This window comes from Pan paniscus, chromosome 6, assembly GCF_029289425.2.
Source record: "Pan paniscus chromosome 6, NHGRI_mPanPan1-v2.0_pri, whole genome shotgun sequence".
Taxonomy (NCBI): domain Eukaryota; kingdom Metazoa; phylum Chordata; class Mammalia; order Primates; family Hominidae; genus Pan; species Pan paniscus.
In genome coordinates, this window is record NC_073255.2 from 128930813 (window position 1) to 129002901 (window position 72089).

Consider the following 72089-nt stretch of genomic DNA (forward strand, 5'->3'; position numbering starts at 1 on the left):
CCGTCTGTATAAACATGGAATTGTCTACACAGCCATGAGTATATACATGGAAATATCTACACCGCTATCTATATAAACATGGAAAGAACTACACCGCTATCTGTATAAACATGGAAATATCTCCACTGCTATCTCTATAAACTTCGAAATATCTACACTGCCATCTGTATAAACATGGAAATACTTACAAATTTATCTGTATAAACATGGAAATATCTACACCGCCATCTGTATAAACATGGAAATATCTACACAGCCAGGTGTACATACATGGAAATAACTACTCCGCTCTCTATGTAAACATGGAAATTAGTACAGCGCTATCTGTATATACATGGAAATATCTACACCACTATCTACATATCCATAGAAATATCTGCGCCGCCATCTGTATAAACATGGAAATATCAACACGGTCATCTGGGTATAGATGGAAATATCAACACCGCAATCTGTACAAACATGGAAATATCTGCACCGCTATCTGTATAAACATGGAAATATCTACACCGCGGTCTGTATAAACATGGCAATATCTACACCGCTATCTGTATAAACATGGAAATATCTGCGCAGCTATCTCTATAAACATGGAAATATCCACACCGTGATCTGTATAAACATGGAAATTTCTCCACCGTTATCTGTATAAATATGGAAATATTTACACCGCTATCTCTATAAACATGGAAATATCTACACCACCATCTGTATAAACATGGAAATATCTACACTGCCATCTGTATACACATGGAAATAGCTACACGGCAATCTGTGCATAGATGGAAACATCCACACCGCCGTCTGTACAAACATGGAAATATGTACACCGATATCTGTAAAAACATGGAAATATCTACACCGCTATCTGTATAAACATGGAAATACCTACACCGCCATCTGTATAAACATGGAAATACCTACAAAGTCATCTGTATAAACATGGAAATATCTACACAGCCATCTGTATAAACATGGAAATATCTACACAGCCATCTGTATATACATCGAAATATCTACACTGCTATCTGTATAAACATGGAAGTAACTACAACGCTATTTGTATAAACAAGGAAATAGCTACATCGCCATCTGTTTAAACATAGAAATATATACACAGACATCTATTTATACATGGAAATATCTACACCGCTATCTGTATAAACATGCTAATAACTACCCCGCTATCTGTATAAATGTGGAAATATTTGCACCGCTATCCCTATAAACATGGTAATATCAACACCGTGATCTGTATAAACATGGAAATATCTACACAGTGATCTGTATTAACATGGAAATATCTACACCTCGATCTGTATAAACATGGAAATATCTACACCGTGATCTGTAGAAATATGGAAATATCTACACCGCCATCTCTATAAACATGGAAATATCTACACCCCTATCTGTATAAACATGGAAATATCTACACCGTGATCTGTAGAAATATGGAAATATCTACACCGCCATCTCTATAAACATGGAAATATCTACACCCCTATCTGTATAAACATGGAAATATCCACACAGCTATCTATATAAACATGGAAAAATAAACACCGCTATCTCTATGAACATGGAAATATCTAAAACACCATCTCTATGAACATGGAAATATCTACACCGCGATCGGTATAAACATGGAAATATCTACACCGCTATCTGTTTAAACATGGAAATATCTCCACTGCTATCTCTATAAACATCGAAATATCTACACCGCCATCGCTATAAACATGGAAATACTTACAAAGTTATCTGTATAAACATGGAAATATCTACACCGCCGTCTGTATAAACATGGAATTGTCTACACAGCCATGAGTATATACATGGAAATATCTACACCGCTATCTATATAAACATGGAAAGAACTACACCGCTATCTGTATAAACATGGAAATATCTCCACTGCTATCTCTATAAACTTCGAAATATCTACACTGCCATCTGTATAAACATGGAAATACTTACAAATTTATCTGTATAAACATGGAAATATCTACACCGCCATCTGTATAAACATGGAAATATCTACACAGCCAGGTGTACATACATGGAAATAACTACTCCGCTCTCTATGTAAACATGGAAATTAGTACAGGGCTATCTGTATATACATGGAATTATCTACACCACTATCTACATATCCATAGAAATATCTGCGCCGCCATCTGTATAAACATGGAAATATCAACACGGTCATCTGTGTATAGATGGAAATATCAACACCGCAATCTGTACAAACATGGAAATATCTGCACCGCTATCTGTATAAACATGGAAATATCTACACCGCGGTCTGTATAAACATGGAAATATCTACACCGCTATCTGTATAAACATGGAAATATCTGCACAGCTATCTCTATAAACATGGAAATATCTACACCGTGATCTGTATAAACATGGAAATTTCTCCACCGTTATCTGTATAAATATGGAAATATTTACACCGCTATCTCTATAAACATGGAAATATCTACACCACCATCTGTATAAACATGGAAATATCTACACTGCCATCTGTATACACATGGAAATAGCTACACGGCAATCTGTGCATAGATGGAAACATCCACACCGCCGTCTGTACAAACATGGAAATATGTACACCGATATCTGTAAAAACATGGAAATATCTACACCGCTATCTGTATAAACATGGAAATACCTACACCGCGATCTGTATAAACATGGAAATATCTACACCACAATCTGTATAAACATGGAAATATATACTCCGCTATCTGAATAAACATGGAAATATCTGCACCGCTATCTCTATAGACATGGAAATAACTACAAAGCCATCTGTACAAACATGGAAATAGCTACACAGTCATGTGTAGGAACATGGAAATATCTACACTGCCATCTGTAGAAAGATGGAAATATCTACACCGCTATCTCTATAAACAAGGAAATATCTACACCGCCATCTGTATAAATATGGAAATACCTATACAGTCATCTGTGTAAACATGGAAATATCTACACCACCATCTGTATAAACATGGAAATATCTACACTGCCATCTGTATACACATGGAAATAGCTACACGGCAATCTGTGCATAGATGGAAACATCAACACCGCCATCTGTACAAACATGGAAATATCTACACTGCCATCTGTAGAAAGATGGAAATATCTACACAGCTATCTCTATAAATATGGAAATATCTACACCGCAATCTCTATAAACATGAAAATATCTACACTGCCATCTCCATAAAGATGGAAGTATCTACTCTGCCATGTGTATAAACACGGAAATATCTACACCACCATCTGTGTAAACATGGAAATATCTACACCGCTATCTGTGTAAACATGGAAATATCTACACCACCATCTGCATGTCCATGGAATTATCTACGCCGCAATCTGTATAAACATGGAAATATCTACACGGCCATCTGTGTATAGATGGAAATATCAACACCGCCATCTGTACAAATATGGAAATATCTACATCGCTATCTCTATAAACATGGAAATATCTGCACTGCCATCTGTAAAAACATGGAAATAACTATACAGTCATCTGTATAAACATGGAAATATCTACAATGCCATCTGTATACACATGGAAATATCTACACAGCCATCTGTATAAACATGTAAATATCTACACTGCTATCTCTATAAACATGGAAATATCTACACCGCCATCAGTGTGAATAAGGAAATATCTACAATGCCATCATATAAAGATATAAATATCTGCACAGCAAGCTGTATAAACATGGAAATTCCTATATCGCAATCTGTATAAACGTGGAAATACCAACACCGCTATCAGTATAAACATGGAAATATCTACAATGCTATCTATATAAACATGGAAATATCTACACTGCTATGTCAATAAACATGGAAATACCTACACCGCTATCCCTATAAACATGGTAATATCAAAAACGCGATCTGTATAAACATGGAAGTATCTACACCATGATCTGTATAAACATGGAAATATCTACACCGCGATCTGTATAAACATGGAAATATCTACACAGTGATCTGTATAAACATGGAAATATCTATACCGCTATCTCTATAAACATGGAAATATCAACACTGCTATCTCTATGAACATGGAAATATCTACACTGCCATATCCATAAACATGGAAATATCTACACCGCGAACAGTATAAACGTGGAAATATCTACACCACTATGTGTATAAAGATGGAAATATCTCCACTGCTATCTCTATAAACATCGAAATATCTACACCGGCGTCTGTATAAACGTGGAAATACTTACAAAGTTATCGGTATAAACATGGAAATATCTGCACCGACATCTGTATAAACATGGAAATATCTACACAGCCATGTGTATATACATGGAAATATCAACACCACTAACTATATAAACATGGAAATATCTACACCGCTATCTGTGTATACATGGAAATATCTACACCGCCATCTACATATCGATGGAAATATCTTCGCCGCCATCTGTATAAACATGGAAATATTTACACGGTCATCTGTGTATAGATGGAAATATCAACACCACCATCTGAACAAACATGGAAATATCTGCACCGATATCTGTATAAACATGGAAATATCTACACCGCGGTCTGTATAATCATGGAAATATGTAAACCGCTATCTGTATAAACATGGAAATATCTACACCGCTATCTCTATAAACATGGAAATATCTACACAGTGATCTGTATAAACATGGAAATATCTACACGGCCATCTGTGTATAGATGGAAATATCAACACCACCATCTGTACAAACATGGAAATATCTACACCGCTATCTCTATAAACATGGAAATATCTGCACTGCCATCGGTAAAAACATGGAAATACCTATACAGTCATCTGTATAAACATGGAAATATCTACAATGCCATCTGTATACACATGGAAATATCTACACAGCCATCTGTATAAACATGTAAATATATACACTGCTATCTCTATAAACATGGAAATATCCACACCGCCATCTCTATAGATATGAAAATATCTTCAATGCCATTTCCATAAACATGGAACTAACTACTCCGCCATCTGTATAAACATGGAAACATCTACACCGCCATCAGTGTGAATAAGGAAATATCTACAACGCCATCTGTATAAAGATATAAATATCTGCACCGTGAGCTGTATAAACATGGAAATATCTACATCGCTATCTGTATAAACGTGGAAATGCCAACACCGCTATCCGTATAAACATGGAAATATCTACACCTCTACTGTATAAACATGGAAATATCTTCACCGCGATCTGTATAAACATGGAAATATCTACACCGCTATCTGTATAAACATGGTAATATCTACACCACCATCTATATAAACATGGAAATACCTACACCGCCAACTGTATAAACATGGAAATATCTACAATGCCATCTGTAGAAAGATGGAAATATCTACACCGCAAATTGTGTAAACATGGAAATATCTACACCGATATCTGTAAAAACATGGAAATATCTACACCGCTATCTGTATAAACATGGAAATAGCTACACCGCGATCTGTATAAACATGGAAATATCTACAGCGCCATCTCTATAAACATTGAAATATCTACACAGCCATCTGTAAAAACATGGAAATATCTACACAGTCATCTGAATATACATGGAAATATCTACACCACCATCTGTATAAACATGGAAATACCTACAATACCATCTGTATACACATGGAAATATCTACACAGACATCTGTATAAATATGGAAATATCTACACCGCCATCTGTATAAACATGAAATTATCTACACTGCCATCTGTAGAAAGATGGATATATCTACACCGTTATCTCTATAAATATGGAAATATCTACACCGCTATCTCAATAAACATGAAAATATCTCCACTGCCATCTCCATAAAGATGGAAGTATCTACACCGCCATTTGTATAAACACGGAAATATCTACACCACCATCTGTGTAAACATGGAAATAACTACACCGCTATCTGCATGTCCATGGAAACATCTACGCCGCCATCTGTATAAACATGGAAATATCTACACGGCCATCTGTGTATAGATGGAAATATCAACACCGCAATCTGTACAAACATGGAAATATCTACACCGCTATCTCTATAAACATGGAAATATCTGCACTACCATCTGTAAAAACATGGAAATACCTATACAGTCATCTGGATAAACATGGAAATATCTACAATGCCATCTGCATACACATGGAAATATCTACACAGCCATCTGTATAAACATGTAAATATCTAAACTGCTATCTCTATAAACATGGAAATTTCTACACCGCCATCTCTATAAACATGAAAATATCTACACTGCCATCTCGATAAACATGGAACTAACTACACCGCCATCTGTATAAACATGGAAACATCTACACCGCCATCTGTGTGAATAAGGAAATATCTACAATGCCATCTGTATAAAGACATAAATATCTGCACCGCGAGCTGTATAAACATGGAAGTATCTACATCACTATCTGTATAAACGTGGAAATACCAAAAGCGCTATCGGTATAAAAATGGAAATATCTACGCCATCTATATAAACATGGAAATATCTACACCGCTATGTCTATAAACATGGAAATACCTACACCTCTATCTCTATAAACATGGAAATATCTACACCGCTATCTGTATAAACATGGAAATATCTACACGGCTATCTGTATAAACATGGAAATATCTATACCGCGATCTGTATAAACATGGAAATATCTACACCGCGATCTGTATAAACATGGAAATATCTCCACCACGATCTGTATAAACATGGAATACCTACACCGCCATCTGTATAAAGATGGAAATACTTACAAATTATCGCTATAAACATGGAAATATCAACACCGCCATCTGTATAAACATGGAAATATCTACACAGCCATGTGTATATACACGGAAATATCTACACCGCTCTCTATATAAACATGGAAATAACTACACCGCTATCTGTGTAAACATGGAAATATCTACACCGCCATGTACATATCCATGGAAATATCAGCGTCGTCATCTGTATAAACATGGAAATATCTACACGGTCATCTGTGTATAGATGGAAATATCAACACCGCCATCTGTACAAACGTGGAATTATATGCACCGTTATCTGTATATACATGGAAATATCTACACCGCTATCTCTATAAACATGGATATATCTACACCGTGATCTGTAAACATGGAAATATTTACACCGCTATCTGTATAAACATGGAAATATCTACACCGTTATCTGTATAAATATGCAAATATCTACACCGCTATCTCTATACACATGGAAAAATCTACACCGCTATCTGTATAAACGTGGAAATACCAACACCGCTATCGGTATAAACATGGAAATATCTTCAACGCCATCTATATAAACATGGAAATATCTACACCGCTATGTCTATAAACATGGAAATACCTACACCGCTATCTCTAAAAACATGGAAATATCTACACCGTGATCTGTATGAACATGGAAATATCTACACCGCTATCTGTATAAACATGGAAATATCTACACCGCGATCTGTATAAACCTGGAAATATCTACACTGCGATCTGTATAAACATGGAAATATCTTCACCACGATCTGTATAAATATGGAAATATCTACACCGCTATCTGTATAAACATGGTAATACCTACACCACCATCTACATAAACATGGAAATATCTACACCGCCATCTGTATAAACATGGAAATATCTACAATGCCATCTGTAGAAAGATGGAAATATCTACAACGCAATCTGTGTATACATGGAAATATCTATACCGATATCTGTAAAACCATGGAAATATCTACACCGCTATCTGTATAAACATGGAAATATCTACACCGCGATCTGTATAAACATGGAAATATCTACACCGCGATCTGTATAAACAGGGAAATATCTACACCGCTATCTGTATAAACATGGAAATATCTACACAGCTATCTCTATAAACATGGAAATGTCTACACCGCCATCTGTATAAACATGGAAATACCTACAAAGTCAACTGTATAAACATGGAAATATCTACAAAGCCATCTGTATAAACATGGAAATATCTACACAGCCATCTGTATAAACATGGAAATATCTACACCGCTCTCTGTATAAACATGGAAATAACTACACCGCTATTTGTATAAACAAGGAAATATCTACACCGTGATCTGTATAAACATGGAAATATTTACACCGCTATCTCTATAAACATGGAAATTTCTACACCGTTATCTGTATAAACATGGAAATATCTTCACCACGATCTGTATAAACATGGAAATATCTACACCGCTATCTGTATAATCTTGGAAATATCTACACTGCTATCTCTATAAATATGGAAATATCTACACCGCCATCTGTATAAACATGGAAATAACTACACAGTCATGTGTAGGAACATGGAAATATCTACACCACTGTTTGTATAAAGATGGAAATAACTACAACGTTATCTTTATAAACATGGAAATATATACACAGTGATATGTATAAACATGGAAATATGTGCAGCACTCTCTGAATAAAGATGGAAATATCTACAAGGCTATCTGTATAAACATGGAAATATCTACACCACTATCTGTATAAATATGGAAATATTTACACCGCTATCTCTATAAACATGGAAATATCTACACCGCTATCTCTATAAACATGGAAATATCTACACCGCCATCTGTATTAACATGGAAACATCTAAACAGTCATCTGTATAAACCTGGAAATATCTACACTGTCATCTATATAAACATGGAAATATCTACAGAGAACTCTGTATAAACATGAAAATATCGGCACAGTCATCTGTATAAACATGGAAATATCTACACCGATATCTGTATAAACATGGAAATATCTAAACCGCTATGTGTATTAACGTGGAAATATCCCCATTGCTATCCTTATAAACATGGACATATCGCCACCGCAATCTGTATAAACATGAAAATATCTACACCACTATCTCTATAAACATGGAAATGTCTTCACTGCCATCTGTACAAACATGGAAATATCTACACAGTCATCTGTAGAAACATGGAAATATCTACACCGCCGTCTCTATAAACATGGAAATAACTTCACCGCTATCTCTATAAACATGGAAATATCTACACCGCTATCTCCATGAACTTGGAAATATATGCACCTCCATCCCTTTAAACATGGAGATATCTACACCACCATCTACATAAACAAGAAATTATCTACACTGCCATCTATATAAACATGGAAATATCTACACCGCCATCTCTATAAACATGGAAATATCTACACTGCCATTTGTAGAAAGATGGAAATATCTACACCACCATCTGTATAAACGTGGAAATATCTACACCGCTATCTATATAAACATGAAAATATCTACACCGCAATCTGTATAAACATGGAAATATCTACACCGCTATCTGTATAAACTTGGAAATATCTAAACTGCTATCTCTATAAATATGGAAATATCTACACAGCCATCTGTATAAACATGGAAATAACTACACAGTCATGTGTAGGAACATGGAATTATCTACACCACTGTTTGTATAAAGATGGAAATACCTACAACGTTATCTGTATAAACATGGAAATATATACACAGTGATCTGTATAAACATGGAAATATGTACAGCACTCTCTGAATAAAGATGGAAATATCTACAAGGCTATCTGTATAAACATGGAAATATCTACACCACTATCTGTATAAATATGGATATATTTACACCGCTATCTCTATAAACATGGAAATATCTACACCGCTATCTCTATAAACATGGAAATATCTAAACCGCCATCTGTATTAACATGGAAACATCTAAACAGTCATCTGTATAAACCTGGAAATATCTACACTGTCATCTATATAAACATGGAAATATCTACAGAGAACTCTGTATAAACATGAAAATATCGGCACAGCCATCTGTATAAACATGGAAATATCTCCACCGCTATCTGTATAAACATGGAAATATCTACACCGCTAAGTGTATTAACGTGGAAATATCCCCATTGCTATCCTTATAAACATGGACATGTCTCCACCGCAATCTGTATAAACATGAAAATATCTACACCGCTATCTCTATAAACATGGAAATATCTTCACTGCCATCTGTACAAACATGGAAATATCTACACAGTCATCTGTAGAAACATGGAAATATCTACACCGCTATCTCTATAAACATGGAAATAACTTCACCGCTATCTCTATAAACATGGAAATATCTACACCGCTATCTCCATGAACTTGGAAATATATACACCGCCATCCCTTTAAACATGGAGATATCTACACCACCATCTACATAAACAAGAAAATATCTTCACTGCCATCTATATAAACATGGAAATATCTACACCGCCATCTCTATAAACATGGAAATATCTACACTGCCATTTGTAGAAAGATGGAAATATCTACACCACCATCTGTATAAACGTGGAAATATCTACACCGCTATCTGTATAAACATGGAAATATCTACACCGCAATCTGTATAAACATGGAAATATCTACAACGCTATCTGTATAAATGTGAAATATCAAAACCGCTATCTCTATAAAAATGGAAATATCTACACTGCTATCTGTATAAACATGGAAATATCCTCACTGCTATATCTATGAACATGGGTATATCTACACCGCTATCTCTATAAACATGGAAATATCTACACCGCCATCTCTATAAACATGGAAATATCTACACCTGTATCTGCATAAACATGGAAATATCTACACCGCTATCTGTGTAAACATGGTAATATCTACACTGCGATCTGTATAAGCATGGAAATATCTACACCGTGATCTGTATAAACATGGAATATCTTCACCACGATCTGTATAAACATGGAAATATCTCCACCGCTATCTGTATAAACATGGTAATATCTACACCACCATCTATATAAACATGGAAACATCTACTCCGCCATCTGTATAAACATCCAAATATCTACAAAGGCATCTGTATAAACATGGAAATATCTGCAACACTATCTGTGTAAACATGGATATATCTACACTGCTATCTGTGTAAACATGGACATAACTACTCTGCTATCTGTATAAACATGGAAATACCTTCACCGCTATCTGCATAAACATGGAAATGTCAACATCGCTATCTGTATAAACATGGAAATATCTACACCACTATCAGTAAAAACATGGAAATATCTTCACCGCCATCTCCATAAATATGGAAATATCTACACCGCTATCTCTATAAACCTGGAAATATCTACACTGCTCTGTGTATAAACGTGGAAATATCTACAACGGTATCTGTGTAATCATGGAAACATCTACACAGCTATCTGTGTAAACTTGGAAATATCTACCCCGCAATCTGTGTAAAGATGGAAAGATATACACCGCAGTCTTTTTAAAGATGGAAACATCTACACTGCTAACTCTGTAAACATGGAAATATCTACACTACCATCTCTATAAACATTGAAATATCTACACTGCCATGTGTATACACATGGAAATATCTACACATCCATCTGTATAAACATGGAAATATCTCCACCGCTATCTCTATAAACATGGAAACATCTACACCTCCATCTGCGTAAACATGGAAATATCTACACTGCCATGTATACACTTGGAAATATCTACAAAGCCATCTGTATAAACATGGAAATACCTACACCGCTACCTCTATAAACATGGAAATACATACAAAGCAATCTGTATAAACATGGAAATATCTACATCACACTCTGTATTAACATGGAAATATCACCACCGCTCTCTGTTTATATATGGAAATATCTACACCGCTATCTGTATAAAAATGGAAATATCTACACAGTCAACTGTATATACATGGAAATATATACACCACCATCTCTATAAACATGGAAATATCTACACTGCCATCTGTAAACATGGAAATATCTACACAGTCATCTGTATATACATGGAAATATCTACACCACCATCTCTATAAACATGGAAATATCTACACTGCCGTCTGTATACACATGGAAATGTCTACAGAGCCATCAGTATAAACATGGAAACATCTGCACCACTATCTCTATACACATGGAAATACCTACACTGCAATCTCTATAAACATGGAAATATCTACACCACAAACTCTATAAACATGGAAATATCTACACTGCCATCTCTATAAACATGAAAATATCTACACCGCCATCTCCATAAACATGGAACTATCTACACCGCCATCTGTGTAAACATGGAAATATCTACACTGCCGTCTGTATAAAGATGGAAATATCTGCACCCCGAGCTGTATAAACATGGAAATATCTACACTGCTATCTGTATAAACAGGGAAATACCAACACCACTATCTGTATAAACGTGGAAATATCAACACCACGATCTGTTTAAACATGGAAATATCTACAAGTCTCTCTGTATAAACATGGAAATAAATACACCGCTGTCTGTATAAACATGGAAATAACTATACCGCCCTCTGAATAAACATGGAAATATCTACACTGCTATTTCTATAAATATGGAAATATATACACCGCTATCTATATAAACATGGAAATATCTATGCCGCCATATGTATAAACATGGGAATATCTACACAGCCATCTGCATAAACATGGAAATAACTACACCGCTATCTCTATACAGATGGAAATATTTACACAGCTATCTCTATAAACATGGAAATATCTACACCGCCATCTCTATAAACCTAGAAATATCTACACTGACACATTTATAAACATGGAAATATCTACACCGCCATCTCCATAAACAAGGAACTATCTACACCACCATCTGTGTAAAATGGAAATATCTAAACCGCTATCTGTATAAAGATAGACATATCTACACTGCTATCTGTATAAAGATGGAAATATCTCCACCGCTATCTGTATAAACATGGAAATATCTCCACCGCTATCTGTATAAACATGGAAATATCTGCACCGCGACCTCCATAAAAATGGAAATATCTACACCGCTATCTGTATAAACATGGAAATATCTACAAAGCTATCAGTGTAATCATGGAAATATCCAGACAGCTATCTGTGTAAACATGGAAATATCTACACCGCTATCTATGTAAAGATGAAAATAGCTACACCGCAATCTGTGCAAAAATGGAAATATCTACACCGCTATCTCTATAAAGATGTAAATACCTGCACTGCTCTCTGTATAAACATGGAAATATCTACACCACCATCTTTGAAAACATATAAATACCTACACAGTCATCTGTATAATCATGGAAATATCTACACATCCATCTGTGTAAACATGGAAATATCTACACGGCTATCTGCATAAACAGGTAAATACCTACACTTTCATCTGTATATAGATGGAAATATCTACACCGCGAGCTGTGTAAACATGGAAATATCTAAAACGTTATCCGTATAAACATGGACATACCAACACCACTATCTCTATAAACGTGGAAATCTCTACACCGCTATCTGTATAAACATGGAAATATCTGCACCACTATTTCTATAAACATGGAAATACGTACACCGCCATCTTTATACACATGGAAATATCTACACCGCTATCTCTATAAACATAGAAATATCTACACCGCCATCTCCATAAACATGGAAATATCTACACCGCCATCTGCATAAACATGGAAATATCTACACCGCCATCTTTATAAACATGAAAATATCTGCACCGCCATCTGTATAAACATACAAATATCTACACTGTCATCTGTATAAACATGGAAATACCTACACAGTTATCTGTATAAACATGGAAACATCTACACCACTATATGTGTAAACATGGAAATATCTACACGGCAATGTGTGTGAAATAGGAAATTTCGACACCGCTATCTTTGTAAGGATAGAAATATCTACATCGCAATCTGTGCAAAGATGGAAATAACTAAACTGCTATCTGTGTAAACATGGTAATATCTATACCACTGTCTCTATAAGCATGGAAATATCAACACCGCTATCTGTATATACATGGAAAAATCTACACCGCCATCTGTAAAAACATGGAAATATCTACACCGCAATCTGTATAAACATGGAGATACCTACACAATCATCTCTATAAACATGGTGACATCTACACAGCTATCTGTGTAAACATGGAAATATCTACAACGCTATTTGTGTAAAGATGGAAATATCTGCACCGCAATCTGTGCAAACATGGAAATATTTACACCGCTATCTCTATAAACATGGAAATATCTGCACCGTTATCTGTATAAACATGGAAATATCTACACAGTCATCTGTATATACATGGAAATATCTACACCACCATCTCTGTAAACATGGAAATATCTACACTGCCATGTGCATAGTCATGGAAATATCTACACAGCCATCAGTATAAACTTGGAAACATCTGCACCGCTATCTGAATACACATGAAAATACCTACACCGCTATCTCTATAAACATGGAAAGATATACAATGCTATCTGTATAAACATGGAAATAGCCACACCGCTATCTGTATAAACATTGAAATATCTACACCGCCATCTGTAAAAACATGAAAATTTCTACTCAGTCATCTGTATAAACTTGGAAATGTCTATACCTCCATCTGTATAAACACGGAAATATCTCCACCGCTATCTGTATAAACCTGGAAATATCTACAACGCTATCTGTGTAAACATGGAAATATCTAAACAGCTATCTGTGTAAACATGGCAATATCTACACCGCTATCTCTGTAAAGATGGAAATATCCACACCGCAATCTGTGCAAAGATGGAAATATCTACAATGCTATCTCTATAAACATGGAAATATATGCACCGCTGTCTGTATAAACATGGAAATACCTACACCGCTATCTGTATAATCATGGAAATATCTACAAGGCTATCTCTATAAATATGGGAATATCTACACCGCCATCTGTATAAAGATGTAAATATCTACACCGCGAGCTGTATAAACATGGAAATATCTACACCGATATCTGTATAAACATGGAAATATCTACACAGCTATCTCTATAAACATGGAAATATCTACACCGCGATCTGTATAAACATGGAAATATCTACATGGCTATCTCTATAAACATGGAAATACCTACACCACCATCTGTATAAACATGGAAATATTTCCACCGTTATCTGTATAAACATGGAAATATCTACTTCGCAATCTGTATATACATGGAAATATATCCACCGCAATCTGTATAAACATGGAAATATCTACAAAACTATCTTTGTTAACATGGAAATATCTACACCGCTATCTGTGGAAACATGGAAATATGTACAACGCTATCTGTGTAAAGATGGAAATATCAACACCGCTATCTGTGCAAATATGGAAATATCTACACCACTATCTCTATAAACATGGAAATATCTACACCGTTATCTGTATAAATATGGAAATATCTACACCACGATCTCTATAAACATGGAAATAGCCACACCGCTATCTGCATAAACATGGAAATATCTACAACGCCATGTGTATAAACATGGAAATATCTACACCGCTATCTGTATAAACATGGAAATATGTACACAGCTATCTGTGTAAAGATGGAAATATCTACAGCGCAATATGTGCAAATATGGAAATATCTACACCGCTCTCTCTGTAAACATGGAAATATCTAAACCGCTGTCTGTATAAACATGGAAATATCTACACCGCTATCTGTATAAACATGGAAATATCTACACGTTGATCTCTATAAACATGGAAATATCTACACTGCTATCTGTATAAATAAGGAAATATCAACACCGCTATCTCTATAAACATGGAAATGTCTACACCGCTATCTGTATAAACATGGAAATATCTACATGGCTATTTCTATAAACATGGAAATACCTACAACACCATCCGTATAAACATGGAAATAACTACACCGCTATCTGTATAAACATGGAAATATCTACACCACTATCTGTATAAACATGGAAATATCTTCGCTGCCATCTGTATAAACATGGAAATATCTACAGAGCCATCTCTATAAACATCAAAATATCTACATCTCTATCCGTATAAACATGGAAATAGCCACACCGCTATCTGTATAAACATGGAAATATCTACACCACTATTTGTATAAACATTGAAATATCTACACTGCCATCTGTATAAACATGGAAATATCTACAGAGCCATCTCTATAAACATCGAAATATCTACACTGCTGTCTGTATAAACATGGAAATAGCCACACCGCTATCTGTATAAACATGGAAATATATACACCGCCATCTGTAAAAACTTGAAAATTTCTAAACAGTCATCTATGTAAACATGGAAATATCTACACCGCTATCTCCATAAACATGGAAATACCTTCACGGCAATCTGTATAAACATGGAAATATCTACACCACTCTCAGTATAAACATGGAAATAACTACACCGCTATATTTATAAACTTGGTAATAACTACAACGCCATCGGTATAAACATGGAAATATCTCCACCAGTATCTGTAAAAACATGGAAATATCTCCACCGCTATCTGTATAAACCTGGAAATATCTACACCGCTGTCTGTATAAACATGGAAATATATACAACAATATCTGTGTAAACATGGAAATATCTACACAGATATCTGTGTAAACCTGGAAATATGTACATCGCTATCTGTGTAAAGATGGAAATAACTAGACCTCAATATGTGCAAAGATGGAAATATCTACACTGCTATCTGTATAAACATGGAAATATCTACACCACTATCTGTATAAACATGGAAATATCTCCACCGCTTTCTGTATAAACATCTTAATGACTTCATCGTTATCTGTATAAACATGGAAATATCTCCACCGCTATCTGTATAGACATGGAAACATCTACACCACTATCTGCATAAACTTGGAAATATCTACACCGCTATCTGTATAAACCTGGAAATAACTACACTGCCATCTCTATACACATGGAAATATCTACACTGCCATCTGTATAAACATGGAATTATCTACACTGCTATCTCTATAAACATGAAAATAACTACACAGCTATCTGTATAAACAAGGAAATATCTACACCGCTATCTGTAGAACCATGGAAATATCTACACCGCTATCTGTATAAACTTGGAAATAAATACACCTCCATCTGTATAAACATGGAAATACCTACACTGCCATCTGTATACACATGTATATATCTACACTGCCATGTGTATAAACATGGAAATATCTACCCCGTTATCTCTATAAACATGGAAATTCCTACACCGCTATCTGTATAAACATGGAAGTATCTACATGGCTATCTGTATAAACATGGAAATATCAACAACGCCATTTGTATAAACATGGAAATACATACACAGTCATCTGTATAAACATGGTAATATCTACACCACCGTCTGTATAAACATGGAAATATCTACACTGCCATCTGTATAAACATGGAAATATCTACCAATCCATCTATATAAACATGGAAATATCTACACCGCTATCTGTATGAACATGGAAATAGCCACACCGAAATCTGTATAAACATGGAAATATATACACCACCATCAGTAAAAACATGGAAATAACTAAACGGTCATCTGTATAAACATGGAAATATCCACACTGCCATCTGTATACACATGGAAATATCTACACAGCCATCTGTATAAACATGGAAATATCTACACCACTATCAGTATAAATATGGAAATATCTACACCGCTATCTCTATAAACATGGAAATATCTACAGCGCTATCTGTAGAAACGTGGAAATATCTACACCGCTATCTCTATAAACATGGAAATATGTACACCACCATCTATATAAACATGGAAATATCAACACTGCCATCTGTATACACGTGGAAATATTTACACAGCCATCTGTATAAACATGGAAATATCTACACTGCTAACTATATAAACCTGGAAATAACTACACCGCCAACTCTATAAACATGAAAATATATACACCGCCATCTCCATAATCATGGAAATATCTACAACGCCATCTGTATAAACATGGAAATATCTACACCGCCAATTGTATAAACATGGAAATATCTACACCGCCATCTCAATAAACACAGAAATATCTACTCTGCCATCTGTAGAAATTTGGAAATATCTACACAGCTATCTGTATAAATATGGTAGTATCTACACCACTATCTGTTTGAACATGGAAATATCTACATGGCTATCTGTATAAACATGGAAATCTCTACACTGCTATCTGTATAAACATGGAAATAACTACATGGCCATCTCTATAAACATGGAAATATCTACACCGCCATCTGTACAAACATGGAAATATCTACACCGCCATCTGTACAAACATGGAAATATCTACACCACTATCTGTATAAACATGGAAATATCTACACCGCCATCTGTTTAAACATGGAAATATCTACAAAGCTATCTATATAAACATGGAAATATCTACACAGCTATCTGTTAACATGGAAATAACCACACCGCTATCTGTATAAACATGGAAATATCTACACCGGTATCATTATAAACTTGGAAATATCCCCACCGCTATCTGTATAAACATGGAAATATCTACAACACTATATGTGTAAACATGGAAATATATACAACAATATCTGTGTAAACATGGAAATATCTACACAGATATCTGTGTAAACCTGGAAATATGTACATCGATATCTGTGTAAAGATGGAAATAACTAGACCTCAATATGTGCAAAGATGGAAATATCTACACCGCTATCTGTATAAACATGGAAATATCTACACCACTATCTGTATAAACATGGAAATATCTCCACTGCTATCTGTATAGACATGGAAACATCTACACCACTATCTGCATAAACTTGGAAATATCTACACCGCTATCTGTATAAACCTGGAAATAACTACACTGCAATCTCTATACACTTGGAAATGTCTACACTGCCATCTGTATAAACATGGAAATATCTACACTGCTATCTCTATAAACATGAAAATACCTACACAGCTATCTGTATAAACAAGGAAATATCTACACTGCTATCTGTAGAACCATGGAAATATCTACACCTCAATCTGTATAAACTTGGAAATAACTACACCTCCATCTGTATAAACATGGAAATACCTACACTGCCATCTGTATACACATGTATATATCTACACTGCCATGTGTATAAACATGGAAATATCTACCCCGTTATCTCTATAAACATGGAAGTTCCTACATCTCTATCTGTATAAACATGGAAGTATCTACATGGCTATCTGTATAAACATGGAAATATCAACAACGCCATCTGTATAATAATGGAAATACATACACAGTCATCTGTATAAACATGGTAATATCTACACCACCGTCTGTATAAACATGGAAATATCTACACTGCGATCTGTATAAACATGGAAATATCTACCAATCCATCTATATAAACATGGAAATATCTACACCGCTATCTGTATGAACATGGAAATAGCCACACCGAAATCTGTATAAACATGGAAATATATACACCACCATCTGTAAAAACATGGAAATATCTAAACGGTCATCTGTATAAACATGGAAATATCCACACTGCCATCTGTATACACATGGACATATCTACACCGCCAATTGTATAAACATGGAAATATCTACACCGCCATCTCAATAAACACAGAAATATCTACTCTGCCATCTGTAGAAATTTGGAAATATCTACACCGACATCAGCATAAACATGGAAATACCTACACATCTACCTGTGTAAACATGGAAATATCTACACAGCTATCTGTATAAATATGGTAGTATCTACACCACTATCTGTATGAACATGGAAATATCTACATGGCTATCTGTATAAACATGGAAATGTCTACACTGCTATCTGTATAAACATGGAAATAACTACATGGCCATCTCTATAAACATGGAAATATCTACACCGCCATCTGTACAAACATGGAAATATCTACACCGCCATCTGTACAAACATGGAAATATCTACACCGCTTTCTGTATAAACATGGAAATATCCACACCGCCATCTGTATAAACATGGAAATATCTACACAGCTATCTCTATAAACATGGAAATATCTACAGAGCTATCTGTTAACATGGAAATAGCCCCACCGCTATCTGTATAAACATGGAAATATCTACACCGGTATCATTATAAACTTGGAAATATCCCCACCGCTATCTGTATAAACATGGAAATATCTACAACACTATATGTGTAAACATGGAAATATCTCCACCGCTATCTCTATAAACATGGAAATATCTACACCGCTGTCTTTATAAACGTGGAAATATCTACATCGTTATCTGTATAAACATGGAAATATCTACAACATTATCTGGGTAAACATGGAAATATCTACACAGGTATCTGTGTAAACATGTAATTATGTACACCGCTACCTGTATAAACATGGAAATATCTACACCGCTATCTTCATAAACTTGGAAATATCAACAACGCCATCTGCATAAACATGGAAATACATCCACCGCTATCTGTATAAACATACAAATATCTACACCGCTTTCTCTATAAACATGGAAATGTCTACACTGCTATCTGTATAAACATGGAAATATTTACATGGCTATCTCTATAAACATGGAAATATCTACACTGCCATCTGTATAAACATGGAAAAACTGACAGAGTCATCTGTATAAACATGGAAAAATCTACAGCACTATCTGTAAAAACATGGAAATATCTACACTGCCATCTGTCTAAACATGGAAATATCTACACAGCCATCTATATAAACATGGAAATATCTACAAAGCCATCTATATAATCATGGAAATATCTACAAATCCATCTCTATAAACATGGAAATATCTACACAGCTATCTGTACAAACATGGAAATAGTCACACCGCTATCTGTATAAACAAGGAAATATCTACACCGCCATCTGTAAAAACATGGAAATATCTACACAGTCATCTGTATAAACATGGAAATATCTGCACCTCCATGTGTATAAACATGGAAATATCTACACTGTCATCTGTATACACATGGAAATATCTACACAGCCATCTGTGTAAACATGGATATATATACACTGCTATCTCCATAAACATGGAAATACCTACACAGCAATCTGTATAAACATGGAAATATCTACACCGTTATCTGTATAAACATGGAAATATCTACACCGCTATCTGTAAAAATATAGAAATATCTACACCGCTATCTCTATAAACATGGAAATATCTACACCGCCATCTGTATAAACGTGGAAATACCTACACAGTCAATTACATAAACATGGAAATATCTACACCACTATCTCTATTAACATGGAAATACTTACACCGCAATCTGTATAAACATGGAAATATCTACATTGCTATCTCTATAAACCTAGAAATATCTACACTGCAATCTGTATAAACATGGAAATATCTACATTGCCATCTGTATACACTTGCAAATAAGGACACCGCTATCTGTGAAAACATGGAAAAATTTACACCGCTATCTCTATAATCTTGGAAATACCTACACCGCAATCTGTATAAACATGAAAATATCTACACAGTCATCTGTATAAACATGGAAATATCTACACCGCTATCTATATAAACATGGAAATATCTACAAAGCTATCTCTATAAACATGGAAATATCTACACTGCTATCTGTATAAACATAGAAATAGCGACACCGCTATCTGTATAAACATGGAAATAACTACACCGCTATCTGTATAAGCATGGAAATATGTACACCGCTATCTCTATAAACATGGAGATACCTATACCGCAATCTGTATAAACATGGAAATATCTACACCGTTATCTGTATAAACATGGAAATATCTACAACGCTATCTGTATAAACATGGAAATATCTACAACAATGCCTGTGTAAACATGGAAATATCTACACAGCTATCTGTGTAAACATGGAAATATGTACACCGCAATCTTTGCAAATATCAAAATATCTACACCGCTATCTCTGTAAACATGGAAATATCTACCCCGTTATCTGTATAAACATGGAAATATCTAAATCTCTATCTGTATAAACATGGAAATATCTACAGCACGATCTGTATAAACATGGAAATGTCTACACCGCTATCTGTATAAACATGGAAATATGTACACTGCTAGCTATATAAACATGGTAATATCTACACCGCTATCTCTATAAATATTGAAATACCTACAACGTTATCTCAATAAACATGTAAATGCCTACACCGCTATTTTATAAACATGGATATATCTACATGTTTATCTCTATAAACATGGAAATATCTACACTGCCATCTGTATAAACATGGAAATACCTACACAGTCATCTGTATAAACATGGAAAAATCTACACCACTATCTGTATAAACATGGAAATATCTACACTGCCTTCTGTCTAAACATGGAAATATCTACACAGCCATCTGTATAAACATGGAAATATCTACACAGCCATCTCTATAAACATGGAAATATCTACACAGGTATCTGTATAAACATGGAAATATCCACACCGATATCTGTATAAATATGGAAATATCTACACCGCCATCTGTAAAAACATGGAAATATGTACACAGTCATCTGTAAAAACATGGAAATATCTACATCTCCCTGTGTATAAACATGGAAATATCTACATCTCCATCTGTATACACATGGAAATATCTACACAGCCATCTGTATAAACATGGAAATATCTAGACCGCTATCTCCATAAACATGGAAATAACTACAGCGCAATCTGTATAAACATGGAAAGATCTGCACCGCTATCTGTATAAACATGGAAATATCTACACCTCTATCTTTAAAAATATGGAAATATCTACACTGCTCTCGCTATAAACATGGAAATATTTATACTGCTGGCAGTATAAACATGGAAATACCTACATGGCTATCTCTATAAACATGGAAATATCTACACTGCCATCTGTATAAACATGGAAATATCTACACAGTCAATTGCATAAAGATGGAAATATCTACAACACTATCTGTATAAATATGGAAATATCTACACCGCTATCTGTATAAACATGGAAAAATCTACACCGCTATCTGTATGAACATGGAAATACCTTCCCCCCTATCTGTATAAACATGGAATTATCTACACCGCTATCTCTATAAACATAGAAATATCCAAAACGCCATCTCTATAAACATGGAAATATCCACACCCCCATCAGCAAAAACATGGAAATAACTACACCGCCATCTGTTTAAACATGGAAATATCTACACCGCCATCTCTATAAACATAGAAACATCTACACTGTCATCTCCAGAAAGATGGAAATACCTACACAGAGATCTGCATAAACATGGAAATATCTACTCCTCTACCTGTATAAACAAGGAATTATCTACATCACTATCTGTATAAGCATGGAAATATCTACACTGCCATCTGTATAAACATGGAAATAACTACACAGCTGTCTCCATAAACATGGAAATACCAACACTGCTATCTGTATAAACATGGAAATATCTACACTGCCAACGGTATAAACATGGAAATATCTACACTGCCATCTGTATACACATGGAAATACCTACACTGCTATCTGTATAAGCATGGAAATATCTACACCGCTTTCTCTATAAACATGGAAATACCTATACCGCAATCTGTATAAACATGGAAATATCTACACCGTTATCTGTGTGAACATGGAAATATCTACACCGCTATATGTATAAACATGTTAATATCTACACCGCGATCTTTATAAACATGGAAATATCTGCAACGCTATCTGTAAAAACATGGAAATATCTACAACAATGTCTGTGTAAACATGGAAATATCTACACAGCTATCTGTGTAAACATGGAAATATGTACACCGCAATCTGTGCAAATATCAAAATATCTACACCGCTATCTCTGTAAACATGGAAATATCTACCCCGTTATCTGTATAAACATGGAAATATCTAAACCGCTATCTGTATAAACATGGAAATATCTACACCGCTATCTGTATAAACATGGAAATATCTACACCGCTATCTGTAAAAATATGGAAATATCTACACCGTAATCGCTATAAACATGGAAATATCTACACCGCTGGCAGTGTAAACATGGAAATATCTACATGGCTATCTCTGTAAGCATGGAAATATCTACACTGCCATCTGTATAAACATGGAAATACCTACAAAGTCAATGGCATAAATATGGAAATATCTACACTATCTGTATAAATATGGAAATATCTACACCGCTATCTGTATAAACATCGAAATATCTACACCGCTATCTTTATAAACTTGGAAATATCTACACCGCTATCTGTATAAACATGGGAATACCTACAACAATATCTGTGTAAACATGGAAATATCTACACAGCTATCTGTTTAAACATGGAAATATGTACACCACTATATGTGTAAAGATGAAAGTATGTACACCGCAATCTGTGCAAATGTCAAAATATCTACACCGCTATCTCTGTAAACATGGAAATGTCTACCCCGTTATCTGTATAAGCATGGAAATGTCTACACCACTAATTGTATAAACATGGAAACATCTACACCAGTATCTGTATAAACATGGAAATACCTACACTGCCATCTGTATAAACATGGAAATATCTACAGCGCTGTCTGTATAAACATGGAAATATCTACAACGCTATCTTTATAAAAATGGAAATATCTACACAGCTATCTGTATAAACATGGGAATATCTACAACAATATCTGTGTAAACATGGAAATATCTACACAGCTGTCTGTGAAAACATGAAAATATGTACACCACTATCTGTGTAAGGATGAAAATATGTACACCGCAATCTGTGCAAATATCAAAATATCTACTACGCTATCTCTGTCAACATGGAAATATCTACCCCGTTATCTGTATAAACATCAAAATATCTACACCGCTATCTGCGTAAACATGAAAATATCTACACCTCGATCTGCATAAACACGGAAACGTCTACACCGCTATCTGAATAAACATGGAAATATCTACACTGCTATGTTTATAAACATGGAAATATCTACACCGCTATCTCTATAAATATTGGAATATCTACAACGCTATCTCTATAAACATGGAAATGCCTACACAGCTATCTGTAAAAACATGGAAATATCTACATGTCTATCTCTATAAACATGGAAATATCTACACAGCTATCTCTATAAACATGGAAATACCTACACTGCTATCTGTATAAACATGGAAATAGCCTCACCGCTATCTGTATAAACATGGAAATACCTACACCGCCATCTATAAAAACATGAAAATATCTACAGATTCATCTGTATAAACTTGGAAAGATCTACACCTCCATCTGTATAAACATGGAAATATCTATGCTGCCATCTGTATACACATGGAAATATCTACACAGCCATCTGTATAAATATGAAAATATCTACACCGCTATCTCTATAAACATGGAAATATGTCCACCGCTATCTGTATAAACATGGAAATATCTCCACCGCTATCTGTATAAACATGGAAATATCTACATCGCTATCTGTATAAACATGGAAATATCTCCACAGCTATCTCTATAAACATGGAAATATCTACACCGCTATCTTTACAAACATGGAAATATCTACACCGCTATCTGTATAAAGATGGAAATATCTACAACACTATCTGTGTATACATGGGAATGTCTTCACAGCTATCTGTGTAAACATGGAAATATGTACACCGCTATCTGTGTAAAGATTGAAATATCTACACCGCAATATGCGCAAATATGGAAATATGTACACCACTATCTGTATAAACATGGAAATATCTACACTGCCATCTGTATAAACATGGAAATATCTTCACTGCCATCTCTAAACACATGGAAATACCTACACCGCTATGTGTATAAGCATGGAAATATCTACACCACTATCTTCATAAACATGGAAATATCTACACCGCTATCTGTGTAAACATGGAAATATGTACACCGCTATCTGTGAAAGATGAAAACATATACACCGCAATCTTTGCAAATATCAAAATATCTACACCGCTATCTCTGTAAACATGGAAATATCTACCCCGTTATGAGGATAAACATGGAAATATCTACACCACTATCTGTATAAACATGGAAATATCTACACCACGATCTGTATAAACATGGAAACGTCTACACCGCTACCTGTATATACATGGAAATATCTACACCGCTATCTGTATAAACTTGGAAATATCTACTCTGCTATCTCTATAAATATTGAAATACCTACAACGCTATCTCTATAAACATGGAAATGCCTACACCGCTATCTTAATAAACTTGGAAATATCTACATGGCTATCTCTATAAACATGGAAATATCTACACCGCCATCTGTATAAACATGGAAATAACTACACAGTCATCTGTATAAACATGGAAATATCTACACTGCCATCTGTATAAACATGGAAATATCTACACCGCTATCTGTATAAACATGGAAATATCTACACAGCTATCTCTATAAACATGGAAATAGCTACACTGCTATCTGTATAGACATAGAAATAGTGACACCGCTATCTGTATAAACATGGAAATATCTACACAGCCATCTGTAAAAACATGAAGATATCTACACAGTCATCTGTATAAACTTGGAAATATCTACACCTCCATCTGTATAAACATGGAAATATCTAAACTGCCATCTGTATACACATGGAAATATCTACACAGCCATCTGTATAAACATGGAAATATGTACACTGCTATCTGTGTAAACATGGAAATATCTACACCGCTATCTTTATAAACTTGGAAATGTCTACACCGCCTTCTGTATAAACATGGATATATCTACACCGCTATCTGTATAAACATCGAAATACCAACACCGTTATCTGTATAAACATTGAAATATCTACACCGCTATCTGAATAAAGATCAAAATATCTAAAACGCTATCTGTGTAAACATGGAAATATCTACACAGCTATCTGTGTAAACATAGAAATATCTACACAGGTATCTCTGCAAAGATGGAAATATCTACACTGCTATCTCTGTAAACATGGAAATATCTACACCGCTATCTGTATAAACATGGAAATACCTACACCGCTATCTGTATAAACATGGAAATACCAAAACGGCTATTTGTATAAACATGGAAATATCTACAACGCTATCTGAATAAATACGGAAATATATTCACCACTATCTGTATAAACATGGAAAAACCTACACCGCCATATCTATACACATGGAAATACCTACAGTGCCATCTCTATACTCATGGAAATATCTACACCGCTATCTCTATATACATAGAAATATCTACATTGCAATCTGTATAAACATGGAAATATCTACACCGCCATCTCTATAAACTTGGAAATATCTACATCACTATCTGAATAAACATGGAAATATCTACACCGTTATCTGTATAAACATGGAAATATCTACACCGCTATCTGTATAAACATGGAAATATCTACAACGCTATCTCTATAAACACGGAAATATGTACAACGCTATCTGTATAAACATGGAAATATCTACAACTCTATCTGTGTAAACATGGAAATATCTACACAGTTATCTTTGTAAATTTGCAAATATCTACACAGCTATCTGTGAAAAGATCGAAATATCTACAGCGCAATCTGTGCAAAGATGGAAATATCTACTCCGCTATCTCTGTAAACATGGAAATATCTACACTGCTGTCTGTATCAACATGGAAATATCTACACCGTTATCTTTATAAACATGGAAATATCTACACTGTTATCTCTATAGACATGGAAATATCTACACCACCATCTGTATAAACATGGAAATATCTATCATGCCATCTGTATACACATAGAAATATCTACAACGCCATCTGTAGAAACGTGAAGTACCTACACCGCTGTCTCTATAAACATGGAAACACCTACACCGCCATCTCTATAAACATGGAAATATCTACACCGCAGTCTCTATAAACTTGGAAATATCTACACCACCAACTCTATAAACATGAAAAAATCTACACCACTATCTGTATAAACATCGAAATATCTACACTGTCGTCTGTATAAAGATGGAAATGTTTACACCGGGAGCAGAATAAACATGGAGATACCTACACCCCTATCTCTATAAACATGGAAATGTCTACACCGCTATCTCTATAAACATGGAAATATCTTCACCACCATCTCTATAAACATGGAAATATCTACACCGCTATCTGTATAAACATGGAAACATCTACATCGCTATCTATATAAACATGGAAATATCTACACCGCTATCTATATAAATATGGAAATATCTACTCCGCTATCTTTGTAAACATGGAAATAACTACACCGCTATCTGTATAAACATGGAAATATCTACACCTCTATTTCTATAAACCTGAAAATATCTACACCAACATCTGTATAAACATGGAAATACCTACGCAGTCATCTCTATAAACATGGAAATATCTACACCGCTATTTGTATAAACATGGAAATATCTACACCGCTATCCCTATAAACATGGAAATATGAACACCGCTATCCGCATATACATGGAAATATCTTCACCGCTATCTGTATAAACATGGAAAGATCTATAGCGCTATCAGTATAAACATGGAAATACCTACACCGCTATCCTATAAACATGGAAATATCTAAACCGCTATCTCTATAAACATGGAAATATCTGCACCGCCATTCCATAAACTTGGAAATATCTACACCGCCATCTGTATACACATGGAAATATCCACACAGCGATCTGTATAAACATGGAAGTATCTAGATCGCTATATCTATAAACATGGAAATATCTACACCGCTAGCTGTATAAACGTGGAAATATCTACTTGGCTATCTTTAGAAACATGGAAATATCTACACCGCCAGCTGTATAAACATGGAAATATCTACACAGTCGATTGCATAAACATGAAATATCTACACCACTATCTGTATAAACATGGAAATATCTACACCGCTATCTTTATAAACATGGAAATACCTACACCGCTATCTGTACAAACGGGAATATCTACAACAATATCAGAGTAAACATGGAAATATTTACACAGGTATCTGTGTAAACATGGAAATATGTACACCACTATCTGTGTAAAGATGAAAATAATTTCACCATAATCCGTACAAATATCAAAATATCTACTACTCTATCTCTGTAAACATGGAAATATCTACCCCGTTATCTGTATAAACATGGAAATAACTACACCGCTATCTGTATAAACATGGAAATATCTACACCGCTATCTCTATAAATGTTGAAATATCTACAACGCTATTTCTATAAACATGGAAATGCCTACACAGCTATCTGTATAAACATGGAAATATCTACCTGGCTATCTCTATAAACATGGAAATATCTACACCGCCATCTGTATAAACATGGAAATATCTAGATCGTTCTCTCTATAAACATGAAAATATCTACACTGACATCTGTATAAACATGGAAATAACTACACTGCCATCTGTATAAATATGGAAATATCTACACAGCCATCTGTATAAACATGGAAATATCTACACAGCCATCTCTATAAACATGGAAATATCTACACTGCTATCTGTATAAACATGGAAATAGCCACACCGCTATCTGTGTAAACATGAAAATATCTAAACCACCATCTGTAAAAACATGGAAATATCTACACAGCCATCTGTATAAACATGGAAATATCTACACCTCCATGTGTATAAACATGGAAATATCTACACTGCCATCTGTATACACATGGAAATATTCACACAGCCATCTGTATAAACATGGAAATATCTACACCGCTCTCTCTATAAACATGGAAATACCTACACCGCAATCTGTATAAACATGGAAATATCTACACCGCTATCTGTATAAACATGGAAATAGCTACACCGCTATCTGTGCAAATATGGAAATAACTACACGGCTATTTCTATAAACATGGAAATGTCAACACCGCTAGCTGTATAAACATGGAAATATCTACATGGCTATCTCTATAAACATGGAAATATCTACACCGCTATCTGTATAAACATGGAAATACCTACACAGTCATCTGCATAAATATGGATATATCTACACCACTATCTGAATAAACATGGAAATACCTACGCTGCCATCTCTATAAACATGGAAATATCTACACAGCCATCTCTATAAACATGGAAATATCTACACCGCCATCTGTAAAACATGGAAATATCTACACTGCCATCTGTATACATATAGAAATACCTACACAGCCATCTGTATCAACGTGGAAATACCTACACCGCCATCTGTATAAACATGGAAATATCTACACCGCTATCTGTATAAACATGGAAATATCTACAACACTATCTGTGTAAACATGGAAATATCTACACAGCTGTCTGTGTAAACATGGAAATATGAACTCCCCTATCTGTGTAAAGATGGAAATATCTACACCGCAATCTGTGCAAATACTGAAATATCTACAGCTCTATCTCTGTAAACATGGCAATACCTACTCCGCTATCTGTATAAACATGGAAATATCTACACCGCTATCTCTATAAATATCGAAATGTCTACACCACTATCTGTATAAACATGGAAGTATCTACACCACAATCTGTATAAACATGGAAATATCTACTCAGTCATCTGCATAAACATGGAAATATCTACACCTCCATCTGTATAAACATGGAAATATCAACACCGACATCTGTATAAACATGGAAATACCTACACAGTCATCTGCATAAACATGGAAATATCTACACCGCTGTCTGTATAAACATGGAAATGCCTACACTGCCATCTGTATAAACATGGAAATATCTACACAAGCATCTCTATGAACACGGAAATACCTCCACTGCTATCTGTATAAACATGGAAGTAGCCACACCGCTGTCTGTATACACAATGAAATATTTACACTGCCATGTGTAAAAATATGAAAATATCTACACAGTCATCTGTATAAACATGGAAATATCTACACCTCCATCTGTATAAACATGGAAATATCTACACTGCCATCAGTATACATATGGAAATATCTACACAGCCATCTGTATAAACATGGAAATATCTACACCGCTATCTCTATAAACATGGAAATACCTACACCGCAAAGTTTATAAACATGGAAATATCTACACCGCTATCTGTATAAAGATGGAAATATCTACACCGCTTTCTTCATAAACTTTGAAATATCTACACCGCCATCTGTATAAACATGGATGTATATCCACCGCTATCTATATAAACATGGAAATACCTCCACCGCTATCGGTATAAACAGGGAAATATCTACAACATTATCTGTATAAACATGGACATATCTACACGGCTATTTCTATAAACACGGAAATACCTACACCACAATCTGTATAAACATGGAAATATCTACACCGCTATCTGTATAAACACGGAAATATATACACTGCAATCTGTATAAATATGGAAATATCTACACTTCTATCTCTATAAACATTGAAATGTCTACAACGCTATCTGTATAAACATGGAAATATCTACACCGCAATCTTTATGAACATGAAAATATCTATGCCGATATATAGAAACATGGAAATATCTACACCGATATCTGTATAAATATGGAAATATCTACACCGCTATCTTTATATACATGGAATTGTCTACACCACTATCTGTATAAACATGGAAATATCTACACCGCTATCTGTATAAACATGGAAATATCTACACCGCTTTCTGTATAAACATGGAAATATCCACAGTGCTATCTGTATAAACATGGAAACATCTACATGGCTATCTCTATAAACATGGAAATATATACACGGCCATCTGTATAAACATGGAAATACCTACACAGTCATGTGTATAAACATGGAAATTTCTACGCCTCTATTTCTATAAACCTGAAAATATCTACACCGACATCTGTATAAACATGGAAATACCTTCACAGTCATCCTTATAAACATGGAAATATCTACACCACTATCTGTATAAATATGGAAATATCTACACTGCCATCTGTACAAACATGGAAATACCTACACAGTCAACTCTATAAACATGGAAATATCTACACCGCTATTTGTATAAACATGGAAATATCTACACCGCTATCCCAATAAACATGGAAATATGAACACCGCTATCCGCATATACATGGAAATATCTTCACCGCTATCTGTATAAAAATATAATGATCTATAGCGCGATCACTATAAACATGGAAATACCTAAATCGCTATCCTATAAACATGGGAATATCTAAACCGCTATCTCTATAAACATGGAAATATCTACAATGGTATCTGTATAAACATGGAAATATCTAGACCGCCATCTGTAAAACATGGAAATATCTACACTGCCATCTGTATACATATAGAAATACCTACACAGCCATCTGTATAAACATGGAAATACCTACACCGCCATTTGTATAAACATGGAAATATCTACACCGCTATCTGTATAAACATAGAAATATCTACAACACTATCTGTGTAAACTTGGAAATATCTACACAGCTGTCTGTGTAAACATGGAAATATGTACTCCGCTATCTGTGTAAAGAGGGAAATATCTACACCGCAATCTGTGCAAATACTGAAATATCTACAGCTCTATCTCTGTAAACATGGCAATATCTACACCGCTATCTGTATAAACATGGAAATATCTTCACCGCTATCTCTATAAATATCGAAATGTCTACACCACTATCTGTATAAACATGGAAATATCTACACCGCAATCTGTATAAACATGGAAATATCTACACAGTCATCTGTATAAACATGGAAATATCTACACCTCCATCTGTATAAACATGGAAATATCTACACCGCCATCTGTATAAACATGGAAATACCTACACAGTCATCTGTATAAACATGGAAATATCTGCACCTCCATGTGTATAAACATGGAAATATCTACACTGCCATCTGTATACACATGGAAATATCTACACAGCCATCTGTGTAAACATGGATATATATACACTGCTATCTCCATAAACATGGAAATACCTACACAGCAATCTGTATAAACATGGAAATATCTACACCGTTATCTGTATAAACATGGAAATATCTACACCGCTATCTGTAAAAATGTGGAAATATCTACACCGCTATCTCTATAAACATGGAAATATCTACACCGCCATCTGTATAAACATGGAAATACCTACACAGTCAATTACATAAACATGGAAATATCTACACCACTATCTCTATTAACATGGAAATACTTACACCGCAATCTGTATAAACATGGAAATATCTACATTGCTATCTCTATAAACATAGAAATATCTACACTGCAATCTGTATAAACATGGAAATATCTACATTGCCATCTGTATACACTTGCAAATAAGGACACCGCTATCTGTGAAAACATGGAAAAATCTACACCGCTATCTCTATAATCTTGGAAATACCTACACCGCAATATGTATAAACATGAAAATATCTACACAGTCATTTGTATAAACATGGAAATATCTACACCGCTATCTATATAAACATGGAAATATGTACAAAGCTATCTCTATAAACATGGAAATATCTACACTGCTATCTGTATAAACATAGAAATAGCGACACCGCTATCTGTATAAACATGGAAATAACTACAACGCTATCTGTATAAGCATGGAAATATGTACACCGCTATCTCTATAAACATGGAGATTCCTATACCGCAATCTGTATAAACATGGAAATATCTACACCGTTATCTGTATAAACATGGAAATATCTACAACGCTATCTGTATAAACATGGAAATATCTTCAACAATGCCTGTGTAAACATGGAAATATCTACACAGCTATCTGTGTAAACATGGAAATATGTACACCGCAATCTTTGCAAATATCAAAATATCTACACCGCTATCTCTGTAAACATGGAAATATCTACCCCGTTATCTGTATAAACATGGAAATATCTAAATCGCTATCTGTATAAACATGGAAATATGTACAGCACGATCTGTATAAACATGGAAATGTCTACACCGCTATCTGTATAAACATGGAAATATGTACACTGCTAGCTATATAAACATGGTAATATCTACACCGCTATCTCTATAAATATTGAAATACCTACAACGTTATCTTAATAAACATGTAAATGCCTACACCGCTATTTTATAAACATGGATATATCTACATGTTTATCTCTATAAACATGGAAATATCTACACTGCCATCTGTATAAACATGGAAATACCTACACAGTCATCTGTATAAACATGGAAAAATCTACACCACTATCTGTATAAACATGGAAATATCTACACTGCCTTCTGTCTAAACATGGAAATATCTACACAGCCATCTGTATAAACATGGAAATATCTACACAGCCATCTCTATAAACATGGAAATATCTACACAGGTATCTGTATAAACATGGAAATATCCACACCGATATCTGTATAAATATGGAAATATCTACACCGCCATCTGTAAAAACATGGAAATATGTACACAGTCATCTGTAAAAACATGGAAATATCTACATCTCCCTGTGTATAAACATGGAAATATCTACATCTCCATCTGTATACACATGGAAATATCTACACAGCCATCTGTATAAACATGGAAATATCTAGACCGCTATCTCCATAAACATGGAAATAACTGCAGCGCAATCTGTATAAACATGGAAAGATCTGCACCGCTATCTGTATAAACATGGAAATATCTACACCTCTATCTTTAAAAATATGGAAATATCTACACTGCTCTCGCTATAAACATTGAAATATTTATACTGCTGGCAGTATAAACATGGAAATACCTACATGGCTATCTCTATAAACATGGAAATATCTACACTGCCATCTGTATAAACATGGAAATATCTACACAGTCAATTGCATAAAGATGGAAGTATCTACAACACTATCTGTATAAATATGGAAATATCTACACCGCTATCTGTATAAACATGGAAAAATCTACACCGCTATCTGTATGAACATGGAAATACCTACCCCCCTATCTGTATAAACATGGAATTATCTACACCGCTATCTCTATAAACATAGAAATATCTAAAACGCCATCTCTATAAACATGGAAATATCCACACCCCCATCAGCATAAACATGGAAATAACTACACCGCCATCTCTATAAACATAGAAACATCTACACTGTCATCTCCAGAAAGATGGAAATAACTACACAGAGATCTGCATAAACATGGAAATATCTACACCTCTACCTGTATAAACAAGGAATTATCTACATCACTATCTGTATAAACATGGAAATATCTACACTGCCAACGGTATAAACATGGAAATATCTACACTGCCATCTGTATACACATGGAAATACCTACACTGCTATCTGTATAAGCATGGAAATATCTACACCGCTTTCTCTATAAACATGGAAATACCTATACCGCAATCTGTATAAGCATGGAAATATCTACACCGTTATCTGTGTGAACATGGAAATATCTACACCGCTATATGTATAAACATGTTAATATCTACACCGCAATCTTTATAAACATGGAAATATCTGCAACGCTATCTGTAAAAACATGGAAATATCTACAACAATGTCTGTGTAAACATGGAAATATCTACACAGCTATCTGTGTATACATGGAAATATGTACACCGCAATATGTGCAAATATCAAAATATCTACACCGCTATCTCTGTAAACATGGAAATATCTACCCCGTTATCTGTATAAACATGGAAATATCTAAACCGCTATCTGTATAAACATGGAAATATCTACACCGCTATCTGTATAAACATGGAAATATCTACACCGCTATCTGTAAAAATATGGAAATATCTACACCGTAATCGCTATAAACATGGAAATATCTACACCGCTGGCAGTGTAAACATGGAAATATCTACATGGCTATCTCTATAAGCATGGAAATATCTACACTGCCATCTGTATAAACATGGAAATACCTACAAAGTCAATGGCATAAATATGGAAATATCTACACTATCTGTATAAATATGGAAATATCTACACCGCTATCTGTATAAACATGGAAATATCTACACCGCTATCTTTATAAACATGGAAATATCTACACCGCTATCTGTATAAACATGGGAATACCTACAACAATATCTGTGTAAACATGGAAATATCTACACAGCTATCTGTTTAAACATGGAAATATGTACACCACTATATGTGTAAAGATGAAAGTATGTACACCGCAATCTGTGCAAATATCAAAATATCTACACCGCTATCTCTGTAAACATGGAAATGTCTACCCCGTTATCTGTATAAGCATGGAAATGTCTACACCACTAATTGTATAAACATGGAATCATCTACACCAGTATCTGTATAAACATGGAAATACCTACACTGCCATCTGTATAAACATGGAAATATCTACAGCGCTGTCTGTATAAACATGGAAATATCTACAACGCTATCTTTATAAACATGGAAATATCTACACAGCTATCTGTATAAACATGGGAATATCTACAACAATATCTGTGTAAACATGGAAATATCTACACAGCTGTCTGTGAAAACATGAAAATATGTACACCACTATCTGTGTAAGGATGAAAATATGTACACCGCAATCTGTGCAAATATCAAAATATCTACTACGCTATCTCTGTCAACATGGAAATATCTACCCCGTTATCTGTATAAACATCAAAATATCTACACCGCTATCTGCGTAAACATGAAAATATCTACACCTCGATCTGCATAAACACGGAAACGTCTACACCGCTATCTGAATAAACATGGAAATATCTACACTGCTATGTTTATAAACATGGAAATATCTACACCGCTATCTCTATAAATATTGGAATATCTACAACGCTATCTCTATAAACATGGAAATGCCTACACAGCTATCTGTAAAAACATGGAAATATCTACATGTCTATCTCTATAAACATGGAAATATCTACACCGCCATCTGTATAAACATGGAAATACCTACACAGTCATCTGTATAAACAAGGAAACACCTACACCACTATCTGTATAAACATGGAAATATCTTCACTGCCATCTGTATAAACATGGAAATATCTACACCGCTATCTGTATACACATGGAAATATCTACACAGCTATCTCTATATACATGGAAATACCTACACTGCTATCTGTATAAACTTAGAAATAGCGACACCGCTATCTGGATAAACATGGAAATACCTACACAGCCATCAGTGAAAACATGAAAATATCTACACGGTCATCTGTACAAACTAGGAAATATCTATAACTCCATCTGTGTAAACATGGAAATACCTACACTGCCATCTGTAAACACATGGAAATATCTACACAGCCATCTGTATAAACATGGAAATAACTACACCGCTATCTCTATAAGCATAGAAATACCTACACCGCAATCTGTATAAACATGGAAATAGCCACACCGCTATCTGTATAAACACGGAAATACCTACACTGCCATCTATAAAAACATGAAAATATCTACAGAGTCATCTGTATAAACATGGAAATATCTACACCTCCATCTGTATAAACATGGAAATATCTACACTGACATCTGTATACACATGGACATATCTACACAGCCATCTGTATAAACATGGAAATATCTACACCGCTATCTGTATAAACATGCAAAAACCTACACCGTTTTCTGTATAAACATGGAAATATATACACTGCCATCTGCATAAACATGGAAATATCTACACCGCTATCTGCATAAACATGGAAATATCTACACAGCTATCTCTATAAACATGGAAATACCTACACTGCTATCTGTATAAACATGGAAATAGCCTCACCGCTATCTGTATAAACATGGAAATACCTACACCGCCATCTATAAAAACATGAAAATATCTACAGATTCATCTGTATAAACTTGGAAAGATCTACACCTCCATCTGTATAAACATGGAAATATCTACGCTGCCATCTCTATACACATGGAAATATCTACACAGCCATCTGTATAAATATGAAAATATCTACACCGCTATCTCTGTAAACATGCGAAAACCTGCACCGTTATCTGTATAAACATGGAAAAATCCACACAGCTATCTGTATAAACATGGAAATATGTCCACAGATATCTGTATAAACATGGAAATATCTCCACCGCTATCTGTATAAACATGGAAATATCTACATCGCTATCTGTATAAACATGGAAATATCTCCACAGCTATCTCTATAAACATGGAAATATCTACACCGCTATCTTTACAAACATGGAAATATCTACACCGCTATCTGTATAAAGATGGAAATATCTACAACACTATCTGTGTATACATGGGAATGTCTTCACAGCTATCTGTGTAAACATGGAAATATGTACACCGCTATCTGTGTAAAGATGGAAATATCTACACCGCAATATGCGCAAATATGGAAATATGTACACCACTATCTGTATAAACAAGGAAATATCTACACTGCCATCTGTATAAACATGGAAATATCTTCACTGCCATCTCTAAACACATGGAAATACCTACACCGCTATGTGTATAAGCATGGAAATATCTACACCACTATCTTCATAAACATGGAAATATCTACACCGCTATCTGTGTAAACATGGAAATATGTACACCGCTATCTGTGAAAGATGAAAACATGTACACCGCAATCTTTGCAAATATCAAAATATCTACACCGCTATCTCTGTAAACATGGAAATATCTACCCCGTTATGAGGATAAACATGGAAATATCTACACCACTATCTCTATAAACATGGAAATATCTACACCACGATCTGTATAAACATGGAAACGTCTACACCGCTACCTGTATATACATGGAAATATCTACACCGCTATCTGTATAAACTTGGAAATATCTACTCTGCTATCTCTATAAATATTGAAATAGCTACAACGCTATCTCTATAAACATGGAAATGCCTACACCGCTATCTTAATAACTTGGAAATATCTACATGGCTATCTCTATAAACATGGAAATATCTACACCGCCATCTGTATAAACATGGAAATAACTACACAGCTATCTCTATAAACATGGAAATAGCTACACTGCTATCTGTATAAACATAGAAATAGTGACACCGCTATCTGTATAAACATGGAAATATCTACACAGCCATCTGTAAAAACATGAAGATATCTACACAGTCATCTGTATAAACTTGGAAATATCTACACCTCCATCTGTATAAACATGGAAATATCTAAACTGCCATCTGTATACACATGGAAATATCTACACAGCCATCTGTATAAACATGGAAATATGTACACTGCTATCTGTGTAAACATGGAAATATCTACACCGCTATCTTTATAAACTTGGAAATGTCTACACCGCCTTCTGTATAAACATGGATGTATCTACACCGCTATCTGTATAAACATCGAAATACCAACACCGTTATCTGTATAAACATTGAAATATCTACACCGCTATCTGAATAAAGATCAAAATATCTAAAACGCTATCTGTGTAAACATGGAAATATCTACACAGCTATCTGTGTAAACATAGAAATATCTACACAGGTATCTCTGCAAAGATGGAAATATCTACACTGCTATCTCTGTAAACATGGAAATATCTACACCGCTATCTGTATAAACATGGAAATACGTACACCGCTATCTGTATAAACATGGAAATACCAAAACGGCTATTTGTATAAACATGGAAATATCTACAACGCTATCTGAATAAATACGGAAATATCCTCACCACTATCTGTATAAACATGGAAAAACCTACACCGCCATATCTATACACATGGAAATACCTACAGTGCCATCTCTATACTCATGGAAATATCTACACCGCTATCTCTATATACATAGAAATATCTACATTGCAATCTGTATAAACATGGAAATATCTACACCGCCATCTCTATAAACTTGGAAATATCTACATCACTATCTGAATAAACATGGAAATATCTACACCGTTATCTGTATAAACATGGAAATATCTACACCGCTATCTGTATAAACATGGAAATATCTACAACGCTATCTCTATAAACACGGAAATATGTACAACGCTATCTGTATAAACATGGAAATATCTACAACTCTATCTGTGTAAACATGGAAATATCTACACAGTTATCTTTGTAAATTTGCAAATATCTACACAGCTATCTGTGAAAAGATCAAAATATCTACAGCGCAATCTGTGCAAAGATGGAAATATCTACTCCGCTATCTCTGTAAACATGGAAATATCTACACTGCTGTCTGTATCAACATGGAAATATCTACACTGTTATCTTTATAAACATGGAAATATCTACACTGTTATCTCTATAAACATGGAAATATCTACACCGCCATCTGTATAAACATGGAAATATCTATCATGCCATCTGTATACACATAGAAATATCTACAACGCCATCTGTAGAAACGTGAAGTACCTACACCGCTGTCTCTACAAACATGGAAACACCTACACCGCCATCTCTATAAACATGGAAATATCTACACCGCAGTCTCTATAAACTTGGAAATATCTACACCACCAACTCTATAAACATGAAAAAATCTACACCACTATCTGTATAAACATCGAAATATCTACACTTTCGTCTGTATAAAGATGGAAATGTCTACACCGGGAGCAGAATAAACATGGAGATATCTACACCCCTATCTCTATAAACATGGAAATGTCTACACCACTATCTCTATAAACATGGAAATATCTTCACCACCATCTCTATAAACATGGAAATATCTACACCGCTATCTGTATAAACATGGAAACATCTACATCGCTATCTATATAAACATGGAAATATCTACACCGCTATCTATATAAATATGGAAATATCTACTCCGCTATCTTTGTAAACATGGAAATAACTACACCGCTATCTGTATAAACATGGAAATATCTACACCTCTATTTCTATAAACCTGAAAATATCTACACCGACATCTGTATAAACATGGAAATACCTACACAGTCATCTGTATAAACATGGAAATATCTACATCACTATCTGTATAAATATGGAAATATCTACACGGCCATCTGTATAAACATGGAAATACCTACACAGTCATCTCTATAAACATGGAAATATCTACACCGCTATTTGTATAAACATGGAAATATCTACACCGCTATCCCTATAAACATGGAAATATGAACACCGCTATCCGCATATACATGGAAATATCTTCACCGCTATCTGTATAAACATGGAAAGATCTATAGCGCTATCAGTATAAACATGGAAATACCTACACTGCTATCCTATAAACATGGAAATATCTAAACCGCTATCTCTATAAACATGGAAATATCTGCACCGCCATTCCATAAACTTGGAAATATCTACACCGCCATCTGTATACACATGGAAATATCCACACAGCGATCTGTATAAACATGGAAGTATCTAGATCGCTATATCTATAAACATGGTAATATCTACACCGCTAGCTGTATAAACGTGGAAATATCTACTTGGCTATCTTTAGAAACATGGAAATATCTACACCGCCAGCTGTATAAACATGGAAATATCTACACAGTCGATTGCATAAACATGAAATATCTACACCACTATCTGTATAAACATGGAAATATCTACACCGCTATCTTTATAAACATGGAAATACCTACACCGCTATCTCTACAAACGGGAATATCTACAACAATATCAGAGTAAACATGGAAATATTTACACAGGTATCTGTGTAAACATGGAAATATGTACACCACTATCTGTGTAAAGATGAAAATAAGTTCACCGTAATCCGTACAAATATCAAAATATCTACTACGCTATCTCTGTAAACATGGAAATATCTACCCCGTTATCTGTATAAACATGGAAATAACTACACCGCTATCTGTATAAACATGGAAATATCTACACCGCTATCTCTATAAATGTTCAAATATCTACAACGCTATTTCTATAAACATGGAAATGCCTACACAGCTATCTGTATAAACATGGAAATATCTACCTGGCTATCTCTATAAACATGGAAATATCTACACCGCCATCTGTATAAACATGGAAATATCTAGATCGTTCTCTCTATAAACATGAAAATATCTACACTGACATCTGTATAAACATGGAAATAACTACACTGCCATCTGTATAAATATGGAAATATCTACACAGCCATCTGTATAAACATGGAAATATCTACACAGCCATCTCTATAAACATGGAAATATCTACACTGCTATCTGTATAAACATGGAAATAGCCACACCGCTATCAGTGTAAACATGACAATATCTACACCACCATCTGTAAAAACATGGAAATATCTACACAGCCATCTGTATAAACATGGAAATATCTACACCTCCATGTGTATAAACATGGAAATATCTACACTGCCATCTGTATACACATGGAAATATTTACACAGCCATCTGTATAAACATGGAAATATCTACACCGCTCTCTCTATAAACATGGAAATACCTACACCGCAATCTGTATAAACATGGAAATATCTACACCGCTATCTGTATAAACATGGAAATAGCTACACCGCTATCTGTGCAAATATGGAAATAACTACACGGCTATTTCTATAAACATGGAAATGTCAACACCGCTAGCTGTATAAACATGGAAATATCTACATGGCTATCTCTATAAACATGGAAATATCTACACCGCTATCTGTATAAACATGGAAATACCTACACAGTCATCTGCATAAATATGGATATATCTACACCACTATCTGAATAAACATGGAAATACCTACGCTGCCATCTCTATAAACATGGAAATATCTACACAGCCATCTCTATAAACATGGAAATATCTACACCGCCATCTGTAAAACATGGAAATATCTACAATGCCATCTGTATACATATAGAAATACCTACACAGCCATCTGTATAAACATGGAAATACCTACACCGCCATCTGTATAAACATGGAAATATCTACACCGCTATCTGTATAAACATGGAAATATCTACAACACTATCTGTGTAAACATGGAAATATCTACACAGCTGTCTGTGTAAACATGGAAATATGAACTCCCCTATCTGTGTAAAGATGGAAATATCTACACCGCAATCTGTGCAAATACTGAAATATCTACAGCTCTATCTCTGTAAACATGGCAATACCTACTCCGCTATCTGTATAAACATGGAAATATCTACACCGCTATCTCTATAAATATCGAAATGTCTACACCACTATCTGTATAAACATGGAAGTATCTACACCGCAATCTGTATAAACATGGAAATATCTACTCAGTCATCTGCATAAACATGGAAATATCTACACCTCCATCTGTATAAACATGGAAATATCAACACTGCCATCTGTATAAACATGGAAATACCTACACAGTCATCTGCATAAACATGGAAATATCTACACCGCTGTCTGTATAAACATGGAAATGCCTACACTGCCATCTGTATAAACATGGAAATATCTACACAAGCATCTCTATGAACACGGAAATACCTCCACTGCTATCTGTATAAACATGGAAGTAGCCACACCGCTGTCTGTATAAACAATGAAATATTTACACTGCCATGTGTAAAAATATGAAAATATCTACACAGTCATCTGTATAAACATGGAAATATCTACACCTCCATCTGTATAAACATGGAAATATCTACACTGCCATCAGTATACATATGGAAATATCTACACAGCCATCTGTATAAACATGGAAATATCTACACCGCTATCTCTATAAACATGGAAATACCTACACCGCAATGTTTATAAACATGGAAATATCTACACCGCTATCTGTATAAAGATGGAAATATCTACACCGCTTTCTTCATAAACTTTGAAATATCTACACCGCCATCTGTATAAACATGGATGTATATCCACCGCTATCTATATAAACATGGAAATACCTCCACCGCTATCGGTATAAACAGGGAAATATCTACAACATTATCTGTATAAACATGGACATATCTACACTGCTATTTCTATAAACACGGAAATACCTACACCACAATCTGTATAAACATGGAAATATCTACACCGCTATCTGTATAAACACGGAAATATATACACTGCAATCTGTATAAATATGGAAATATCTACACTTCTATCTCTATAAACATTGAAATGTCTACAACGCTATCTGTATAAACATGGAAATATCTACACCGCAATCTTTATGAACATGAAAATATCTATGCCGATATATAGAAACATGGAAATATCTACACCGATATCTGTATAAATATGGAAATATCTACACCGCTATCTTTATATACATGGAATTGTCTACACCACTATCTGTATAAACATGGAAATATCTACACCGCTATCTGTATAAACATGGAAATATCTACACCGCTTTCTGTATAAACATGGAAATATCCACAGTGCTATCTGTATAAACATGGAAACATCTACATGGCTATCTCTATAAACATGGAAATATATACACGGCCATCTGTATAAACATGGAAATACCTACACAGTCATGTGTATAAAAATGGAAATTTCTACGCCTCTATTTCTATAAACCTGAAAATATCTACACCGTCATCTGTATAAACATGGAAATACCTTCACAGTCATCCTTATAAACATGGAAATATCTACACCACTATCTGTATAAATATGGAAATATCTACACTGCCATCTGTACAAACATGGAAATATCTACACAGTCATCTGTAAAAACATGGAAATATCTACATCTCCATGTGTATAAACATGGAAATATCTAAACCTGCATCTGTATACACATGGAAATATCTACTCAGCCATCTGTATAAACATGGAAATATCTACACCGCTATCTCCATAAACATGGAAATAACTACAGCGCAATCTGTATAAACATGGAAAGATCTGCACCGCTATCTGTATAAACATGGAAATATCTACACCGCTATCTTTAAAAATATGGAAATATCTACACCGCTCTCGCTATAAACATGGAAATATTTACACCGCTGGCAGTATAAACGTGGAAATACCTACATGGCTATATCTATAAACATGGAAATATCCACACTGCCATCTGTATAAACATGGAAATATCTACACAGTCAATTGCATAAAGATGGAAATATATACAACACTATCTGTATAAATATGGAAATATCTACACCGCTATCTGTATAAACATGGAAAAATCTACACCGCTATCTGTATGAACATGGAAATACCTACCCCCCTATCTGTATAAACATGGAATTATCTACACCGCTATCTCTATAAACATAGAAATATCTAAACCGCCATCTCTATAAACTTGGAAATATCCACACCCCCATCAGCATAAACATGGAAATAACTACACCGCCATCTGTATAAACATGGAAATATCTACACCGCCATCTCTATAAACATAGAAACATCTACACTGTCATCTCCAGAAAGATGGAAATACCTACACAGAGATCTGCATAAACATGGAAATATCTACACCTCTACCTGTATAAACATGGAATTATCTACATCACTATCTGTATAAACATGGAAATATCTACACTGCCATCTGTATAAACATGGAAATATCTACACAGCTGTCTCCATAAACATGGAAATAACAACACTGCTATCTGTATAAACATGGAAATATCTACGCTGCCAACGGTATAAACTTGGAAATATCTACCCTGCCATCTGTATACACATGGAAATACCTACACTGCTATCTGTATAAGCATGGAAATATCTACACCGCTTTCTCTATAAACATGGAAATACCTATACCGCAATCTGTATAAACATGGAAATATCTACACCGTTATCTGTGTAAACATGGAAATATCTACACCGCTATATGTATAAACATGTTAATATCTACACCGCTATCTTTATAAACATGGAAATATCTGAAACGCTATCTGTAAAAACATGGAAATATCTACAACAATGTCTGTGTAAACATGGAAATATCTACACAGCTATCTGTGTATACATGGAAATATGTACACCGCAATCTGAGCAAATATCAAAATATCTACACCGCTACCTCTGTAAACATGGAAATATCTACACCGCTATCTGTATAAACATTTAAATACCAACACCGTTATCTGTATAAACATGGAAATATCTACACCGCTATCTCTATAAACATGAAAATACTTACACCACCATCTCTGTAAACATGGAAATATTTACACCGCTATCTCTATAAACATAGAAATAACTACACCGCTATCTCTATAAACATGGAAATATCTACACCGCCATCTGCATAAACATGGAAATATATAAACAGACATCTGTATAAACATGGAAATATCTACACTGCCATCTGTATAAGCTTGGAAATATCGACACTGACATCTGTAGAAAGATGGAAATGTCTACAAAGCGATCTGTATAAACATGGGAATTTCTACACTGCTACCTGTATAAACGTGGAAATATCTACACCGCCATCTGTATCAACACGGAAATAACTACCCTGCAATCTGTATAAACATGGAAATATCTACAATGCTGTCCCTGTAATCATGGAAATATCTACACAGCTATCTGTGTAAACTTGGAAATATCAACACCACTATCTGGGTAAATTTGGCAATACCTACAGCGCAATCTGTGCAAAGATGGAAATATCTACACCGCTATCTCTGTAAACATGGAAATATCTACACCGCTATCTGTAGAAACATGGAAATATCAACACTGCCATCTGTATAAACATTAAATATCTACAGCGCCATCTGTATAAACATGGAAATATCTACACCGCCATCTGTACACTCATGGAAATATCTAAACAGCCATCTGTATAAACATGGAAATATCTACACCGCTATCTGTATAAACATGGAAATGTCTACATCGTTATCTGTATAAACAGGGAAATATATCACCGCTATCTGTATAAACATGGAAATATCTATACCGCTGTCTCTATAAACATGGAAATATCTCCACCGCTATCAGTATAAACATGAAAATATCTACACCGCTATCTGTATAAACATGGACATATCTACACCGCAGTCTGTATAAACATGGAAGTATCTGCAACGCTATGTGTGTAAACATGCAAATATCTACACAGCTATCTGTGTAAACTTGGAAATATCTACACAGATATCTGTGTAATCATGGAAATATCTACATGGCAATCTGTGCAAAGATGGAAATAACTACACCGCTATCTCTGTAAAAATGGAAACATCTACACCGCCATCTTCAGAAACATGGATGTATCTACACCGCCATCTGTATAAACATGGAAATATCTACACCACTATCTGTATAAACATGGAAATATATTCACTGCTATCTGTATAAACATGGAAATACCTACACCGCCATCTGTATAAAGATGGAAATATCGACACCGCAATCTGTATAAATATGGAAATACCTACACCGCTATCTCTGTAGACATGGAAATATCTACAACGTTATCGGTATAAACATGGAAATATCTACACTGCCATCTGTATAAAGATGGAAATAGCTACACCGCGAGCTGTATAAACATGTAAATATCTACACCGCTATCTCCATAAACATGGAAATAGCAACACCGCTATCTGTATAAACATGGAAATATCTACACCGCTATCTCTATAAACATGAAAATAGTTACACCACCATCTCTATAAACATGGAAATATTTACACCACAATCTCTTTAAACATAGAAATAACTACACCGCCATCTCTATAAACATGGAAATATCTACACCACCATCTGCACAAACATGGAAATATCTACACAGACATCTGAATAAACATGGAAATATCTACACTGCCATCTTTATAAACATGGAAATATCTACACTGATATCTGTAGAAAGATGGAAATATCTACAAAGCGATCTGTATAAACATGGAAATTTCTACACCGCTACCTGTATAAACATGGAAATATCTACACCGCTATCTATATCAACATGGAAATAACTACACAGCAATCTGTATAAACATGGAAATATCTACAAGGCTATCTTTGTAAACATGGAAATATCTACACAGCTATCTGTGTAAACTTGGAAATATCTACACCGCTATCTGTGTAAATTTTGCAATACCTACAGCGCAATCTGTGCAAAGATGGAAATATCTACACCGCTATCTCTGTAAACATGGAAATATCTACACCGCTATCTGTATAAACATGAAAATATCTACACTGCCATCTGTAAACTTGGAAATATCTACAGCACCATCTGTATAAACATGGAAATATCTACACCGCCATCAGTATACACATGGAAATATCTACCGAGCCATCTTTATAAACATGGAAATATCTACACTGCTATCTCTATAAACATGGAAATATCTACACCGCCATCTGTGTAAATATGGAAATATGTATACAGTCATCTGTATAAACATGGAAATTACACCGCTATCAGTATAAACATGGAAATACCTACACCGCTATCCGTATAAACATGGAAATATCTACACCGCTATCTGTATAAATATGTAATTATCCACACCGCTATCCCTATAAACATGGAAATGTCTACACCGCTATCTGTATAAACATGGAAATATCTACATGGCTATCTCTATAAACATGGAAATATCATCACCGCTATCTGCATAAACAAGGAAATATCTACACCGCTATCTGCATAGACATGGAAATATCTACATCGTTATCTGTACAAACATGGAAATATCTCCATCGCTATATCTATGAACATGGAAATATCTCCACCGCTATCTCTATAAACTTGGAAATATCTTCACCGCTATCTTTATAACCATGGAAATATCTACTCCACTATCTGTATAAACATGGATATATCTACACTGCCATGTGTATAAACATGGTAATAGCCACACCGCTATCTGTATAAACATGGAAATATCTACACCACCATCTGAATAAACATACAAATATCTAAACCGCTATCTGTATAAATATGGAAATATCTACACCGCTATCTCTGTAAACATGGAAATATCTACACCGCTACCTGTATAAACATGGACATATCTTCACCGCTATCTCTATAAACATGGAAATATCTACACCGCTACGTGCATAAACTTGGAAATATCTACACCACCATCTCTAGAAACATGGAAATATCTACACCGCTATCTGTATAAACATGGAAATAACAACATCATTATCTGTATAAACATGGAAATATCTACACCGCTATCTCTATAAACATGAAAATACTTACACCACCATCTCTGTAAACATGGAAATATTTACACCGCTATCTCTATAAACATAGAAATAACTACACCGCTATCTCTATAAACATGGAAATATCTACACCGCCATCTGCATAAACATGGAAATATCTAAACAGACATCTGTATAAACATGGAAATATCTACACTGCCGTCTGTATAAACTTGGAAATATCTACACTGACATCTGTAGAAAGATGGAAATTTCTACAAAGCGATCTGTATAAACATGGGAATTTCTACACTGCTACCTGTATAAACGTGGAAATATCTACACCGCCATCTGTATCAACACGGAAATAACTACCCTGCAATCTGTATAAACATGGAAATATCTACAATGCTATCTCTGTAATCATGGAAATATCTACACAGCTATCTGTGTAAACTTGGAAATATCAACACCACTATCTGGGTAAATTTGGCAATACCTACAGCGCAATCTGTGCAAAGATGGAAATATCTACACCGCTATCTCTGTAAACATGGAAATATCTACACCGCTATCTGTAGAAACATGGAAATATCAACACTGCCATCTGTATAAACATTAAATATCTACAGCGCCATCTGTATAAACATGGAAATATCTACACCGCCATCTGTACACTCATGGAAATATCTAAACAGCCATCTGTATAAACATGGAAATATCTACACCGCTATCTGTATAAACATGGAAATGTCTACATCGTTATCTGTATAAACAGGGAAATATATCACCGCTATCTGTATAAACATGGAAATATCTATACCGCTGTCTCTATAAACATGGAAATATCTCCACCGCTATCTGTATAAACATGAAAATATCTACACCGCTATCTGTATAAACATGGACATATCTACACCGCAGTCTGTATAAACATGGAAGTATCTGCAACGCTATGTGTGTAAACATGGAAATATCTACACAGCTATCTGTGTAAACTTGGAAATATCTACACAGATATCTGCGTAATCATGGAAATATCTACATGGCAATCTGTGCAAAGATGGAAATAACTACACCGCTATCTCTGTAAAAATGGAAATATCTACACCGCCATCTTCAGAAACATGGATGTATCTACACCGCCATCTGTATAAACATGGAAATATCTACACCACTATCTGTATAAACATGGAAATATATTCACTGCTATCTGTATAAACATGGAAATACCTACACCGCCATCTGTATAAAGATGGAAATATCTACACCGCAATCTGTATAAATATGGAAATACCTACACCGCTATCTCTGTAGACATGGAAATATCTACAACGTTATCTGTATAAACATGGAAATATCTACACTGCCATCTGTATAAAGATGGAAATAGCTACACCGCAAGCTGTATAAACATGTAAATATCTACACCGCTATCTCCATAAACATGGAAATAGCAACACCACTATCTGTATAAACATGGAAATATCTACACCGCTATCTCTATAAACATGAAAATAGTTACACCACCATCTCTATAAACATGGAAATATTTACACCACAATCTCTTTAAACATAGAAATAACTACACCGCCATCTCTATAAACATGGAAATATCTACACCACCATCTGCACAAACATGGAAATATCTACACAGACATCTGAATAAACATGGAAATATCTACACTGCCATCTTTATAAACTTGGAAATATCTACACTGATATCTGTAGAAAGATGGAAATATCTACAAAGCGATCTGTATAAACATGGAAATTTCTACAACGCTACCTGTATAAACATGGAAATATCTACACCGCTATCTTTATCAACATGGAAATAACTACACAGCAATCTGTATAAACATGGAAATATCTACAAGGCTATCTCTGTAAACATGGAAATATCTACACAGCTATCTCTGTAAACTTGGAAATATCTACCCCGCAATCTGTGTAAATTTTGCAATACCTACAGCGCAATCTGTGCAAAGATGGAAATATCTACACCGCTATCTCTGTAAACATGGAAATATCTACACCGCTATCTGTATAAACATGGAAATATCTACACTGCCGTCTGTATAAACATGGAAATATCTACAGCGCCATCTGTATAAACATGGAAATATCTACACCGCCATCAGTATACACATGGAAATATCTACCGAGCCATCTTTATAAACATGGAAATATCTACACTGCTATCTGTATAAACATGGAAATATCTACACCGCTATCTGTGTAAACTTGTAAATATCTACACCGCTATCTGTATAAACATGAAAATTTTTACACCGCTATCTGTATAAACGTGGAAATATCTCCACCGCTATCTTTATAAACACGGAAATACCTAAACCAGTATCTTTATCAACATGGAAATACCTACACCGCTATCTCTATATACAATGAAATATCTACAACGCTACCTGTGTAAACATGGAAATATCTACACAGCTATCTGTGTAAACTTGGAGACATCTACACCGCAATCTGTGTAAGCATGGAAATATCTACAAAGCCATCTGTGTAAACATGGAAGTATTTCCAACGCTATCTGTGTAAACAGGAAAATATCTACACAGCTATCTGTAAAACGTGAAAATATCTACACCACTATCTGTATATACGTGGAAATATCTACACCGCTATCTGTATAAACATGGAAATATCTACAACGCTATCTGTGTAACCATGGAAATATCTACACAGCAATCTGTGTATACTTGGAAATATCTACACAGCTATCTGTTTAAAAATGGAAATATCTACACGGCAATCTGTGCAAATTTAGAAATATCTACACCGCTATCTCTGTAAACATGGAAATATCTACACCGCTATCTGTATAAACATGGAAATATCTACACCGCTATCTGTATAAACAAGGAAATACCTACACCGCCATCTTTAGAAACATGGAAATATCTACACCGCCATCTGTATAAACATGGAAATACATACAGCGCTACCTGTATAAATATGGAAATGACTACACCGCTATGTCTATAAACATGGAAATACCTACACCACTTGCACTATAAACATGGAAATATCTACAACGAAATCTCTGTAAACATGGAAATATCTACACTGCCATCTGTGTAAACATGAAAATATATACACCGCCATCTTCAGAAACATGGCTGTATCTACACCGCCATCTGTTTAAACATGGAAATATATACACCACTATCTGCATAAAGATGGAAATATCTTCACAGCCATCTGTATAAAGATGGAAATATCTGCACTGGGAGCTGTATAAACATGGAAATACCAACACCGCTATCTGTATAAACATCGAATTATCTACACCTCTATCTGAATAAACATGGAAATATCTGCACTGCTCTCTCTATAAACATGGAAATACCTACACCACCATCTGTATAAACATGCAAATATCTACAGGGAAATCTGTAAAAACGTGCAAATATGTAGACAGTCATCTCTATAAACATCGAAATATCTACACCGCTATCTGTATAAACTTGGAAATACCGACACCGCTATCTGTATAAACATGGAAATATCTACTCCACTATCTGTATAATCATGGATATATCTACACTGCCATCTGTATAAACATGGTAATAGCCACACCGCTATCTGTATAAACATGGAAATATATACACCACCATCTGAGTAAACATACAAATATCTAAACCGCTATCTGTATAAATATGGAAATATCTACACCGCTATCTCTGTAAACATGGAAATATCAACACCGCTACCTGTATAAACATGGACATATCTTCACCGCTATCTCTATAAACATGGAAATATCTACACCGCTACGTGCATAAACTTGGAAATATCTACACCACCATCTCTAGAAACATGGAAATATCTCCACCGCTATCTGTATAAACATGGAAATATCTCCTCCACTCTCTGTATAAACATGGAAATATCTATACCGCTATCTGTATAAACATGGAAATATCTACACCGCTATCTGTGTAAACATGGAAATATCTACACCGCTGTCTGTGTAAACATGGAAATATGTACACCGCAATCTGTGTGAAGATGGAAATATCTACACTGCAATCTGTGCAAATATGGAAATATCTACACCTCTATCTCTGTAAACATGGAAATATCTACACCACTCTCTGTATAAGCATGGAAATATCGACACCGCTATCTGTAAAAACATGGAAATATCTACACCACAATCTGTATAAACATGGATATATCTACACCGCTATCTGTATAAACATGGAAATATCTACACCACTATCTGTATAAACATGGAAATATCTCCTCCGTTATCTGTATAAATATTGAAATATCTACACCGCTATCTCTATAAACATGGAAATGTCTACACTGCTCTCTGTATAAACATGGAAATATCTACACCGCCATCTGAATAAACTTACAAATATCTACACCGCTATCTCTATAAATAAGGAAGTATCCACACCGCTATCTCTGTAAACACGGAAATAACTACACCGCTACCTGTATAAAAATGGAAATAGCTACAACACTATATCTATAAACATGGAAATAACTACACCGCTATCTGCATATACTTGAAAATATCTACACCACCATCTCTATACACATTGAAATATCTCCACCGCTATCTGTATAAACATGGAAATATCTCCACCGCTCTCTGTATGAATATGGAAATATCTACACCGCTATCTGTATAAACATGGAAATATCTACACCGCCATCTGTATAAACATGCAAATATCTACGGCGCTATCTGTATAAACATGGAAATATCTCCACCGCTATCTGCATAAACGTGGAAATATCTACACTGCTATCTTTATAAACATGGAAATATCTTCACCGCAATCTCAATAAACATGGAAATACCTACAGCAGTGTCTGTGTAAACATGGAAATATCTACACAGCTGTCTGTGTAAACATGGAAATATGTACACTGCAATCTGTGTGAGGATGGAAATATCTACACCGCAATCTGTACAAACATGGAAATATCTACACCTCTATCTCTGTAAACATGGAAATATCTACACCACAATCTGTATAAACATGGAAATATCTACACGACAATCTGTATAAACATGGAAATATCTACTCCGCTATCTGTATAAATATGGAAATATCTACACCGCTATCTCTATAAACATGGAAATGTCTACACCGCCTTCTGTATAAACATGAAAATATCTACACTGCCATCTGTATAAACACGGAAATAACTACACCGCTATCTCTATAAACATGGAAATATCTACACTGCCATCTGTATAAAGATGGAAATAGCTACACCGCGAGCTGTATAAACATGTAAATATCTACACCGCTATCTCCATAAACATGGAAATAGCAACACCGCTATCTGTACAAACATGGAAATATCTACACCGCTATCTCTATAAACATGAAAATAGTTACACCACCATCTCTATAAACATGGAAATATTTACACCACAATCTCTTTAAACATAGAAATAACTACACCGCCATCTCTATAAACATGGAAATATCTACACCACCATCTGCACAAACATGGAAATATCTACACAGACATCTGAATAAACATGGAAATATCTACACTGCCATCTTTATAAAATTGGAAATATCTACACTGATATCTGTAGAAAGATGGAAATATCTACAAAGCGATCTGTATAAACATGGAAATTTCTACAACGCTACCTGTATAAACATGGAAATATCTACACCGCTATCATTATCAACATGGAAATAACTACACAGCAATCTGTATAAACATGGAAATATCTACAAGGCTATCTCTGTAAACATGGAAATATCTACACAGCTATCTGTGTAAACTTGGAAATATCTACACCGCTATCTGTGTAAATTTTGCAATACCTACAGCGCAATCTGTGCAAAGATGGAAATATCTACACCGCTATCTCTGTAAACATGGAAATATCTACACCGCTATCTGTATAAACATGGAAATATCTACACTGCCATCTGTATATACATGGAAATATCTACACCACGAGCTGTATAAACATGGAAATATATACACCGCTATCTGTATAAACATGGAAATACCAACACCACTATCTGTATTAACATGGAAGTATCTACACCGCTATCTGTATAAACATGGAAATATCTAAACTGCTATCTCTATAAACTTGGAAATATATACACCGCCATCTGTATAAACATGTAAATATCTACACTGCCATCTGTAGAAAGATGGAAATATCTACAGCACGATCTGTATAAACATGAAAATATCTACACCGCTATCTGTATAAACATGGAAATATCTAAAACATGATCTTTATAAACATGGTAATATTTTCAATGCCTTCTGTACAAACTTGGAAATACCTACACAGCCATCTCTATAAACATGGAAATCTCAACATCGCTATATGTATAATCTTGGAAATAGCCACACCGCTATCTGTATAAACATGGAAATTTCTAAACCGCCATCTGATAAAACATGGAAATACCCACACAGTCATCTGTATAAACATGGAAATATCTACACCTCCATCTGCATAAACATGGAAATATCTACACTGCCATCTGTATACACATGTAAATATTTACACAGCCATCTGTGTAAACATGGAAATATCTACACGGCTATCTCTATAAACATGGAAATCCCTACACCACTATCTGTATAAACATGGAAATATCTTCACTGCTATCTGTATAAACATGGAAATATCTACACCGCTATCTGTATAAACTTGGAAATATTTACACCGCTATCTGAATAACCTTGGAAATTACTACACCGCTATCTATATAAATATGGATATATCTACAATGCTACCTCTATAAACTAGGAAATGTCTACAACGCTATCTGTATAAACATGGAAATATCTACATGGATATCTCTATAAACATGCAAATATCTACACCACCATGTGTATAAACATGGAAATATCTACACTGCTATCTGTATAAACATGGAAATAGCCACATCGCTTTCAGTATAAACATGGAAATACCCACAACGCTATCTGTATAAACATGGAAATATTTAAACCGCCGTCTGAAAAAACATGCAAATATCTACACGGCTATCTATATGAATATGGAAATATCTACAATGCTATCTCTATAAACATAGAAATACCTACACAGCTATCTGTATAAACATGGAAATATCTACACTGCCATCTGTTTAAACATGGAAATACCTACACAGTCATCTGTATAAACATGGAAATATCTACACAGCCATCTCTATAAACATGGAAATATCTACATCGCTATCTGTATAAACATGGAAACAGCCACACCGCTATCTCTATAAACATGGAAACATATACACTGCCATCTGTAAAAACATGGAAATATCTACACATTCATCTATATAAACATGGAAATATCTACACCTGCATCTGTATAAACATGGAAATATATACACTGCCATCTGTATTCACATGGAAATATCTACAACGCTATCTGTATAAACTGGGAAATATCTACACCGCTATCTGCATAAATATGGATATATCTACACCGCTATCCCTATAAACATGGAAATACCTACACCACTATCTGTATAAACATGGAAATATCTACACCGCTCTCTGTATAAACATGGAAATATCTTCACCGCTATTAGTATATACTTGGAAATATCTACAAGGCTATCTGTATAAATATGGATATATATACACCGCTATCTCTATAAACTTGGAAATGTCTACACCGCTATCTACATAAACATGGAAGTATCTACAAGGATATCTCTATAAACATGGAAATATCTACACCGCCGTCTCTATAAACATGGAAATACCTACAGAGTCATCTGTATAAACATGGAAATATCTACATCACTATCTGTATAAACATGGAAATATCTACACCGCTATCTGTATAAACTTGGAAATATTTACACCGCTATCTGAATAACCTTGGAAATATCTTCACGGCTATCTGTATAAATATGGATATATCTACAATGCTGTCTCTATAAGCTAGGAAATGTCTACAACGCTATCTGTATAAACATGGAAATATCTACAAGAATATCTCTATAAACATGGAAATATCTACACCGCCATGTGTATAAACATGGAAATATCTACACTGCTATCTGTATAAACATGGAAATAGCCACATCGCTATCAGTATAAACATGGAAATAGCGACACTGCTATCTGTATAAAAATGGAAATATTTAAACCGCCATCTGAAAAAACATGCAAATATCCACACGGCTATCAATATGAATATGGAAATATCTATATGGCTATCTCTATAAACATGGAAATATCTACACCGCCATCTGTATAAACATGAAAATACCTACACAGTCATCTGTATAAACATGGAAATATCTACACAGCCATACCTATAAACATGGAAATATCTACATTGCTATCTGTATAAACATCGAAATAGCCACACCGCTACCTGTATAAACATGGAAATATTTACACCGCCATCTGTAAAAACATGGAAATATCTACACATTCAACTATATAAACATGAAAATCTCTACACCTCCATCTGTATAAACATGGAAATATCTAAACTGCTATCTGTATAAACATGGAAATAGCCACATCGCTTTCGGTATAAACATGGTAATAGCCACACCGCTAACTGTATAAACATGGAAATATTTAAGCTGCCATCTGAAAAAACATGTAAATATCTACACGGCTATCTGTATGAATATGGAAATATCTACAATGTTATCTCTATAAACATGGAAATATCTACACAGCTATCTGTATAAACATGGATATATCTACACTGCCATCTGTATAAACATAGAAATACCTACACAGTCATCTGTATAAACATGGAAATATCTACACAGCCATCTCTATAAACATGGAAATATCTACATCGCTATCTGTATAAACATGGAAATAGCCACAACGCTATCTGTATAAACATGGAAATATCTACACCGCCATCTGTAAAAACATGGAAGTATCTACATATTCATGTATATAATCATGGAAATATCTACACCTCCATCCGTATAAACATGGAAATATCTACACTGCCATCTGTATTCACATGGAAATATCTACAATGCTATCTGTATAAACTGGGAAATATCTTCACCGCTATCTGTATAAATATGGATATCTCTACACCGCTATCCCTATAAAAATGGAAATATCTACACCGCTATCTGTATAAACATGGAAATATCTACACCGCTATCTGTATAAACATGGAAATATCTATGCCGCCATGTGTAAAAGCAGGGAAATATCTACACCTACATCTGAATAAACATGGAAATATCTACACCGCTATATGTATAAACTTGGAAATATCTACACCGCTATCTCTATAAACGTGGGAATATCTACACTGCTATCTGTATAAACGTGGAAATATCTACACCGCTATCTCTGTAAACGTGGAAATATCTACTCCAATTTCTGTATAAACATGGAAATATCTACACCGCTATCTCTGTAAATGTGTAAACATTTAAACCGTTATCTGTGTAAACATGGAAATATTTACACTGCTATCTCTATGAACATGGAAATATTTACAACGCTATCTGTATAAACATGGAATTATCTCCACTGCTATCTGTATATACATGGAAATATCTACACCGCTATCTGTATAAACATGGAAATAACAACAACACTATCTGTATAAACATGGAAATAACAACACCACTATCTGTATAAACATGGAAGTATCTCCACTGCTGTCTGTATAAACATGGAAATATCTACACTGCTATCTGTATAAACATGGAAATATCTACACCGCTATCTTTATAAACATGGAAATATCTACACCGATATCTGTATAAACATGGAAATATCTACATCACTATCTGTATAAACCTGGAAATATCTCCACCGCTATCTCTATAAACATGGAAATATCTACACCGCAATCTTTATAAACATGGGAATATCTACACCTCTATCTGTATAAACATGGAATTATCTACAACACTATCTGTGTAAACATGGAAATATCTACACAGCTATCTGTGTAAACATGGAAATCTGTACACCACCATCCGTGTAAAGATGGAAATATCTACACCGCAATCTGTGCAATTTTGGAAATATCTACACTGCTATCTGTATAAACATGGAAATATCGACACCGCTATCTGTATAAACATGGAAATATCTACAGCGCTATCTGCATAAATATGGAAATATCTACACCGCTGTCTCTATAAACCTGGAAATGTCTACATCGTTATCTGCATAAACTTGAAAATATCTACTTGGCTATCTCTATAAACATATAATTATCTACACCGCCATCTGTATAAACACGGAAATACCTTCACAGTCATCTGTATAAACACGGAAATAACTTCACCACTATCTGTATAAACATGGAAATATCTACACTGCCATCAGGATAATCATGGAAATATCTACACAGACATCTCTATAAACATGGAAATATCTACACCTCCATCTGTATAAACATGGAAATATCTACACCGCTATCTGTGAAAAGATGGATATATCTACACCGCAATATGTGCAAAGATGGAAATACCTACACCGCTCTCTGTGTAAACATGGAAATATCTACACCGCTATCTGTATAAACATGGAAATATCTACACCGCTATCTGTATAAACATGGAAATATCTATGCCGCCATCTGTATAAACAGGGAATTATCTACACCTACATCTGAATAAACATGGAAATATCTACACCGCTATCTGTATAAATATGGAAATATCTACACCGCTATCTCTATAAACATGGAAATAACTCCACCGCTATCTGTATAAACATGGAAATATCTCCACCACTATCTCTATAAACATGGAAATGTCTTCAACACTATCTGAGTAAACATGGAAATATCTTCAAGGCTATCTCTATAAACATGGAAATATCTACACAGACATCTGTATAAACATGGAAATACCTACACAGTCATCTGTATAAACATGGAAATATCTACACAGACATCTGTATAAACATGGAAATATCTACACAGCCATCTGTATAAACAAGGAAATATCTACACAGCCATCGCTATAAACATGGAAATATCTACACTCCTATCTGTATAAACATGGAAATAGCCTCACCACTGTCTGTGTAAACATGGAAATACCTTCACCGTTATCTGTATAAACAAGGAAATATCTACAGAGCTATCTGTATAAACATTGAAATAGCTCCAACGATATCTGTATAAACATGGAAATATCTACACCGATATCTGTTTAAACATGGAAATATCTACACCGCTATCTACATAAACATGGAAATAACTACACCGATTTTTGTATAAACATGGAAATATCCTGACCGCTATCTCTATAAACATGGAAATATCTACACCACTATCTGTATAAACATGGAAGTATCTACACCGCTATCTGTATAAACATGGAAATATCTACACCGCTATCTGTATAAACATCGAAATATCTACATCGCTATCTGTATAAACATGGAAATATCTCCACCGCTATCTCTATAAACATGGAAATATCTACACCGCTATCTTTATAAACATGGGAATATCTACACATCTATCCGTATAAACATGGAATTATCTAGAACAATATCTGTGTAAACATGGAAATATCTACACAGCTATCTGTGTAAACATGGAAATCTGTACACCACCATCCGTGTAAAGATGGAAATATCTACACTGCAATCTGTGCAATTATGGAAATAGCTACACAGCTATCTGTATAAACATGGAAATATCTTCACCGCTATCTGTATAAACATGGAAATATCTACAGCGCTATCTGCATAAATATGGAAATATCTACACCGATATCTCTATAAACTTGGAAATGTCTACACCGATATCTGCATAAACTTGGAAATATCTACTTGGCTATCACTATAAACATCGAATTATATACACCGCCATCTGTATAAACACGGAAATACCTTCACAGTCATCTGTATAAACACGGAAATATCTACACCACTATCTGTATAAACATGGAAATATCTACACTGCCATCAGGATAATCATGGAAATATCTACACAGCCGTCTCTATGAACATGGAAATATCTACACCTCCATCTGTATAAACATGGAAATATCCACACCGCTATCTGTGAAAAGATGGAAATATCTACACCGCAGTCTGTGCAAAGATGGAAATATCTACATGACTGTCTGTGTAAACCTGGAAATATCTACACCGCAATCTGTGCAAAGATGGAAATAGCTACACCGCTCTCTGTGGAAACAAGGAAATATCTACAACGCTATCTGTATAAACATGGAAATATCTACACCGCTATCTGTATAAACATGGAAATATCTAAGCCGCCATCTGTATAAACAGGGAAATATCTACACCTACATCTGAATAAACATGGAAATATCTACACCGCTATCTGTATAAATATGGAAATATCTACACCACTATCTCTATAAACATGGAAATATCTCTAACGCTATCTGTATAAAAATGGAAATATCTGTACCGCTATCTGTAAAACCTGGAAATATATACACCGCAGTCTGTATAAATATGGATATATCTCCACCGCTATCTGTATAAACATGGAAATATCTCCACCACTATCTCTATAAACATGGAAATGTCTACACCCCTATCTGTGTAAACATGGAAATACCTTCATGGCTATCTCTATAAACATGGAAATATCTCCACCGCCATCTCTATAAACATGGAAATGTCTACACCCCTATCTGTGTAAACATGGAAATACCTTCATGGCTATCTCTATAAACATGGAAATATCTACACTGGCATCTGTATAAACATGGAAATACCTACAGAGTCATCTGTATAAACATGGAAATATCTACACAGCCATCTGTATAAACATGGAAATATCTCCACCGCCATCTCTATAAACATGGAAATGTCTACACCCCTATCTGTGTAAACATGGAAATACCTTCATGGCTATCTCTATAAACATGGAAATATCTACACTGGCATCTGTATAAACATGGAAATACCTACAGAGTCATCTGTATAAACATGGAAATATCTACACAGTCATCTGTATAAACATGGAAATATCTACACAGCCATCTGTATAAACATGGAAATATCTACACAGCCATCTCTATAAATATGGAAATATCTACACTGCTATCTGTATAAACATGGAAATAACCACACCACTGTCTGTGTAAACATGGAAATACCTTCACCGTTATCTGTATAAACAAGGAAATATCTACAGAGCTATCTGTATAAACATTGAAATATCTCCAACGATATCTGTATAAACATGAAAATATCTACACCGATATCTGTTTAAACATGGAAATGTCTACACCGCTATCTACATGAACATGGAAACATCTACACCGCTTTCTGTATAAACATGGAAATATCCCCACCGCTATCTCTATAAACCTGGAAATATCTACACCGCTATCTGTATAAACATGGAAATATTTGCACCGCTATCTGTATAAACATGGAAATATTTACACCACTATCTGTATAAACGTGGATATATCTACACCGCTGTCTCTATAAACATGGAAATATCTACACCACTGTCTGTATAAACCTCAAAATATCTACACCGCTATCTCTATAAACATAGGAATATCTACACCGCTGTCTCTATAAACATGGAAATATCTACAGCAATATCTGTATAAACATGCAAATATCTACACCGCTGTACCTATAAACATGCAAATATCTACACCGTTGTCTACATAAACTTGGAAATCTCTACACGGCTTTCTCTATAAATTTGGAAATATCTACACCGCTGTCTCTATAAACATGGAAATATCTACACCGCTATATGTATAAACTTGGAAATATCTACACCGCTATCTCTATAAACGTGGGAATATCTACACCGCTATCTGTATAAACGTGGAAATATCTACACTGCTATCTCTGTAAACGTGGAAATACCTACTCCAATTTCTGTATAAATATGGAAATGTCTACACCGCTATGTCTGTAAATGTGTAAACATATAAACCGTTATCTGGGTAAACATGGAGATATTTACACTGCTATCTCTATGAACATGGAAATATTTACAACGCTATCTGTATAAACATGGAAGTATCTCCACTGCTATCTGTATAAACATGGAAATATCTACACCGCTATCTGTATAAACATGGAAATAACAACACCACTATCTGTATAAACATGGAAGTATCTCCACTGCTATCTGTATAAACAAGGAAATACCTACACCGCTGTCAGTATAAACATGGAAATATCTACACCGCTATCTTTATACACATGGAAATATCTACACCGCTATCTGTATAAACATGGAAATATGTATATCACAATCTGTATAAACATGGAAATATCTCCACCGCTGTCTCTATAAACATGGAAATATCTACAACGCTATCTATATAAACATGGGAATATCTACACCTCTATCTCTATAAACATGGAATTATCTACAACACTATCTGTGTAAACATGGAAATATCTACACAGCTATCTGTGTAAACATGGAAATCTGTACACCACCATCCGTGTAAAGATGGAAATATCTACACCGCCATCTGTGCAATTATGGAAATATCTACACCTCCATCTGTATAAACATGGAAATATCTACACCGCTATCTGTGAAATGATGGAAATATCTACAACGCAATCTGTGCAAACATGGAAATATCTACACGACTATCTGTGTAAACCTGGAAATATCTACACTGCAATCTGTGCAAAGATGGAAATAGCTTCACCGCTCTCTGTGTAAACATGGAAATATCTCCACCGCTATCTGTATAAACATGGAAATATCTACACCGCTATCGGTATAAACATGGAAATATCTACGCCGCCATCTGTATAAACAGGGAAATATCTACACCTACATTTGAATAAACATGGAAATATCTACACCGCTACCTACATGAACATGGAAATATCTACCCTGCTTTCTGTATAAACATGGAAATATCCCCACCGCTATCTCTATAAACATGGAAATAACTACACTGCTATCTGTATAAACATGGTAATAGTCACACCACTGTCTGTGTAAACGTGGAAATACCTTCACCATTATCTGTATAAACAAGGAAATATCTACAGAGCTATCTGTATAAACATTGAAAAATCTACAACGATATCTGTATAAACATGGAAATAACTACACCGATATCTGTATAAACATGGAAATATCTACACCGATATCTGTTTAAACATGGAAATATCTACACCGCTATCTACATAAACATGGAAATAACTACACCGCTTTTTGTATAAACATGGAAATATCCCCGCCGCTATCTCTATAAACATGGAAATATCTACACCGCTATCTGTATAAACATGGAAATATTTACACCACTATCTGTATAAACATGGTAATATTTACACCGCTATCTGTGTAAACGTGGATATATCTACACGGCTATCTCTATAAACATGGAAATATCTACACCACTGTCTGTATAAACCTGAAAATATTTACACCGCTATCTCTATAAATATAGAAATAACTACACCTCTGTCTGTATAAACATGGAAATATCTACAGCGATATCTGCATAATCATGCAAATATCTACACCGCTGTCTCTATAAACATGGAAATATCTACACTGCTATGTGTATAAACATGGAAATATCTACACCGCTGTCTCTAAAATCATGGAAATATCTATACCGCTGTATCTATAAACATGCAAATATCTACACCATTGTCTCCATAAACTTGGAAATCTCTACACGGCTCTCTCTATAAATGTGGAAATATCTACACCGCTGTCTCTATAAACATGGAAATATCTGCGCCGCTATCTCTATAAACGTGGAAATATCCACACCGGTGTCTCTGAAAACATGGAAATATCTACACCGCTATATGTATAAACTTGGAAATATCTACACCGCTATCTCTATAAACGTGGAAATATATACACCGCTATGAGTATAAACGTAGAAATATCTTCACCGCTGTCTGTATAAACATGGAAATATCTACACCGCTATCTCTATAAACGTGGAAATATTTACTCCGCTATATGTATAAACGTGGGAATATCTACATCGCTAACTGTATAAACGTGGAAATATCTACACTGCTATCTCTGTAAACGTGGAAATATCTACTCCAATTTCCGCATAAACATGGAAATATCTACACCGCTATCTCTGTAATTGTCTAAACATTTAAACCGTTATCTGTGTAAACATGGAAATATTTACACTGCTATCTCTATGAACATGGAAATATTTACAACGCTGTCTGTATAAACACGGAAGTATCTCCACTGATATCTGTATAAACATGGAAATATCTACACCGCTATCTGTATAAACACGGAAATACCAACACCGCTATCTGTATAAACATGGAAGTATCTCCACTGCTATCTGTATAAACATGGAATTATCTACGCCGCTATCTGTGCAAACATGGAAATATCTACACCAGTATCTCTATAAACATGGAAATATCTACACCGCTATCTGTATAAACAAGGAAATATCTACAACACTATCTGTATAAACCTGGAAATAACTCCACCGCTATCTCTATAAACATGGAAATATGTACACCGCTATCTTTATAAACATGGGAATATCTACACCTCTATCTGTATAAACATGGAATTATCTAAAACACTATCTGTGTAAACATGGAAATATCTACTCAGCTATCTGTGTAAACATGGAAATCTGTACACCACAATCCGTGCAAAGATGGAAATATCTACACCGCAATCTGTGCAATTATGGAAATATCTTCACCGCTATCTGTATAAACATGGAAATATCTACACCGCTATCTGTATAAACATGGAAATAACAACACCGCTATCTGTATAAACATGGAAATACCAACACCGCTATCTGTATAAACATGGAAGTATCTCCATCGCTATCTCTATAAACATGGAAATATCTACACCGCTATATTTATAAACATGGAAATATCTACACCTCTATCTGTATAAACATGGAATTATCTACAACACTATCTGTGTAAACATGGAAATATCTACACAGCTATCTGTGTAAACATGGAAATCTGTACACCACCATCCGTGTAAAGATGGAAATTTCTACACCACAATCTGTGCAATTATGGAAATATCTACACCGCTATCTGTAAAAACATGGAAATATCTACACCGCTATCTGTATAAACATGGAAATATCTACAGCGGTATCTGCATAAATATGGAAATATCTACACCGCTATCTCTATAAACTTGGAAATGTGTACACCGTTATCTGCATAAACTTGGAAATATCTATTGGCTCTCACTATAAACATGGAATTATCTACACCGCCATCTGTATAAACACGGAAATACCTTCACAGTCATCTGTATAAACACGGAAATATCTACACCACTATCTGTATAAACATGGAAATATGTACACTGCCATCAGGATAATCATGGAAATATCTACACAGCCGTCTCTATAAACATGGAAATATCTCCACCACTATCTCTATAAACATGGAAATGTCTACACCCCTATCAGTGTAAACATGGAAATATCTTCATGGCTATCTCTATAAACATGGAAATATCTACACAGACATCTGTATAAACATGGAAATACCTACACAGTCATCTGTCTAAACATGGAAATATCTACACAGTCATCTGTATAAACATGGAAATATCTACAAAGCCATCTGTATAAACATGGAAATATCTACACAGCCATCTCTATAAACATGGAAATATCTACACTGCTATCTGTATAAACATGGAAATAGCCACAACGCTGTCTGTGTAAACATGGAAATACCTTCACCATTATCTGTATTAACAAGGAAATATCTACAGAGCTATCTGTATAAACATTGAAATATCTCCAACGATATCTGTATAAACATGGAAATAACTACACCGATATCTGTATAAACATGGAAATATCTACACCGATATCTGTTTAAACATAGAAATATCTACACCGCTATCTACATAAACTTCGAAATAACTACACCGCTTTTTGTATAAACATGGAAATATCCCCAACGCTATCTCTATAAACATGGAAATATCTACACCGCTATCTGTATAAACATGGAAATATTTACACCACTATCTGTATAAACATGGTAATATTTACACCGCTATCTGTATAAATGTGGATATATCTACACGGCTATCTCTATAAACATGGAAATATCTACACAGCTATCTCTATAAACATGGAAATGTCTACACCCCTATCTGTGTAAACATGGAAATACCTTCATGGCTATCTCTATAAACATGGAAATATCTACACAGACATCTGTATAAACATGGAAATACCTACACTGTCATCTGTTTAAACATGGAAATATCTACACAGTCATCTGTATAACCTTGAAAATATCTACACAGCCATCTGTATAAACATGGAAATATCTACACAGCCATCTCTATAAACATGGAAATATCTACACTGCTATCTGTATAAACATGGAAAAACCACACCACTGTCTGTGTAAACATGGAAATACCTTCACCGTTATCTGTATAAACAAGGAATTATCTACAGAGCTATCTGTATAAACATTGAAATATCTCCAACGATATCTGTATAAACATGGAAATAACTACACCGATATCTGTATAAACATGGAAATATCTACACCGATATCTGTTTAAACATGGAAATATCTACACCGCTATCTACATAAACCTCGAAATAACTACACCGCTTTTTGTATAAACATGGAAATATCCCCAACGCTATCTCTATAAACATGGAAATATCTACACCGCTATCTGTATAAACATGGAAATATTTACACCACTATCTGTATAAACATGGTAATATTTACACCGCTATCTGTATAAATGTGGATATATCTACACGGCTATCTCTATAAACATGGAAATACCTACACCGCTATCTCTATAAACATGGAAATGTCTACACCCCTATCTGTGTAAACATGGAAATACCTTCATGGCTATCTCTATAAACATGGAAATATCTACACAGACATCTGTATAAACATGGAAATACCTACACTGTCATCTGTTTAAACATGGAAATATCTACACAGTCATCTGTATAAACTTGAAAATATCTACACAGCCATCTGTATAAACATGGAAATATCTACACAGCCATCTCTATAAACATGGAAATATCTACACTGCTATCTGTATAAACATGGAAAAACCACACCACTGTCTGTGTAAACATGGAAATACCTTCACCGGTATCTGTATAAACAAGGAAATATCTACAGAGCTATCTGTATAAACATTGAAATATCTCCAACGATATCTGTATAAACATGGAAATATCTACACCGCTATCTGTTTAAACATGGAAATATCTTCACCGCTATCTACATGAACATGGAAATATCTACACCGCTATCTCTATAAACATGGAAATATCTACACCACTGTCTGTATAACCCTGAAAATATCTACACTGCTATCTCTATAAACATAGAAATATCTACACCGCTGTCTGTATAAACATGGAAATATCTACAGCAATATCTGTATAAACATGCAAATATCTACACCGATGTCTATATAAACATGGAAATATCTACACTCTTATGTGTATAAACATGGAAATATCTACAGCGCTGTCTCTAAAAACATGGAAATATCTACACCGCTGTATCTACAAACATGCAAATATCTTCACCGTTGTCTACATAAACTTGGAAATCTCTACACGGCTATCTCTATAAATGTGGAAATATCTACACCGCTGTCTCTATAAACATGGAAATATCTACACCGCTATCTCTATAAACGTGGAAATATCTACACCGGTGTCTCTGTAAACATGGAAATATCTACACCGCTATATGTATAAACATGGAAATATCTACACCGCTATCTCTATAAACGTGGGAATATCTACACCGCTATCTGTATAAACGTGGAAATATCTACACTGCTATCTCTGTAAACGTGGAAATATCTACTCCATTTTCTGTATAAACATGGAAATATCTACACCGCTATCTCTGTAAATGTGTAAACACATAAACCGTTATCTGTGTAAACATGGAGATATTTACACTGCTATCTCTATGAACATGGAAATATTTTCAACGCTATCTGTATAAACATGGAAGTATCTCCACTGCTATCTGTACAAACATGGAAATATCTACACCGCTATCTGTATAAACATGGAAATAACAACACCGCTATCTTTATAAACATGGAAATATCTACACCGCTATCTGTATAAACATGGAAATATCTACATCACTATCTCTATAAACCTGGAAATATCTCCACCGCTATCTCTATAAACATGGAAATATCTACACCGCTATCTTTATAAACATGGGAATATCTACACCTCTATCTGTATAAACATGGAATTATCTACAACACTATCTGTGTAAACATGGAAATATCTACACAGCTATCTGTGTAAACATGGAAATCTGTACACCACCATCCGTGTAAAAATGGAAATATCTACACCGCAATCTGTGCAATTATGGAAATATCTACACTGTTATCTGTATAAACATAGAAATATCTACACCACTGTCTGTATAAACATGGAAATATCTACAGCAATATCTGTATAAACATGCAAATATCTACACCGCTGTCTCTGTAAACATGGAAATATCTACACTGCTATGTGTATAAACATGGAAATATCTACAGCGCTGTCTCTGAAAACATGGAAATATCTACACCGCTGTATCTATAAACATGCAAATATCTACACCGTTGTGTACATAAACTTGGAAATCTCTACACGGCTATCTCTATAAATGTGGAAATATCTACACCGCTGTCTCTATAAACATGGAAATATCTACACCGCTATCTCTACAAACGTGGAAATATTTACACCGCTTTATGTATAAACGCGGGAATATCTACATCGCTAACTGTATAAACTTGGAAATATCTACACTGCTATCTCTGTAAACGTGGAAATATCTACTCCAATTTCCGTATAAACATGGAAATATCTACACCGCTATCTCTGTAAATGTGTAAACATTTAAACCGTTATCTGTGTAAACATGGAAATATTTACACTGCTATCTCTATGAACATGGAAATATTTACAACGCTCTCTGCATAAACACGGAAGTATCTCCAATGATATCTGTATAAACATGGAAATACCTACACCGCTATCTGTGAAAAGATGGAAATATCTACACCGCAGTCTGTGCAAAGATGGAAATATCTACACGACTATCTGTGTAAACCTGCAAATATCTACACCGCAATCTGTGCAAAGATGGAAATAGCTACACCGCTATCTGTGTAAACAAGGAAATATCTACACCGCTATCTGTATAAACATGGAAATATCTACACCGCTATCTGTATAAACTTGGAAATATCTACAGCGCTATCTGCATAAATATGGAAATATCTACACCGCTGTCTCTATTAACTTGGAAATGCCTACACCGTTATCTGCATAAACTTGGAAATATCTACTTGGCTATCTCTATAAACATGGAATTATCTATACCGCACTCTGTGCAATTATGGAAATATCTACACCGCTATCTGTATAAACAGGGAAATATCTACACCTACCTCTGAATAAACATGGAAATATCTGCACCACTATCTGTATAAACATGGAAATATCTCCACCGCTATCTGTATAAAAATGGAAATATCTGTACCGCTATCTGTAAAACCTGGAAATATATACACCGCAGTCTGTATAAACATGGATATATCTCCACCGCTGTCTGTATAAACATGGAAATATCTCTACCACTATCTCTATAAACATGGAAATGTCTACACCCCTATCTGTGTAAACATGGAAATATCTTCATGGCTATCTCTGTGAACATGGAAATATCTACACAGACATCTGTATAAACATGGAAATACCTACACAGTCATCTGTATAAACATCGAAATATCTACACAGTCATCTGTATAAACATGGAAATATCTACAAAGCCATCTGTATAAACATGGAAATATCTACACAGCCATCTCTATAAACATGGAAATATCTACACTGCTATCTGTATAAACATGGAAATAGCCACACCACTGTCTGTGTAAACATGGAAATACCTTCACCATTATCTGTATAAACAAGGAAATATCTACAGAGCTATCTGAATAAACATTGAAATATCTCCAACGATATCTGTATAAACATGGAAATAACTACACCGATATCTGTTTAACCATGGAAATATCTACACCGCTATCTACATGAACATGGAAATATCTACACTGCTTTCTGTATAAACATGGAAATATCCCCACAGCTATCTCTATAAACACGGAAATATCTACACCGCTATCTGTATAAATATGGAGATATTTACACCACTATCTGTATAAACATGGAAATATCTACACTGCCATCAGGATAATCATGGAAATATCTACACAGCCACCTCTATAAACATGGAAATATCTACACTTCCATCTGTATAAACATGGAAATACATACACCGCTATCTGTGAAAAGATGGAAATATCTACACCGCAATCTGTGTAAAGATGGAAATATCTACACGACTATCTGTGTAAACCTGCAAATATCTACACCGCAATCTGTGCAAAGATGCAAATAGCTACAACGCAATCTGTGTAAACAAGGAAATATCTACACCGCTATCTGTATAAACATGGAAATATCTACACCGCTATCTGTATAAACATGGAAATATCTACATCGTTATCTGTATAAACCTGGAAATATCTCCACCGCTATCTCTATAAACATGGAAATATCTACACCGCTATCTTTATAAACATGGGAATATCTACACCTCTATCTGTATAAACATGGAATTATCTACAACACTATCTGTGAAAACATGGAAATATCTACACAGCTATCTGTGTAAACATGGAAATCTTTTCACCACCATCCGTGTATAGATGGAAATATCTCCACCGCACTCTGTGCAATTATGGAAATATCTACACCGCTATTTGTATAAACATGGAAATATCTACACCGCTATTTGTATAAACTTGGAAATATCTACAGCGCTATCTGCATAAATATGGAAATATCTACATCGCTATCTCTATAAACTTGGAAATGTCTACACCGTTATCTGCATAAACTTGGAAATATCTACTTGGCTATCTCTATAAACATGGAATTATCTA